This window comes from Oncorhynchus clarkii, chromosome 17 (genome assembly GCF_045791955.1).
Source record: "Oncorhynchus clarkii lewisi isolate Uvic-CL-2024 chromosome 17, UVic_Ocla_1.0, whole genome shotgun sequence".
NCBI classification, from domain to species: domain Eukaryota; kingdom Metazoa; phylum Chordata; class Actinopteri; order Salmoniformes; family Salmonidae; genus Oncorhynchus; species Oncorhynchus clarkii.
Window position 1 is genome coordinate 68,058,303 of NC_092163.1, and position 60,948 is coordinate 68,119,250.

Genomic DNA, 60,948 nt, shown 5'->3' on the forward strand with positions numbered 1-60,948 from the left:
AATATACTTAAGTATCAAAAGTGAAGGTAAATGCAAAAAAGTAATGTTATCAACGGCCGTTATGGTCGCTCGTCACTAAAACACTGCATAGTTTATTACATTATTTTAAAAAGGAACTCTTAAACAACAAACCCAAGACTGACTAACAATGCCGAGTACCCAAGGAGGTAAGGTAAACGGCGCTTCTCAGACTTCTTCCCCTACAGTTAAGCGTCAGAAGACCGCCTTCAGCACTGAAACTGAGGCCTTCATAGCTGGCTCAATTTCTGAGGCCAAGCAACAGAACTCTCTCAAGGGTATGCTGCAACGGGTGTTAGCTGAGGTGGTGGAACCACTCAAAAGAAAACATCAAGAGACTTTTGCGGCTGTTGAAGCTATTCCAATCCACATTGAGAGAAGGATGAAAGTGATTGAAAATCTGTCTACTAAAGTGGACAATCTGCAAGGTGAAAATAGGGAAAGCAAACGGAAAATCAACAACTGTTCTTAACAACTGGAGAAGATGCAGCTCAAGATGGCAGAAATGGAGGACCACTCACGTCGCTCAAATGTAAGCCCATCGCATCTACTCGGGACCTGGAACTAGTAATGCTTCAGACAGACCCGAGGACGCTGATCTTCAAGGTCCCCGATACAACGACCGCCAAGCCATTCTACAAAGAGCCGGAGCAGCAGAGTTCATTCACCATGATGGTAATGTTCTGTGGTTTTTCTACAGCACACACACACAGCAAAGTCTTCAACGAGGTCCGGAACAAACTCAGACTGAGAGGCATCCAGTCACTCCTCACCTATCCAGCAACGCTCCGGGCCACACACGGGAGAGTGTCTGTCATTCACCACAGCACAAGACGTCAAGGAGTTTGTGGCATCACTGGGCGAGTACAACCACGAGCACTGCAGTGAGCACCACGCCACTGGTCCTGTTGAGAGGAAGAAGATTCAACAACGGGGCCATGCAAGCACTGGGGAACCTATGGATTAAGTGAACTGGTCAAGATCATTTTCCCACAACTCCAATGAGTTTTGAGGAACATTTGATCTAATTAACTTGTGATCATTATGAACTTCGACAACAGAGCACCAGCAAGCTAGCTAGCTAGAGAACTAGCTTTCCAGCTAGCTGGGTGATTGGGAAAGTAACGTTACAGCCAATAACGTTAGCAGCTAGTTAAGTAAGTCTTCATCACAACAGTTAGCTAGCTAACCAATTATCTCTTCAGTAGTGTTCAGTATAACCTACATGTTGTTGAAAGTTTATCTGGCTTCTATAAACTAAAATAGTATGTGGGCCCCCCTCTCCTTCTACGTGGCCCATATGAGTAAGACATTTAAAACGTGTTAACCCTCGCAAGGCTGCTGGCCCAGACAGCATCCCTAGCCGTAGCGTCCCTAGCGTCCTCAGAGCATGCGCAGACCAGCTGGCTGGTGTGTTTACGGACATATTCAATCGCTCCCTATCCCAGTCTGCTGTCCCCACATGCTTCAAGATGGCCACCATTGTTCCTGTACCAAAGAAGGCAAAGATAACTGAACTAAATGACTATTGCCCCGAAGCACCCACTTCTGTCATCATGAAGTGCTTTGAGAGACTAGTCAAGGATCATATCGTCCACAGACGATGCAATTCACCATCACACTACACACTGCCCTATCCCATCTGGACAAGAGGAATACCTATGTAAGAATGCTGTTCATTGACTATAGCTCAGCATTCAACATCTTGGTACCCTCCAAGCTCATCATTAAGCTTAAGGCTCTGGGTCTCAACCCCGCAAACTACCTGCCCTCCAGGACACCTACAGCACGTGATGTCACAGGAAGGCCAAAAGGATCATCAAGGCCATCAATCACCCGAGTCATTGCCTATTCACCCAGCTATCATCCAGAAGGCGAGGTCAGTACAGGTGCATCAAAGCTGGAACCGAGAGACTGAAAAACAGCTTCTATCTCTAGGCCATCAGACTGCTAAACAGCCATCACTAACATAGAGAGACTGCTGCCAACATAGAGACCCAAATCACTGGCCACTTTAATAAAGGTATCACTAGTCACTTTAATAATGCCACTTTAATCATGTTTACATATCCTACATTACTCATCTCATATGTACAGTTGAAGTCGGAAGTCTACATACACTTAGGTTGGAGTCATTAACTTGTTTTTCAACCACTCCACAAATTTCTTGTTAACAAACTAGTTTTGGCAAGTCGGTTAGGACATCTACTTTGTGCCTGACACAAGTAATTTTACCAACAATTGTTTACAGACAGATTATTTCACTTATAATTCACTGTATCACAATACCTGTGGGACAGAAGTTTACATACACTAAGTTGATAGTGCCTTTTCAACAGCTTGGAAAATTCCAGAAAATTATGTCATGGCTTTAGAAGCTTCTGATAGGCTAATTGACATAATTTGAGTCAATTGGAGGTGTACCTGTGGATGTATTTCAAGGCCTACCTTCAAACTCAGTGCCTCTTTGCTTGACATCATGGGACATTTTTTTTAAATCAGCCAAGACCTCAGAAAAAAATTGTAGACCTCCAGAAGTCTGGTTCATCCTTGGGAGCAATTTCCAAACGCCTGAAGGTACGACGTTCATCTGTACAAACAATAATACGCAAGTATAAACACCATGGGACCACGCAGCCGTCATACCGCTCAGGAAGGAGATGCATTCTGTCTCCTAGAGATGAATGTACTTTGATGCAAAAAGTGCAAATCAATCCCAGAACAACAGCAAAGGACCTTGTGAAGATGCTGGAGGAAACAGGTACAAAAGTATCTATATCCACAGCAAAACGAGTCCTATATCGACATAACCTGAAAGGCCGCTCAGCAAGGAAGAAGCCACTGCTCCAAAACATCCATAAAAAAGACAGACTACGGTTTGCAACTACACATGGGGACAAAGATCGTACTTTTTGGAGAAATGTCATCTTGTCTGATGAAACAAAAATAGAACTGTTTGGCCATAATGACCATCGTCATGTTCGGAGAAAAAAGGGGGAGGTTTGCAAGCCACTTCACAAAATAGATGGCATCTTGAGGAAGGAAAAGTATGAAGATATATAGGAGCAACATCTCATTACATCAGTCAGGAAGTTAAAGCTTGGTCGCAAATGGGTCTTCCGAATGGACAATGACCCCAAGCATACTTCCAAAGTCGTGGCAAAATGACTAAAGGACAATAAGATCAAGGTATTGGAGTGGCCATCACAAAGCCCTGACTTCAATCCGATAGAAAATTTGTGGGCAGAACTGAAAAAGAGTGTGCGAGCAAGGAGGCCTACAAACCTGACTCTTACGAGCTCTGTCAGGAGGAATGGGCCAAAATTCACCCAACTTATTGTGGGAAGCTTGTGGAAGGCTACCCGAAAATTTTTACCCAAGTTAAACTATTTAAAGGCATTTAAAGACTAATTGAGTGTATGTAAACTTCTGACCCACTGGGAATGTGATGAAAGAAATAAAAGCTGAAATAAATTATTCTTTCTAGTATTATTCTGACATTTCACATTCTTAAAATAAAGTGGTAATCCTAACTGACCTAAGACAGAGATTTTTTACTAGGATTAAATGTCAGGAATTGTGAAAACTGAGTTTAAATGTATTTGGCTAAGATGTATGTAAACTTCCGACAACTGTATTTCATACCATCTATTGCATCTTGCCAATGTGGCTTGGCCATCGCTCATCCATATATTTCTATGTATATATATTCTTATTCCATCTCTTTATTGCATTTGTGTGTACGAGGTAGTTGTTATGAATTTATTAGATTACTTGTTAGATATTACTACACTGTCCGAACTAGAAGCGCAAGCATTTCGCTACACTCGCATTAACATCTGACAACCATGTTCATTTGATTTCTTTATACATTTCAAATCTTCCCAAAGTAAAAAGCGTGATAGTAGTAATAATATTTACTACACAACTCTGACTTCATCTTTCAGTTTAGATCCAATTTAAAATACTTTTTAGAAATAAGGAGCACTCAACTATGGTATGGCTAGCTGTTAAAGGTTTCATAAGAGGGAACTTTTTCCTCTAATTTACAGAAAATCAGTGAATTGGAAAATCATTGTAAAATGCAGAAAGACTCTCTTAAAAATAACTAGTCAACAGAGAGAGAAATTGAGCTAAGAACAATTACACAGGAACTTAATGACCTGTTGCGACGTAGAGCAGAATTCATTATGCAAATGGTGTGACAAAAACACTATTTTCAAGGGAGTAGTCCAAGCCACTTACTGTCCCTTCAGTTTAAACATGCTGAAACAAGATTAATACAGTTGATCAGATCTACTAGGGGATTGAAATCTGGATCCTACAGAAATAAATGCCACTTTTAGAGCATAATATTCAGATTTATACAGTTCATCACATAGCTTTGATACTTCTGCTTGTCGGCAGTTCCTGGAGAACCTTAAGTTGCCCAAACATTCTCAAGAACATAGCATTTTATTAGAGGAACCTGTCACTTTATCTGAACTGAAAGCTGCTTTTTTAAATAAGATAGATAAAAATTGCCTGGTATTGATGGAATACCTCCTGAACACATTCTCAACTGTTGGGAAGAGCTAGGACCAGTTATTATTGAATCTCTTAACATTTCTATTGAGAAAGTACAATTCCACAGAAACATCAAATCAGCTATTATATCCCTAAGAAAGGAAAAGACCCCACAAATTGTGCTAATTTTCGGCCAATGAGTTTAATCGGAACATAAATGAAGATGTATGCCAAAGTTCTAGTCAAGAGATAGTTATTAACAAGCTCTTACATCCTGAACAAACAGGGTTTATTAAGGATCGTCAGGCAGCCGATAACTGTCATGTATTGTCATGTTGTGTCTTGTTTCTGTCCTTTCCCTTCACCCTGTCTCCCTCTGCTGGTCGTTATTAGGTTACCTTTTCTCCCCCTCTTTCCCCCAGCTGTTCCTTGTCTCCTCCTAACTACCTCGTCACCCCTTTTTCCACCTGTTCCCTTTTTCCCTCTGATTAGTCCTCTATATCTCTCTCTGTTTTTGTTCCTGTCTTTGTCGGATTCTCGTTTGTGTTACTCATGCCTGAACCAGACTATCGTCGTGTTTGCTGCAACCTTGTCCTGTCCTGTCGGAATCTGCCTGTTCATCTAACCTTGTCCTGTCCTGTCGGAATCTGCCTGTCCATCTGAGCCTACGTGTGTTTCGTCATTAAAGTAACTCTGTTTTGTTAATTCGCTTTTGGGTCCTCATTCACGCACCATAACAGAAGAATCCGACCAAGAATGGACCCAGCGACTTCGGATCCTCTCCACTCTGCCGTCGAGATCCAGGGAGCGATGCTAGGCAGACACGAGCAGGAATTGTCTGCTGCTCGACATGCCGTTGAGACCCTGGCCACCCAAGTCTCCAACCTCACAGAACAGGTTCACCATCTCCGCCTCGATCCACTGGCCACTTCCAGGGCTTTCGAATCTCCGGAGCCCAGAATCAATAACCCGCCGTGTTACTCTGGGGAGCCCACTGAATGCCGCTCGTTCCTCACCCAGTGTGATATTGTGTTTTCTCTCCAGCCCAACACTTACTCCAGGAGCACTGCTCGTGTCGCCTACGTCATATCTCTCCTTACTGGACGGGCTCGTGAGTGGGGCACGGCAATCTGGGAGGCAAGGGCTGAGTGTACTAACCAGTATCAGGACTTTAAGGAGGAGATGATACGGGTTTTTGATCGATCTGTTTTTGGGGAGGAGGCTTCCAGGGCCCTGTCTTCCCTATGTCAAGGTAATCGATCCATAACAGACTACTCTATTGAGTTTCGCACTCTTGCTGCCTCCAGTGGCTGGAACGAGCCGGCTTTGCTCGCTCGTTTTCTGGAGGGTCTCCGCGCAGAGGTAAAGGATGAGATTCTCTCCCGGGAGGTTCCTTCCAGCGTGGATTCCTTGATTGAACTCGCTATTCGCATTGAGCGACGGGTTGATCTTCGTCACCGAGCTCGTGGAAAGGAGCTCGCGTTCTCCGTTGCCCCCCTCTCCGCATCACTACCATCTTCCTCTGCCGGCTCGGGTGCTGAGCCTATGCAGCTGGGAGGTATCCACATCTCGACTAAGGAGAGGGAACGGAGAATCACCAACCGCCTCTGTCTCTATTGCGGTTCTGCTGGTCATTTTGTCACTTCATGTCCAGTAAAAGCCAGAGCTCATCAGTAAGCGGAGGGCTACTGGTGAGCGCTACTACTCCTGTCTCTCCTTCAAGATCCTGCACTACCTTGTCGGTCCATCTACGCTGGACCGGTTCGTCAGCTTCCTGCAGTGCCTTAATAGACTCTGGGGCGGAGGGCTGTTTTATGGACGAGACCTGGGCTCGGGAACATGACATTCCTCTCAGACAGTTAAGGGAGCCCACGGCCTTGTTCGCCTTGGATGGTAGTCCTCTCCCCAGGATTCAGCGTGAGACGCTACCTTTAACCCTCACTGTCTCTGGTAATCATAGCGAAACCATTTCTTTTTTAATTTTTCGTTCACCTTTTACACCTGTTGTTTTGGGCCATCCCTGGCTAGTTTGTCATAATCCTTCTATTAATTGGTCTAGTAATTCTATCCTCTCCTGGAACGTCTCTTGTCATGTGAAATGTTTAATGTCTGCTATCCCTCCTGTTTCCTCTGTCTCTTCTTCACAGGAGGAGCCTGGTGATTTGACAGGGGTGCCGGAGGAATATCACGATCTGCGCACGGTGTTCAGTCGGTCCAGGGCCACCTCTCTTCCTCCACACCGGTCGTATGATTGTAGTATTGATCTCCTTCCGGGAACCACTCCCCCCCGGGGTAGACTATACTCTCTGTCGGCTCCCGAACGTAAGGCTCTCGAAGATTATTTGTCTGTAGCTCTTGCCGCCGGTACCATAGTCCCCTCCTCCTCTCCCGCCGGAGCGGGGTTTTTTTTTGTTAAGAAGAAGGACGGGTCCCTGCGCCCCTGCATAGATTATCGAGGGCTGAATGACATAACAGTGAAGAATCGTTATCCGCTTCCTCTTATGTCTTCAGCCTTCGAGATCCTGCAGGGAGCCAGGTTTTTCACTAAGTTGGACCTTCGTAACGCTTACCATCTCGTGCGCATCAGGGAGGGGGACGAGTGGAAGACGGCGTTTAACACTCCGTTAGGGCACTTTGAATACCGGGTTCTTCCTTTCGGCCTCGCTAACGCTCCAGCTGTCTTTCAGGCATTAGTCAATGATGTCCTGAGAGACATGCTGAACATCTTTGTTTTCGTTTACCTTGACGATATCCTGATTTTTTCACCGTCACTCCAGATTCATGTTCAGCACGTTCGACGTGTCCTCCAGCGCCTTTTAGAGAATTGTCTTTTTGTGAAGGCTGAGAAGTGCACTTTTCATGCCTCCTCCGTCACATTTCTCGGTTCTGTTATTTCCGCTGAAGGCATTAAGATGGATCCCGCTAAGGTCCAGGCTGTCATTGATTGGCCCGTCCCTAAGTCACGCGTCGAGCTGCAGCGCTTTCTCGGCTTCGCGAACTTCTATCGTCGTTTCATCCGTAATTTCGGTCAGGTGGCAGCTCCTCTCACAGCCCTTACTTCTGTCAAGACGTGCTTTAAGTGGTCCGTTTCCGCCCAGGGAGCTTTTGATCTCCTCAAGAATCGTTTTACATCCGCTCCTATCCTTGTTACACCTGACGTCTCTAGACAGTTCGTGGTCGAGGTTGACGCGTCAGAGGTGGGCGTGGGAGCCATTCTTTCTCAGCGCTCCCTCTCTGACGACAAGGTCCACCCTTGCGCGTATTTTTCTCATCGCCTGTCGCCGTCGGAACGTAACTATGATGTGGGAAACCGCGAACTGCTCGCCATCCGCTTAGCCCTAGGCGAATGGCGACAGTGGTTGGAGGGGGCGACCGTTCCTTTTGTCGTTTGGACTGACCATAGGAACCTTGAGTACATCCGTTCTGCCAAACGACTTAATGCGCGTCAGGCGCGCTGGGCGCTGTTTTTCGCTCGTTTCGAGTTCGTGATTTCTTATCGTCCGGGCTCTAAGAACACCAAGCCTGATGCTTTATCTCGTCTCTTCAGTTCTTCAGTAGCCTCCACTGACCCCGAGGGGATTCTCCCTGAGGGGCGTGTTGTCGGGTTGACTGTCTGGGGAATTGAGAGGCAGGTAAAGCAAGCACTCACTCAAACTCCGTCGCCGCGCGCTTGTCCCAGGAACCTTCTTTTCGTTCCCGTTCCTACTCGTCTGGCCGTTCTTCAGTGGGCTCACTCTGCCAAGTTAGCCGGCCACCCTGGCGTTCGGGGTACGCTTGCTTCCATTCGCCAGCGTTTTTGGTGGCCCACCCGGGAGCATGACACGCGTCGCTTCGTGGCTGCTTGTTCGGTCTGCGCGCAGACTAAGTCCGGTAACTCCCCTCCTGCCGGCCGTCTCAGGCCGCTTCCCATTCCCTCTCGACCGTGGTCTCACATCGCCTTAGATTTTGTCACCGGACTGCCTTCGTCAGCGGGGAAGACTGTTATTCTTACGGTTGTCGACAGGTTCTCTAAGGCGGCTCATTTTATTCCCCTTGCTAAGCTTCCTTCTGCTAAAGAGACGGCACAAATCATCATCGAGAATGTTTTCAGAATTCATGGCCTTCCGTCAGACGTCGTTTCGGACAGAGGTCCGCAATTCACGTCTCAATTTTGGAGGGAGTTTTGCCGTTTGATTGGGGCTTCCGTCAGTCTCTCTTCCGGCTTTCACCCCCAGTCTAACGGTCAAGCAGAACGGGCCAATCAGACTATTGGTCGCATCTTACGCAGTCTTTCTTTTCGCAACCCTGCGTCTTGGTCAGAACAGCTCCCCTGGGCAGAATACGCCCACAACTCGCTTCCTTCGTCTGCGACCGGGCTATCTCCTTTTCAGAGTAGCCTCGGGTACCAGCCTCCGCTGTTCTCATCTCAGTTCGCCGAGTCCAGCGTTCCCTCCGCTCAGGCTTTTGTCCAACGTTGCGAGCGCACCTGGAAGAGGGTCAGGTCTGCACTTTGCCGTTATAGGGCGCAGACTGTGAGGGCTGCTAATAAGCATAGAACTAAGAGTCCTAGATATTGTCGCGGTCAGAGAGTTTGGCTCTCCACTCAGAACCTTCCCCTTAAGACCGCTTCTCGCAAGTTGACCCCGCGGTTCATTGGTCCGTTCCGTATTTCCCAGATCATCAATCCTGTCGCAGTTCGACTTCTTCTTCCGCGATATCTTCGTCGCGTCCACCCGGTCTTCCATGTCTCCTGTGTCAAGCCCGTTCTTCGCGCCCCCGCTCGTCTTCCCCCCCCCCCCCCCCATCCTTGTCGAGGGCGCACCCATCTACAGGGTCCGTAGGATTTTGGACATGCGTCCTCGGGGCCGTGGTCATCAGTACCTAGTAGATTGGGAGGGGTACGGTCCTGAGGAGAGGAGTTGGGTTCCCTCTCGGGACGTGCTGGACCGTGCGCTGATCGATGATTTCCTCCGTTGCCGCCAGGTTTCCTCCTCGAGTGCGCCAGGAGGCGCTCGGTGAGTGGGGGGGTACTGTCATGTATTGTCATGTTGTGTCTTGTTTCTGTCCTTTCCCTTCACCCTGTCTCCCTCTGCTGGTCGTTATTAGGTTACCTTTTCTCCCCCTCTTTCCCCCAGCTGTTCCTTGTCTCCTCCTAACTACCTCGTCACCCCTTTTTCCACCTGTTCCCTTTTTCCCTCTGATTAGTCCTCTATATCTCTCTCTGTTTTTGTTCCTGTCTTTGTCGGATTCTCGTTTGTGTTACTCATGCCTGAACCAGACTATCGTCGTGTTTGCTGCAACCTTGTCCTGTCCTGTCGGAATCTGCCTGTTCATCTAACCTTGTCCTGTCCTGTCGGAATCTGCCTGTCCATCTGAGCCTACGTGTGTTTCGTCATTAAAGTAACTCTGTTTTGTTAATTCGCTTTTGGGTCCTCATTCACGCACCATAACAATAACGCCTGTTTCATGTGGTTGCTGGGGCTTCCTATCTGGATACCCCGTGTGCTGTGCTATCATTAGATGCAGAGAAAGCCTTTGACTGCTTAGAGTGGGAATATCTATGCCTTGTTCTTGAACATTTTGGTTTTGGGACCAGATTTATACATATGATTCGCACCATGCATGTGAATCATTCTTCTATTATATCTACTGGCACTACCCATTCTAATCCATTTATCATACAAAGAGGACGTAAACAAGGCTGTCCCGCCTCCACTATGCTATTTGCTCCCTCTTGAACCGCTGGCACAAAGCATACGTCAACATTAGGCTTCCTCACATATCAAAATCAAACAAACTGAACAAGCAATTTCTCTGTATGCAGATGACATACTGCTCTACGTCACAAACGCTCAGGAATCCCTCCAGCCAATAATGTCTATTTTCCGATCAACTGGTCTACATCAGCTCTACTAGCTCTTAACTCAGCTATGGGAAGCGTGCAACTACCACCCATGATCCCAGTGAAGAAACAAATCACGTACTTAGGCATTACCATATCCCCATCTATTCACACTACTGGCAGGAAGAACTACTTAGAAACCTTTCAAAAGATCCAAAAATACAGAAAAATATGGTCTGATATGGCCACTTCTTTGCATGCTAGAATCTCAATGATCAAAATCTCAATTATCCTTCCTCATATCAATTTCATGAGTTCCATGTTACCACTGCCTCCTCCTATAGACCATTGGTCTCAACTTTACTCCATCATAAAGAAGTTCATTTGGGGGAGAAAGAGACCACAGATTAAATATGCAACACTACAGAGAACAAAAGCATCAGGTGGACTTGCAGTTCCAAATCAAAAAAATGGATCACCTATCATTCCAAATGAATTTCCTGAAGACCTGGTTAATCCCAGAGGCTTCTGTTCCTTGGCGTGCTGTAGAAGAGTCAATAGTTTCACCAATTAGATTACAAGATGTATTCTTTTCTGGATTGACTCCTAGAAAATGTGTGTTATTGTGTGGACCCATTATAGCACACTCAGTAAATGTGTGGAAAGCTACAAAGAAGCATATGAGAACTAATCTTAAATTGCATTCATACTCTCCAATATGGCGTAATAAATAATAATTATTGTGTAAGAAACCATTTATATCAGATTCTTGGTCTAAGAAGGGTATGTATACTTTCAAAGACATTCAATTTGAATGGACTCCTCAGTTTCCAGGAAATCCACCAGTGTTTTAATGTCCAGGTTCATAATTTTGTCTTTACCTTCATCTCCGCCTATCCATGTGAGCCTATGGGCTCCCATGGGGAGCAGAACTAGCAGTACATCCATTGGTCAAACTTCTAAACGGACATGTGCCCCTCAAAAGCAGTGGAGAGAGAGAGAGAGCGAGAGAGTACTGGGGGAATGGCTGCAGGTCAAGCAGACACCGGATGACCACTAGGGGGTGTGGCAGGAGCAGATGTGACAATTAACCCCCCCCCCCCAAGGGCGCCATCTGGTGCACAACCCGACTTGTCAGGGTGTGAGGTATGGAAATCCTTTTGATCTGGAGTGTAGACTGGAGCACAGGAACGGTTAGCTTGGGATTGGGTCCTGGCAGAGGCACGAGGAACAGACCAGTCCCTCCTCCAGGTGCAATGACAACGGCGCCTGTGGTCCTGGACTGAGTTACTGTTAGATGAAGGAAGGCCAGTGATGAAGTCCAGAGCTATGTGTGACCAGGGGCGACTGGGTATGGGAAGAGGGCGAAGCCAACCGGATATAGGTTTGATGGAGGTTTTGTTCCGGGCACAGACCGAGAAGGATGAGATGAATTCCCGAGCGTCTCTCACCATGGTGGGCCACCACAATCACTGCTGCAGTAAGGCGACAGTTCGGTTCATGCCAGGGTGACAGGTGAGGTGAGTAGCATGGGCCAGCTGAAGAATTTCAGAGCAACTGAATCTGGCACAAACAAAGCCTTACAACAACCGTTTCCTGGATCAGACTGGTTCAGCTGAGCCTGACGAACACAGGACTCGATCTCCCAGGAGACAGCAGCAACGATGCAGGAGGATGGCATAATGATTTCTGGCTCGGTACCTGTGTTGTCTGCGGTGAACTGACGGGAGAAGGCGTCAGGCTTGGTATTCTTAGATCTGGGGCAAGAAAGGTTATACAACCTGCTACTGGGGAGGGGAGCTCCAGGCTGGAGGTCAATAGCACAGTCGTACGAGCGATGAGGCGGCAGAGACGAGGTGTGGTGCTTACTGAACACAGGAGCTAAACTGTGATACTCTGGAGGAACAGAAGACAGGTCCGGGGGTTCTGGAATGGACTGAGGTACAGACAAGGCAGGTGGGAGGACAGAATGTAGACAATTGGAATGACAAAATGCACTTCAAGTTGTAACCCTCCCGGTGGTCCAGTCAATCTGTGGGTTGTGTAGTTTTAACCATGGATGGCCCAGAAGCAGAGGAGAATAGGGACTGTCGATTATGTGGAAACTGATTTTTTCTTGGTGATTACCAGAGAGATGCTGGATGACTGGAACGGTTTTCTCACAGACACGGGAGAGAAGCTTACCGTTGAGAGTTTAGGCATCGAGAGGTGAATTAAGTGGAACAGTGTCCAGGCCCAACTGGCCCAACACCTCGGTCCAAAAAGCTCTCGTCGGCACCTGAATCTATAAGAGCAGCTAGAGGAAAAGTCTGACTCTGCCACACAAGGTTGGCCTCAAACAGGGGTCTGGGGGAACATGGGAAGGCGATTTGACCCAATCGTATTTTCCCCATATCCCCTGAGCCTCTCTCTTCTTGCTGGACGCAGGGAACAAGTGGAAACCAGATGACCAACCTGGCCACAGTATAGACAGCTCCTAGTATCGACACGCCGCTGCCTCTCCTCCGGAGATAGACGGTTCTGGCCGAGCTGCATGAATTCAGGTTCAGAACATGCCTGGGGTTGGGATACAGTCAGAGGAAAATAACAAGGCACTGAAGCAGATGTTAAGGAGCTTGCAACCTTAACTACCCTCTCCCTCCGACGCTCCCGGAGACGGTTGTCAATGCGGATAGTGAGAGAAATTAGTTCATCAAGATCAGGCTCCTCCCTGGACACCAACTCGTCATTTAGGGTCTCAGTGAGTGAGTTCCGGAATGCTCCCTGAAGAGCCTCCTCATCCCAGTCGCACTCTGCGGCGAGGGTGCTGAACTCATATGCCATTTCAGCAACACTCTGGGAGCCTTGATGGAGGGACAGGAGTCGTTTAGCAGCGTCCTTTCCACAAACCGTGTGGTCGAAAACCTTTCTCATCTCCTCCGTGAATCTACTACAGGAGAAGCAAATGGGTGACTGTCCCTCCCACACAGCAGTGGCCCAGGAAAGCGCTGCTCCACAGAGGCAACCAATCAAAAACTACATCTTGGCTTGTTCACGAGCATAAGAGTAGGTCTGTTGCTCAAATACTAGTGAACATTGTACCAAAAAGGCCCTGCAGGTTCCAAGATTACCATCGTAGCGCTCTGGAGTAGGAACAAACGGCTCCCGGGGCGGAGAGGAGGGACAGGTTGTGAGCTTTGGGCGAAGGTAGTCTCCAGAAGGGTTTTAAGAGCTTGGTCATGTTGATTGAGGGTAAACAGGTCCGGAGGGGAATCCTAGGGAGTGGTGGTGCGGTGAGTCCAGAACAGGGTAGCACGTGGTGAGAAGTGGAACAGGAGACAGGAGCCAGAGTCAGGGCGGCAAAACTGCAGTGAGAGGATAAACAGCATCAAGCAGGGAAACAGGTACAGCAGGGTAACAGGATCTTGAATAATAATAACGGCTAGAAGAATAAACTGACTGAGCAGAGATTACGATCTGACAGAGTGGAAGTGGCAGAACTGAGTATTTGCAGAGGTCTAGATAATGGAACAAGTTGTAGCTGGTAGGTATCTGCGGACTCTAGCACACCTGTTCCCAACCACACCATCACACACAAACAGAAAGGGAGGGAGAGAGAGAGAGTGTACTGGGGGAATGGCTGGGGGGGGGGGGGATGTGACAGGACCAAGGTGTCTACCCTGGACACATGGAAAAAAGCAGCAGTGGACATTTCTGAACTTGTAACCAACGGGCCTTTACATCCATGAATGTGTATCAGTAATTTGTCACTATTTCTGAGGCTTTATGATATATTGTTCAGCAGATTTACTATGTAATGTTAATTTATTTGTTTTTATCCCATGATTTATTTTACATGCTAGCACATTGCCGGAGAGGGGTGGGGGGGATTTTATACATTATAAATTCATAATGTATTGTATGAATCCTATGAATTGAAATAATAAAAACTAGAAAGTAAATGCTATAAATAATTTCAAATTCTTTATATTATGCAAACCAGATGGCACAATTGTTTTGTTTTTAAAATTGATGGATAGGTATGGGCACAATCCAACACTCAGACATAATTTACAAACAAAGCATTTGTGTTAAGTGAGTCCACCAGATCAGAGGCAGTAGAGATGACCACGTGTTCGCTTGATAAGTGTATGAATTGGACCATTTTCCTGTCCTGCTAAGCATTCAAAATGTAAAGAGTACTTTTGGGTGTCAAGGAAAATGTATAGGAGTAGAAAGTATATATTTTCTTGAGGAATGTAGTGGAGTAAAAGTAGGCTTGAAAGTTGTCAAAAATATAAATAGTAAAATAAAGTACAGATACTCAGTTTCTTTATACCACTGACTGTGGGAAGGTCAACATTTTTAAATGGTAATTACTTCTACTTGACATTATCATTCACCTGAAGACAGGACAAGACGTGATTTTGTTTTTTGCTAACATATGATGGGGGTCCCTGGGTCGCCGGTTTGCCTGGGCGGGGATCCATGAGCAAGAAAAGTCATTAAAAAGAAATCCCTGCATTATAACATTAATAAATCAACAGAGAGGAAAACCCTGTTTGAATACTAAAAAGCAGCCCTCGTCACTCTTTTCCTTTATCTGAAATAAGGATGGGTCGAAGCTATAGAGGTATGGCTCGGGAAAATGTCCCCTTTATCACACAATTGGAATTGTCTATACTAAAATCAACATTCAAGATCTTCAAGTTTATATCAGAAAGTTGGTTTTAGTGATGCCTCTAGTAATTTTAGTGATGCCTCTAGTAGTTTATATCAGAAAGTTGGTTTTAGTGAAGCCTCTAGTAACGTGTCTGGGTACCAGTCTTTTTAGCTAACGTTCTGATATTTGACAAATGACAGAAGCGGAAAGGAGTGTAATGTAATAAATGAACAGATGGCAATCAGGCTACGCCTCTAGTGCTGGGAAAACCAAAATTTAAATGTCGCGTAAATACTTCATTATCTGATATGTTGCCCGATTCGGTCCACGAGCGATTACCACAGATGGAAATGGCCAACACCCGCGCTATGTTAATCTGCTTCTTTATTGGACAACCCACTGACGACATAACCCCGCCAAACTCGAACATGAACAAAACCTCCACAGGCATCTATTTGAGCACCTTGATCAGAGAGAGATTCAATCAGGCATGGTAAAACAACACGTTTCGGCTGGTTTCTTTTGAAAAACGACATTTTTTACAACTAGCATCTCAGTAGTTTGAAATGGATTATCAACCCCGTATTACCTCATATCCTTTGAGAATACTTTGCTTTTTTAATCTGGTGAGTAGCCTAGCCAACCGTATGTTTTACTGATGCGATTGGGTTTAGTTTAGGTAGACCTAATGTAATTGCATTTTTAATGAGGAGGATGATGAGACCTAGTAAATTATTATGACTACATGTTAATGATTATTGTGGAGATGATGATGGTGGTTTATTATCATATGTTATTATGATTTTTGTTATTGGTGTTTATAATAAATATTTTATAGTTAGAATTACAGTAGTCTGTTACATTTGACATTGTTATAAATGGCAGTGTAACCATTATTCTTAAATGTAACACTATTCTCTCTTGGTTGATACATGTTTTAATAATGGAAAATAGCCTGCAGGTAAGTGAACAAGAAAGAAATGACTAGGTAGCCACTGCTCTTACAGGAACAGAAACCTTTTTAACCAAAACCCCAGCGAGGCCTGATGGTAATTGGTCCTATACTGCCAGTAAAAAGTCATTCTGGTATTGTACATAGTTATATGTAGAGCAGGTCATCCACTGAAATCAAGAATGCTCTCATAACATGTTAGTTAACACCAGGGGGTTAGTTTATTGACTGTTTTATAAAGCTTATCAATCTGAAAGAACTGTTAATATAAGAGTTTAAATTGTGTAGTTGTTTTTTTTTGTTGCTTAACAAAAACTTTACTTATGACAGCACTATTATTGATTTGGCCTAATATTGTTTTGATTGCCAGTAGCCTACAGCCATAATAAGCTTAATATGTGTCAACATGAACTTGAATGTGGAGCTCAAGATGACCCTTTGGAATTTGTCCACTTAGTCAAACAATCTTTCCCAATAGGGAGATAATACTATACTATTACTACAAATAATAATAATAATAATAATAATAACTAGTATTATAATACTATTCAGTTTTTTGTTTTGTATAAAAACATTTTTACCAATAATTTGTTGGTTTGTTTGTGTGGGTGGTTTTGCCAGGTATTTGTTGCTACATTCTGTCACATTGGTCACTGTTTTCTGAACTGGTTTGTGGTTTTGAGAGGAAATGTAGGTGTCCTGTAGATAAGTGTGAGGTGGCCTTGGCATTTCCATCGTGCGTGCAATGTTCGTCATAGCTGACGTCCACTCTGGGAACTGAAATATCCTGTTGTTGCGAAATAAAATAATGATTATTCTAATGAAAAATATTCTCCCTCTCTCTCTCTCTCTCTCTCTCTCAGGTTTGTTCTGTGTTGTTGTCTAGCTGTCCTCGTACCTGTGACTCAGGTAACGTAATCAGCTTCCCCCTGATCTAGAGTGTAAAAGTGTGGTGAAAGATTACACTTGTCTCACAGTAGTTACGTGTCCATCTAATTGGCAACATATCTTCATGCGAATATTTTGAAATCCACATAAAAACAATATTCGCATTTTCCCACCTGAGATGTTTCCATCAAATTGACCAGTTGCGGAGAAAAGGCTGTGCGTGATGACGTGCTGCACATAAACATAACTTTTTCGGTTAAATTCTCATGTACCAAATAAAGAATACAAGTTAAATGGGTTTCCATCGAATTTTCAACTCTACTATTGGTTTTGTAAAAATCAATTACTGATGGTTTTGTTAAAAAAAACGTTTAGCCTTATATTGCAAATGTGCCCACTCTGGTCTTGGCACATGCGCTCTAGCCAACAGCTGGCAGAAACATTGCGGGTAGGATAGCCTACATCTGGGTCATTCCACCAAGGGCCGAGTGTCTGCGGGTTTTTGTTTTTTCCTTTCAATTAAAACCTAGACAACCAGGTGAGAGGAGTTCCTTACTAATTTGTGACCTTAATTCAATCAATCAAGTACAAGGGTGGAGCGAAAACCCACAGACACGCATCCCTCTGTGGAATGAGTTTGACACATGTAGCCTACATGATGAGATTATTATGGATGAAAGAGCGATATTATTTGTATTCGTCAAAAAGCAACCAAGCATCGATAATCATGTCTCCAGAATAAGGCCCTGGATATTTATTGGAAAGGAGCATTAATCACCGCGTGCACTTTCAACACCTTCTGAAGTTCATAATAGCGTATTTCATCTGTAGCCTAATAAACAGTAGCGGTGCGTGGGTAAAATGTGTTGTGCGATGTTTGCTCAATAACCTGTTAGTTCAACTTCATATGCCTTGACACCGTGATATATAGGCCTAAAACCGAGACAGTAATAATTCAACCACACATTTGTTTCCTTCCAAAACCGGAAAGTCCACAAAACAAATTGCATGTACAAACAGTTACATGACCTGCAGCATGGTCAATCAATGTAATGTTTCAAGCATTTTCGGAATACTAAGGAACTATTGACTTAGAACCACCGAGTTAAGTCGCAAAGAAAACAGGAGCTGCCTCCACTATTCCAGAACCATTTAAACTTCGACATGTCAACGTCATCTAATTACCAATGCTTAGTCTAATACAGTAAAAACTAAAACATACCAAAAACGATTTAGTCCAATCAACAACGTAAGATACATATGATGTGGCTGTCCATGGTACTGATTTCTGTGTGCAAATATGTGTGTGCGTGCAAGTAGAAAAAAACATGTTGACTCACTATTTATAGAGAAACGCCAACGTCATCCTCCTCTTTCATGTTGACTAAACGGTCTATGACTCTGTCATACAATACAGTACATGCTTTTTAGTTTTTGTTGTCCTAGGTTACCTGGCTAAAATACTTGCTCTCCTAACTTATTTTCAAAGGAACGATAAGCCAGGCCAGGTAGTTAACATTAGCATACTACATCCACTGTAACTACATGTTGAACTTCCATCCTCTCAGGCCAGGGGCACAATGTATGAATTTATGGTTGGATCAGAATCGGCAATATAATAATTTGGCTAAACAGAGAATTAAGTACAACCACAAGTCCACAGAAGAACAAATCCTTGTGTGAGTCCCAAGTTTACTTCCGTATGATGGTTATTATATCAATATTTCCATCACCATTTCTCGCATAATACATTTTACCAAAACAAAAATATCCCATCTTGTCTTGCGCATTTTGTTTTGTCGTTTACCGACAAAATGTTCCATTATCCGACATGTACGTTACGCGCATAAAAAGGTTGGATGGAAACGTGGTTACTGATACATGGTGAATTCACTTCATGCCATTCAGTAATTGAAAATGGATTCAACACTGTCAGAAACTGCCACTTCGGAGCCTATGATGAAACGTCATGGCACAGGAAGTAGCTGAGCACATACAGTGGGGCAAAAAAGTATTTAGTCAGCTACCAATTGTGCAAGTTCTCCCAATTAAAAAGATGAGAGAGGCCTGTAAATTTTCATCATAGGTACACTTCAACTATGACAGACAAAATGAGAAAAAAAATCCTGAAAATCACATTGTAGGATTTTTAATGAATTTATTTGCAAATTATGGTGGAAAATAAGTATTTGGTCAATAACAAAAGTTTAACTCAATACTTTGTTATATACCCTTTGTTGGCAATGACAGAGGTCAAACATTTTCTGTAAGTCTTCACAAGGTTTTCACACACTGTTGCTGGTATTTTTGCCCATTCCACCATGCAGATCTCCTCTAGAGCAGTGATGTTTTGGGGCTGTTGCTGGGCAACACAGACTTTCAACTCCCTCCAAAGATTTTCTATGGGGTTGAGATCTGGAGACTGGCTAGGCCACTCCAGGATCTTGAAATGCTTCTTACGAAGCCACTCCTTCGTTGCCCGGGCGGTGTGTTTGGGATCATTGTCATGCTGAAAGACCCAGCCACGTTTCATCTCCAATGCCCTTGCTGATGGAAGGAGGTTTTCACTCAAAATCTCACGATTCATGGCCCCATTCATTCTTTCCTTTACACAGATCAGTCGTCCTGGTCCCTTTGCAGAAAAACAGCCACAAAGCATGATGTTTCCACCCCCATGCTTTACAGTAGGTATGGTGTTCTTTGGATGCAACTCAGCATTCTTTGTCCTCCAAACACAACGAGTTGAGTTTTTACAAAAAAGTTATATTTTGGTTTCATCTGACCATATGACATTCTCCCAATCTTCTTCTGGATCATCCAAATGCTCTCTAGCAAAATTCAGACGGGCCTGGACATGTACTGGCTTAAGCAGGGGGACACGTCTGGCACTGCAGGATTTGAGTCCCTGGCGGCGTAGTGTGTTACTGATGGTAGGCTTTGTTACTTTGGTTCGAGCTCTCTGCACGTCATTCACTAGGTCCCCCCGTGTGGTTCTGGGATTTTTGCTCACCATTCTTGTGATAATTTTGACCCCACGGGGTGAGATCTTGCGTGGAGCCTGAGATCGAGGAAGATTATCAGTGGTCTTGTATATCTTCCATTTCCTAATAATTGCTCCCACAGTTGATTTCTTCAAACCAAGCTGCTTACCTAAATTACAGGCCTCTCTCATCTCTTTAAGTGGGAGAACTTGCACAACTGGTCGCTGACTAAATACTTTTTTGCCCCGCTGTACATGTAACTGCCAAAATAAAGGAAACACCACCACAAAGCGTTTTAATGGTGTTTGGCCACCACCAGCCCCAAGACAGCTTCAATCTACTTTCGCATAGATTTTAAAAGGGTCTGGAACTCTATTGGAAGGTTGCGACACCATTCTTCCACGAGAAATTCCATAATTTGGTGTTTTGTTGATGGGGGTGTAAAACGCTGTCTCACCCCATAATCAAATCAAATTCTATTGGCCACATACACATATTTAGCAGATGTTATTGAGGCTGTAGCGAAATGCCTGCGTGTCTAGCTCCTGCAGTGGAGTAATATCTAACAATTCACAACAATACACACAGATCTAAAAGTAAAATAATGGAATTAAGAAATATATAAATATTAGGACAAGCAATGTCGGAGTCCAGAGTATAATATATATATATATGATGTGATGGAATGTATATTATGGACAGTATGTGGAAAGAATATTTAGTGTATCTGTAGAATACGTAGAGTAGAATAGTACATACAGCAATAGTTGAATAGGATGGCATTGACTAGAATACAGTATATACACACATATGAAATTAGTAATACAGCATGTAAACATTATTAAAGTGACCAGTGATTCCATGTCTATGTACACAGGGCAGCAGCCTCTAAGGTGCAGGGTTGAGTAACCGGGTGGTTGCCGGCAAGTGACTAAGTTCAGAGCAGCGTACTGTGTGGAGGCTGACTAGTGAAGCCTATTTAACAGTCTGATGGCCTTGAGATTGAAAAAAAAGCGCTTCTGTCTCTTGGTCCCAGTTTTGATGCATGTAAACCCCCTATGCTCCTTTGAGTCCCCTCTTTCAAAGTCACTGAGATCTCTTCTTCTAGCCATGGTAGCCAAAATAATGGGCAACTGGGCATTTTTATACATGACCCTAAGAAAGATGGGATGTTAATTGCTTAATTAACTCAGGAACCACACCTGTTTGGAAGCACCTGCTTTCAATATACTTTGTATCATTTACTCAAGTGTTTCCTTTATTTTAGCTGTTACCTGTAGTTTTCTGTGGTTTTCGTGGCATGTCATACTCTTTTTGGCCAGACAGAATCAGATACATGGGCTACATATAGTAAGACAGAGGGGCACTGTTTTGCTCAATAGGATGCGTTTTCCGGTGTGAAATTGAAGGAAAGTTTGCGAGTGCACTGTTCGGATCACTGTTTTATATACTGCATACACTAGATGACTGACATTGGTTTGGATGTTGGAATCATTTTGGATAAACTTGCAAAGGTAACCTACTTTTCTGTCGCCGGCCCTGTTTGTGTACTGTCTAACAGAGACTAATTTAAGTACTTACTCTTCAACTTCCTTTTTCATCCTATGTTGTTGCACAAACCACAAAACACTTCCTTATGACACAGCTGCAATATGTAACTTTTTGGGCGGCCACAACAAATTCACATAGAGTGTGAGTTATAGATCTGTCATTCTCATTGACAGCAAGTCTAAGAAGAGCTGGTCATGGGTGCACCTCAGCCACGCTCAAGGTACTAAATGATATCATAACCACCATCGATAAAAGACAGTACTGTGTAGCCGTCTTCATCGACCTGGCCAATGCTTTCGACTCTGTCAATCACCGTATTCTTATCGGCAGACTCAATAGCCTTTGGTTTCTCAAATGACTGCCTCGCCTGGTTCACCAACTACTTCGCAGACAAAGTTCAGTGTGTCAAATCTGAGGGCCTGTTGTCCGGACCTCTGGCAGTCTCTATGGGGGTACCACAGGGTTAAATTCTTGGGCCGACTCTTTTCTCTGTATATATCAACGATGTCGCTCTTGCTGCGGGTGATTCCCTGATCCACCTCTATGCAGACGACACCATTCTATATACTTCTGGCCCTTCTTTGGACGCTGTGTTAACTAACCTCCAAACAAGCTTCAATGCCATACAACACTCCTTCCGTGGCCTCCAACTGCTCTTAAACGCTAGTAAAACCAAATGCATGCTTTTCAACCGTTCGCAGCCCGCACCCACCCGCCCGATTAGCATCACTACTCTGGACGGTTCTGACCTAGAATACGTGGACAACTACAAATACCTAGGTGTCTGGCTAGACTGTAAACTCTCCTTCCAGACTCATATCAAACATCTCCAATCCAAAATCAAATCTAAAATCGGCTTTCTATTTCGCAACAAAGCCTCCTTCACTCAAACTTACCCTAGTAAAACTGATTATCCTACCGATCCTCGACTTCGGCGATGTCATCTACAAAATAGCTTCCAATACTCTACTCAGCAAACTGGATGCAGTCTATCACAGTGCCATCTGTTTTGTTACCAAAGCCCCTTATGCCACCCACCACTGCGACCTGTACGCTCTAGTCGGCTGGCCCTCACTACATATTCGTTGCCAGACCCACTGACTCCAGGTCATCTATAAGTCTATGCTAGGTAAAGCTCCGCCTTATCTCAGCTCACTGGTCACGATAACAACACCCACCCGTACCACGCGCTCCAGCAGGTAAATCTCACTGGTCATCCCCAAAGCTGCCAACACCTCCTTTGGCCACCTTTCCTTCCAGTTCTCTGCTGCCAGTGACTGGAACGAATTGCAAAAATCGCTGAAGCTGGAGACTTACATTTCCCTCACTAACTTTAAACATCAGCTATCTGAGCAGCTAAATTATCGCTGCAGCTGTACATAGTCCATCTGTAAATAGCCCACCCAATCTACCAATCTAAATTAGGCAAACTATTATAATTTTAGCAACCAGGAACTGGCAGAGCGATGTCTGCATATTGCATCTTTAAAAGGAAAGATTGGTTGTGGTTTGCAGGCAACTTCACATTCAGAGCAGTCTTTGGGGAATCATTCTTCCATTCCTGGATCTTAACTTCAGTGAACCCATTGTACTTACTAAAGTGACAATGCATTGAGAGAGAGAAAGATTTAGGGAAGTGTGTAATCAGGATGTTGATACATTATGTGAACAGCTCTCTGTCATTTGTGTTTGTAGGCTTCATCATTAACAAGTGTAAGTGTGTCCCTTGTCCCAATGGCTACTACTGGTACAAGCTTAATGGCCGTCCTAAGTGTGACTTATGTACTGAAGCCTGCTCAGGTAAATTTTAGATATAGGCATTACCTTGTGTTAGTTCATTCCTCTACACAATAGACATCATACCCATAATTTGTAGTTTAACTCAAGGTAACAATAGTTTCATGTAAAATGCTGCCGTTATTTTACTTTTGAATAGAGTGGATAAACATATTCAGAGCAAATGTCTCATTGATAATTTGTGTGTTTGTGTGTCTTGTCTTTGTTGGTGGGCAAAGTTGATCGGCACTTGACACAGGTGAAGGAATGCCGCCGGGACTCAAACCGGGAGTGCCACTGTGTCAGGGGCTTTTTCTGTGCCAGCACTGCCCAGTATACCTGCAGGAGGTGTAAACCGTGCGTGTCTGGCACCTTCTCCAACACAGCAAACCTAGCTACGTCCTGCAAACCCCACACAGTGTGAGTCCACAGCTACAGAACACTGGTACCGAGCACCACATGCACTGTACTGATTCACATGTTGTCTACCTATAAATATCGCAAATATGATGCTGTAGCTCCTTCTACTGGATTTGAGTCATTTGAAACTAACAATTGTACCCAAGGCCTACTTTTACAGTAAATGAAATGATTATTAGTACTAGTAGTATCGAACACTGTACTTTCTCATTTAGATAAACACGTTATCTCCTGGCTTCTCCCCTACCAGTTGTGGCCATAAGGGAATGACCATGGTAACAGAGGGCACTGCCTCTCAGGATCGTGTGTGTGCCCAGACTTCCCCCACCTCTCCTACAACTACTGCACTTCCACCTGCTCAAAGCTCAAAGATGTCCCTTCGTTCTGCTATATCCAGTGGTGTCGGCACCAACAGAGAACTCCTCATCGCGAGATCTGCATCTCGACTGGTTTGGTCTCCTGAGGGTATGGCTCTTAGAAAAGCTTTCTCATACTTGAGTGAAATCCAAGCATTTCCTGCTCTGTCCCTGGAGCGTTTTAACAAGCTTCACCAGTCAAGTACTAGAGGTCTTGTTGTCCTGTGACGTCACCCTGCCATTTAATCACACATGTTGTCTATTTATTCCAGACGTTCTCATCAGGTCCTCTCTGTCCCAAGCCAGGAGAGACCCCTCCATCTCCCTCGCAACCAAGCTCACCACCAGGAGAAAGCCATGCAAGGTGGACAGTGACACCTCACCTGCAGAGTCTGCCTCTGCACCCCCTCTTACCACAAAAGACAATGGTATAGTTCTCAAAAGACTAGAGTATCCCCTCTCTCAATTTCTACTAGATGTGACAATTCATAATTATTTCAGAAATTAATTTGTAGTTGGTGTAGTCCTTTAAATGGTCTGTTATATTCAGTGAAGGTAACATAACACTGACAGGTTCACCACTACAGCCTGCTTCTGTCTCTCTGTTCACCCCAGACTCACCTCATCTCCCAGTCCCAGCCTCTGGACAGAGCCCTCCCAGTCTCCCTTTGCTGCTGCTGATAGTTGGGCTCCTAGGGGTCACTCTGCTGCTGATTGGTTACTTTGTGGGGTGTAGGGGGAGGTCACTGGAGTCCATGCACAAGTGGAAAGGTGAGAGAGTAAAGTGGTTAGATAACAAACACATATGCAGTGATACATGGAATTTTTCTATAAGACACAGTAAGTAAATAAATACACTAGCAACAATTATTGACAAAGCGAACACTAACACCACCTATACTCCCCTGCAGGGGGAGACAGTGAAACATTGTGTGTATACATACGTGAAAAACAATGTATTTTGATTACTATTATACTCAGTCTAAGACTTGACCACTTATAAATATAATTTTGATTCCTTTAGGTCCAATATTTGGGAAATATGTGAGTACAGTACTTATTCTCTAGTTGCATTAAGTTTGAATCAAACTACTGTCCATTGTTGCTAGAAGTATAAATGTTGACTTCTCTACCTTGGGACAACCAGATTTGTAAGGAAAGTCTGAGAGGGAGCTATAAAGCGTGGGAGTGCCAGCCTTGTCCTGCTGCCCTACAGACGGCTTCCTATAAGCAGGCCAAGCTGCCACAGGAGAGAATCCCACACCTGGAGGCCCAGCATCTTCTGGGGAGGGAGACTGGGGGAGATCCTAGACGGGAGGGTACAGGGTCACAACCTCCAGGGGGCATGCAGAATGTCTCAGTAGATCCCTCTGGAGGAGAAAATATTAGCAACATAGTAGGTAGGTGTAGTGGATCACTCTGCACTGTTACTGATTTATTAAATGCATGAATGTCATATTATTACACTGTATATGTTATGTTTGCGTGATGTGCAGACACATTTGGAGAGTCATATTTTCTGCTACATTGTCCAATAACTAGGGCCTAGAGCCCTCAAACTCAACTCTGGACCTCAAAACGCTGGACCTTTTTTTTCATAGTTCCCCTTTAATCGGGGATTGATTTAGATCTGAGACACCAGGTGGATGCAATTAATTATCAGGTAGAATAGAAAACCAGCAAGCTCAGACCTCGTAGGGTAAGAGTTGATTACCCCTGGCCTAAAGGGTCGGGAAAACTCAGGTCTGGAAAAATGTGACTGTGTTCTGCACAAGGAAGTTTTTTTTTACATGCGTCCGAGTTCACATTACCCGTTCCAGTTGTTTTCTTTGGCCGCGAGTTGAGACATACTTCTTCTAGTTTGAACTTCCTGTTAACGTTTCCCTGCCAAGAAACAGTAGCACCAGTGCAGTGCATACTTTAAATCAGGGTCAGAGGTTAATTTAGTGAGGATACAGGAAGCCAGAATCATGCATACAAAAACAGAAGCATATGCTGCTGAGTGATGCCAGCTTTTCACTTCCTCTGTGTCATATTGTTAATTTATTACACTGCTAAGTCCACCAGGTTTTACATCAGCATTTACTGTGCATAATATATATACATTTGTGTCACCTGTTTCAATAGTTTCATCTGATAATGTTTGTGCTTGTTGGTGTTTGATTCAGGGTCCATATACATCTACTCTCCAGGGACGGTTGTCCTGGGATCCAACAAATCAGACAGGGAGGGGGATCAAGGGGAGAGTGGAGGAGAGGGCTGTCCCCTCACCAGCAAGCCCCAGCAGGAGTCCTCCTACCCACTCCCTTGGGGCTCCGCTCTGGGGCCAGAGGGAATGAGTACGCCGAAGGATACCTGCAAAGAGCTGAGCTACCCCGTCCCAGCCACCAGCAATTGAAAACGATTAAAAAAATGGTGAGGGGGTGTGAGGGGGGGCAGGTTCTGTCAATATCATACCATCTCTGGGAGAGGGAGACTGAATATTATTTGCTACTGTAAAGACAGACTGAATATTATTTGCTACTGTAAAGACAGACTGAATATTATTTGCTACTGTAAAGACAGATTGAATATTATTTGCTACTGTAAAGACAGACTGAATATTATTTGCTACTGTAAAGACAGACTGAATTGCAAAATACACTGGGGTCTATGGGCCTTCTATTATTAAAGAGTGACAACTTGTTTGAACTGCATGTTATGGTCTTACTTCACAGCAGCAGTGCTGGGACAGTACCTAAGAGAGGAATGCATGTTCTGTATGATATGCGGTGATGACGCTGTGAGTTGGAGTTTCCCATGCTAGGGTACATGTTCACAATGGCGCCAGACATTCTGCTCAGACATTCTGCTCAAATTAAACTGTATCAACCACAAAAAATGCAAAGACAAGCACTTTATACGAGGTGTGAAGTAACTTCAATAACCATGATAGTTGGGGTGTAAAGAGCATACCATTTTTCATTGTGAAGTAATACATGGACTGTCTGGGAAATGTATACTCAAACATAGCCATGTTCAGCATAGGGCATATTTTAATTTTAAAGACAGCATAACACAATGACAATTTTACAAGGCTACTGCCTTAATGTCCTCTTACAGGGAAGAGCAATAATCATACAATTCTCTTTCAAATAAAATGATCCACATTTGCAGACATGAAGCCGCATATAATTGCTATGTTATCAGTAGCCTACATCTGGTCACAAGCATTGTTCTGTGAATTTATATTCAAGACATTGCTATACAGTAACCTACATGTATGATCTCCAGTCTGTTCCTCGACAGAAATAGGAGAATATCAAATTAGGTGTCAAATGAAAGCTAAGGGTCTATATTTTTGGGAAATGAAGGCATAGGTACATTTTTCAACCATTTCCATTTTAAAAGCTAGGCATAAGTAAAGGCATTGATTTCTGGACAAACCAATGGAAAATGGGTCTTAGAAAACATTACTAGAAAAAGTCTTAAAAGGTATAGGAAATGATCAAAACACAAAATTGTTTTCCTTCTGTAAATTTAAGAAATATTGTCTTGTGCCTTGTAATTCCGTAATCCAAAACCCACATACTGTGTCGTTAAAATATTTTCTAATTTCTCTCCCTCATGAGGATCGAGGATAATGAAAGTTCCCAGAAGTAACAAGTATGTATTTCTCGTGTCACTACTTATATTTGAATTGTATCTGTAACTCTGCATTGTTGGAAAAAGACCGATAAGTAAGCATTTCATTGTTAATCTACACCTGTGGTTTACGAAGCATCTCACTAATACATCGATTTGATTTTGTTTTTGATGGTAGACCTACCAATATATTTGAGATTTTGTTTATGAATTATTAAGTGTTTAGAAATCGTAATTCCGTTACTAAATGGATAACTGCTGGAAGTAGAAAGACGCCCTCTGTTTCCTCAAACACTCAGCATTTCAAGGAAACTCATTTATCTTGCCGTCGGGGCGGTAATTCGAGCATTCTTCTGTAGGCTAGGCAATCTGCGGTTTCAGTATTATATGGACTTTTCTCAAGATCTTAAAGGGGCAATAATAATTGTATCAATCATGATACTAAGCACTGTAAGTGGCATCCTTACAGTAAGGATACTTCTCGCGATCATGGTTCAGCGTGTTGAGAACACGGTAAGTGTCCTGCGGACTTTAAGGAAAGTTGAGTTGAGCGACCAAAATTAGCGAGACAATGGTGTAATGGGGAGGAGGCGGGGTAATGCAAAACGCTACAAAAAAACGTTTACTCCAAACGGAAAATGCAAACGACAGTTTCTATAGGACAAATGCAGGTAGGTTCAGTGCTTAACAGAGGCGTGTATTCAAAGAAATTGACCAAACAAAATATTAAATAATGTATCTTTCGTGTCTCTGTGTTTCATAATGTTCTTTCATTTCGCAAGAGGCTGAATGTGTCTCACAGGAGGAAGCATCCGAGCGAACGAAACAGCGCCCCCGTGTAAGGCCATCTATCTGATGCTGTCTGGTCCAAACGAAACGGGTATTACATTATTGCCGCCATAGCATTGTAGGCAAGGGAAGCCAGCGAGCATTTCGCCTCCCTTAATAATACAATTATACAAAATTAGCCAATCAGCGTTAAGCTAAACTGAGCGAGCGAGCTCAACTGTGAATGGTCCTGGCACACCAAAAAAAGGTGCCCATGGAAGCCAGCTTGGATTTTGGCATCACTCCTATCATATCCCATTGAGAGCATACATCACTGACAGAAAAACGTTAATTGTTGCATCTCGTTCTGTTGTTGTCCGCTAGCTAGCTACAATTGTCCCTTTCCTAAATTAGCCATGGATGGAGTTAGGGATTTGGACTTGTGGTTTAACTTAATTCTCTGTACTGGCCAATGATTATAATTGCGATTCTGATCCAACCATTAATTGTTGTGCCCCTGGCCTGAGAGGATGGAAGTTCAAAATGTAGCTAGATGTAGAAGGCTAATGTTAACAAGCTAATGTTGCCCTTGAATGGAAGTTAGGCTAGTGAGCAAGCATTTTAGCCAGGTAGCCTAGGACAACAAACATTTTAAAATGTACTGTATAACAGAGTGCTAGATTTTTTAAAACCTTTATTTAACTAGGCAAGTCAGTTAAATAACAATTTTGTATTTTCAATGACAGCCTAGGAACAGTGGGTTAACTTCCTGTTCAGGGGCAGAACGAGAGATTTGTATCTTGTCAGCTCAGGGATTTGAACTTGCAACCTTATGGTTACAAGTCCACAACACAAGCGCTAATTACTAAGTTACCCTGCCACCCCAGATGTTTGTTCAACATGAAAGAGGAGGATGGCATTGGCGTTTCTCTACAAGTAGGGTGAGTCACCATGTTTTTCTACTTGCACAACATACACATACAAATCAAAACCATGGACAGCCACATCATATTTAGCTTACCTTGATTGGAGTAAATAGTTTTTGGTATCTTTCAGTTGTCACTATATTAGAATAAGAAGAGGTGATTTGATGATGTTGAAATGGTGGAGGCAGCTCCTGTTTTCTTTGCCACTTTGTTAATTGTTTTTTATTTCATTTTATATTATATTTAACTAGGCAAGTCAGTTAAGAACAAATTCTTATTGACGGCCTACCCACGCTGGGCCTATTGTGCGCTGCCCTATGGGACTTTGTTGTGATACAGCCTGGAATCAAACCAGGGTCTGTAGTGACGCCTCTAGCATTGAGATCCAGTGCCTTAGACCGCTGTGCCACTCCGGAGCCCTAAATCAATAGTTGTTCAGTGGTCAGAAAATGTCGGAAACATATACTTGTAGGTCATGTAATTAACAAGTCTGTTGCTGAACAGGATCCGGTACCTCTCAGTTTTGGTTTCGTTCCTGAACCCATTTACCAGGATCCGGTATCTCTCATGGCATTAAAAATACTTTTCACAGTTTGCCATGTAAAAATTATAATAAAAGCAATCAAAGTTAGGCTAATTAAATTTGACTCCTCAGTAATTCTCCTGGCTGCTCTCTAAAAAACGTAATGTGAAAACGTGCCTGATAATTGATTCTTGTTGTACTGGCCTGGGTTTATGATTTGCGCAACATTGTAGCCTATATAGACCATCGCGTGGCCATTGCTGTGGTAAGAGAGAAGCGCGCTTGTATCTCGCAGAGAACTAGAATGAGATTCACTTTCTACGATCTCTCCCTCTCTCTACTCTGATAGACATGAGCCTGCTACTCTCATCTCTCCAGCGTTGCACTTCATCATTTATTTCCTTATAGAATCATAGCAGAACGAAGGGGTTCTGGAGGTGCTGCAGCACGCAAGATACATTGAAATACATATGCCATAGTTATATCATTGCTGCTGTCTGTTCAGAAAGAAATTAAATACATCAGAATACCAAACCAGGAGCAGGCCTACAATTTAGCCCCAGATGGTCAATAGTTAATTTTTTTAAATTACCTAGCTGTGGATCAGTGGCGGATTTAGGTATAGGCGTTATGGGCAGCCGGGGGCGTCACGGGGAGCCCACGTAAAAAAAAATCTGAATGTCATTTTTGCGCAATCGGTTTTATATTGCTCATTTGCACTTCACGACAATGATATCATGTCACCGTTGTTTGAATGTTAAATGACGAGACAGAGGCATTGATGCGAGTAACCAGTCTTGTTCATGACATTGCAATACATCCGGGTATCTCAAGCACACCGGTAAAAACACTGGAGTTGCAGTAGTTAACATTTACCAAAAGATGGCATCACTGTGCCATCTTACACCCATAACATCTTCCCTTTTATAAAATAGGACAGGAGCTGTCAATTCACTAATAAAACAAACCTAGTAATAATTTCCAACATGAACAGTTTAGTTTGTTTTTTTCTTCATCAGGTAACAACTTAACACATTTTGATACTCTCTTTACTTGTATCTCTGTCTGTCAACAATCCCTAATGAAAAACCTACAGATTAAGTATTTTTGGTGGCTGGGACTGACGCCCGCAGCGTGAAAAGACAGGGGGCTTGTCTGCGAGGACTGCGTGTTCCCGCACAGGCGTGTCACCTGAATGCCTAAGGGGAGTATTGATGGGCGAGGGAGCGGCCGACCTGTGATCCCCTGGCTCTTCGCCCAGTACCTCAGTCCCCATGTGACTTGCTGGGGTTCCTTCTTTTGTCATGCAACCCCTATGACCATCAGGGTTCTGAGTAGGTGCTGGCTCAGCAATCTGAAGGTCAACCCTTTTACGATGGTACAGTGATCCATTCACTTCAACCAAGTAGGAGCGTGGTGCCACTTTCTGTACACAGGATCCGAGTCTCCAGAGGCCCGTCCGGTCCCCTGGTAGTGGCTTCATTCGCACCGTTTCACCCACCCTGAGCTCAGGTAAGTATTTTGCTGATTTGTCATAGATGAACTTGGAGACCTGTCTTCTGTGACGTAGCTTCACCAGCACGTCTGTCACCACACATGGCTCCAGAAGAGTACTGGCTACTGGCAGAGCTGCTTTTAAGCGCCGTGCCATGAGGCGCTGGGCAGGGCTGCTATCCATGCTTTCTGTCGGGGTATTGCGCCACTGCAGCTAATTTTCGGAACTCAAATCCTGATAATTGGAATCCATTATCTGAAATTATCTGGTTGGCCATTGCGGGCAAACTGAGCCTTGCAGCGTTTGATCGTTGTCTCTGCTGAGAGGTCATGGAGGAGGTCAATCTGAATAATGATAATAAGAATAAGAAGTCTGAATAATGATCGACTACCAGCAGAAAGTCTTTGCCACTGTGCTGGAAGAGATCTAGACTTACTATCTGCCAGGGGCACATCGGTAGCTCGTGGGACATCATCGTCTCTCTCTGTTGCTCAATGGCATATTCATTGCAGATTGTGCATTTACTGACAGAGTCTTGGATTTCACTCTGCATTCCTGGCCAATACAGTGTGTCACGTGCTTGTCTGTAACAGGCCTCACCTCCTATTGGTGCGAGTGCACTCAAGTCACATATCTCAGGGTGCAGAGACCGTGGAATAATGACTATCTGACACTTGAATATTACTCCGTTTTGAACACTGAGCTCCTCTTTGACTGGCCAATATTCTCTGACGGCTAAAGCAGTTTCTTCCCTGCAGTCGGGCCAGCCCATCAGAATCACAGACCTCAATGCCTGGAGTTGCTCATCCCTGTCTGTGGGCTGTCTGATTTGTATAAGGTGCTGGTCCGTAACGTTGAGGTAGTCAGCCTGGTTGATGTGTTCAACATCCACTTGCTCTGTTTGTAAGCTGCACACTGCGTGTTATTCATGCATGAAGCGTGTGTGTGTGCCCGATGCAGTAGCCCTGCTGAGCGTGTCACTCACATACATCTCTGGCCCTGGCTTATACACCACCTTGAGGTCTTAGTTTTGTAGGGCCAGTAGCATGCTCTGCAGTTGTTTCGGGGTATTCAGGAGAGGCTTGCTGAATATAGCAATAAGGGGCTTGTGTACTGTCTCTGCGGTAATATTGTCGCTCCCGTACAGATAGTGGTGGAAGCATTAGCATACAAACACAATGCTGAGGCACTCCTTCTCTATCTGGGCATAGTTCTGCTCTGTTGGAGTGAGTTCCCTAGAGGTGAATGCCACAGGCTGGCCCTCCTGCATGAGGCAACAGCCAAGTCCATACTGGCTTGAGTCACTCTGAATCGTGACAGGTTTTGACACATTGTAGTATCGTGGTACTGGTGTCTGGGTGACCAGTTGTTTTATTTCCCTCACCGCTGCGTCATGTTTTGGGACCCAATGCCAGATGGTGTCCTTGTCCATGAGCCTCCTCAGTGGCTCACACACTTCAGAGAGCCATGGTAGGAATTTGGCCAGGTAGGTGACGAATCCAACGAAGCGCTGCACCACCTTCACGTCAGATGAGTGGGGCATTTCCAAGACAGCCTTCACTTTTTCAGGATCCGCCTTCAATCCGGTGGAGGACAAAATGCTCCCATGAAAGCGGACCTCTGGCACTTTAAACTGAAGATTTTTTATGTTTAGCCTTGGCTTAACCTGTATGCATCTGCCCATCAGGGCCAGCAGCTTGGCGTCATGGTCACATTCTGCCTCCTCATCACTGTCTCCACTGCCCACTACGAGGATGTCATCTGCTATGGGTTCCAAGCCACTGAGTCCCATCAACAGCTCATGCTGTTTCTGCTGATACACCTCTGGAACCACGGAGACACCAAACGGAAACTTCAACCACCTCTTCCTGCCCCAGGGTGTCCAAAAGGTGGTCATGTAGCTGCTGGGCTCGTCAAGCTTGCACTGCAGGAAGGCATCTCTGGCGTCCATGAGCGTGAAGACTCTGGCCTTTGGGAGCTTGTAAAGAACATCCTCCAACGTGGGCATAATGTAATGTGAACGTCGCAGAGCCCGGTTGAAGTGTTTAGGATAAATGCATATCCGTAGCTTGTCTGGTTTCTTGACGATAACCATATTACTTATCCAGTCCGTAGGCTCTGTGACGGATATGATGTGGCCATCTGCTTCGTATTTATCGTAGCTGCTTTCATGGCCACTGGTACATTGTGGGGTGCACACTGGACAGGCTGGATTGCTGCGTCCAACTCAAACTTTTATTATTAAGTAACAAAACTTGAACAGTCTTTCACATGTTTATATTGATAAGGTACAGTACATGACCAAAAGTAGGTTGACACCTGCTCGTAGAACATCTCATGCCAAAATCATGGGCATTAAAATGGAGTGGGTCCCCCCTTTGCTGCTATAACAGCCTCTGCTTTTCTGGGAAGGCTTTCTAATAGATGTTGGAACATTGCTTCCATTCAGCTACAAGAGTATTAGTGAGGTCAGGCACTGATATTGGGTGATTAATCAAATCAAAATCAAATCAAATTTATTTATATAGCCCTTCGTACATCAGCTGATATCTCAAAGTGCTGTACAGAAACCCAGCCTAAAACCCCAAACAGCAAGCAATGCAGTTGTAGAAGCACGGTGGCTAGGAAAAACTCCCTAGAAAGGCCAAAACCTAGGAAGAAACCTAGAGAGGAACCAGGCTATGTGGGGTGGCCAGTCCTCTTCTGGCTGTGCCGGGTGGAGATTATAACAGAACATGGCCAAGATGTTCAAATGTTCATAAATGACCAGCATGGTCGAATAATAATAAGGCAGAACAGTTGAAACTGGAGCAGCAGCACGGTCAGGTGGACTGGGGACAGCAAGGAGTCATCATGTCAGGTAGTCCTGGGGCATGGTCCTAGGGCTCAGGTCCTCCGAGAGAGAGAAAGAAAGAGAGAAGGAGAGAATTAGAGAACGCACACTTAGATTCACACAGGACACCGAATAGGACAGGAGAAGTACTCCAGATATAACAAACTGACCCCAGCCCCCAGACACATAAACTACTGCAGCATAAATACTGGAGTCTGAGACAGGAGGGCCTGGCTTGCAGTCAGCATTCCAATTAATCCCAAATGTGTTCGATGGAGGTTGAGGTCAGGGCATTCAAGTTCTTACACACCGATCTCGAAACACCATTTCTGTATGGACCTCGCTTTGTGCACAGGAGTATTTATTTATTTATTTAATTTACCCAGGTAGTTGACTGAGAACACATTCTCATTTACAGCAACAACCTAGGGAACAGGGGGAAAGGAGGGAGATGAATGAGCCAATTGTAAACTAGGGATTATTAGGTGACCATGATGGTTTGAGGACCAGATTGGGAATTTTAGCCAGGACACCAGGGTTAATACTAGAGGTCGACCGATTAATCGGAATGGCCGATTAATTAGGGCCGATTTCAAGTTTTCATAACAATCGGAAATCGGTATTTTTGGGCGCCGATTTCCGGATAAAAAAAAACATAATAATAAAACATTTTTACACCTTTATTTAATCTTTATTTAACTAGGCAAGTCAGTTAAGAACACATTCTTAGTTTCAATGACGGCCTAGGAACGTTGGGTTAACTGCCTCGTTCAGGGGCAGAAAGACAGATTTTCACCTTGTCAGCTCGGGAATCCAATCTTGCAACCTTACAGTTAACTAGTCCAACGCAATAACGACCTGCCTCTCTCTCGTTGCACTCCACAAGGAGACTGCCTGTTACGCAAATGCAGTACGCCAAGGTAAGTTGCTAGCTAGCATTAAACTTATCTTATAAAAAACAATCAATCATAATCACTAGTTAACTATACATGGTTGATGATATTACTAGATATTATTACTTATCTAGCGTTGACAATTGTAAAATAATATTGAAGACATCAAAACTATGAAATAACACATATGGAATCATGTAGTAACCAAAAAAGTGTTAAACAAGTTCTTCAAAGTAGCTACGCTTTGCCTTGACAGATTTGCACACTCTTGGCATTCTCTCAATCAGCTTCATGAGGTAGTCACCTGGAATGCATTTCAATTAACTCATGTGCCGTGTTAAGTTCATTTGTGGAATTTATTTCCTTAAGCCAATCAGTTGTGTTGTGACATGGTAAGGGTGGTATACAGAAGACAGCCCTATTTGGTAAAAGACCATATGCAAGAACAGCTCAAATAAGCAAAGAGAAATTACAGTCCAAATTTACTTTAAGTCAGTCAATGCGGAAAACTAAGAACTTTTAAAGTTTCTTTTTGCAGTCGCAAAAACCTTCATGCGCTATGATGAAACTGGCTCTCATGAGGACCGCCACAGGAAAGGAAGACCCAGTGTTACCTCGGCTGCAGAGGATAAGTTCATTAGAGTTAACTGCACATCAGATTGCAGCACAGAGTTCAAGTAACAGACACATCTCAACATCAACTGTTCATAGGAGACTGCGTAAATCAGGCCTTTATGGTTGAATTGCTGCAAAAAGGCCACGACTAAAGAACATCAATAAGAAAAAGAGACTTGCTTGGGCCAAGAAACACGAGCAATGGACATTAGACCAGGGGAAATCTGTCCTTTGGTCTGATGAGTCCAAATTTGAGATTTTTGGTTCCAACCCCCGAGACACAAAGTAGGTGAACGGATGCTCTCTACATGTGTGTTTCCCACCGTGAAGAATACGAATAGGTGTGGGGGTGATTTGCCGGTGACACGATACCGATTATTGAAGGACCAAAAAAGCCAATACTGATTAATCGTCTGATTAAAAAAAATATGTATTTGTAATAATGACAATTACAACAATACTGAATTAACACTTATTTTAACTTAATATAATACATCAATAAAATCAATTTAGCCTCAAGTAGATAAGGAAACATGTTAAATTTGGTTTAAATAATGCAAAAACAGTGTTGGAGAAGAACGTAAAAGAGCAATATGTGCTATGTAAGAAAGCTAACGTTTCAGTTCCTTGCTCAGAACATGAGAACATATGAAAGCTGGTGGTTCCTTTTAACATGAGTCTTCAATATTCCCAGGTAAGAAGTTTTAGGTTCTAGTTATTATAGGACTATTTCCCTCTATACCATTTGTATTTCATTAACCTTTGACTATTGGATGTTCTTATAGGCACTTTAGTATTGCCAGTGTAACAGTATAGCTTCTGTCGCTCTCCTCGCTCCTACCTGGGCTCGAACCAGCAACACAACGACAACAGCCACCACATCGAAGCAGCGTTACCCATGCAGAGCAAGGGAAACAACCACCCCAAGGCTCAGAGCGAGTGAAGTTTGAAAAGCTATTAGCGCGCGCTAACTAGCCAGCCATTTCACTTCGGTCACACCAGCCTCATCTCCGGGGTTGATAGGTTTGAAGTCATAAACAGGGTAATGCTTGATGGATGCACAACGAAGAGCTGCTGGCAAAACGCACAAAACTGCTGTTTGAATGAATGTTTACGCTCCTGCTTCTGCCCACCACCGCTCAGTCAGATACTTAGATACTTGTATGCTTGTATGCTCAGTCAGATTATATGCAACACAGGACACGCTAGATGATATTACTTGATATTATCTAGCGTGTCCTGTGTTGCATATAGGTCGAAAATAGTAAAAAATAAGAAAAACCCTGGAATGAGTAGGTGTGTCCAAACTTTTGACTGGTACACAGTGTATTTATCATGTTATTCTTAAAAATCAACAGATGTGGCATTATATTTCATATTCATGGAAAAAATACAGGCAATGACTGCTAATGTTAGCAGTAGCACTCATACACAACTTGTACAAAACGTCAGCCCAGGGCCCGAGTCTTTATACTCAGATGGTACATGGCATGGAAGGTTGTTGATATGATTTGAATCGCTGTATTGTTGAGTCATGATATGAATGACAGTTGAAAGTTCAGTTGGCATTAGTCTGATTCTGGTCTTGATTGACTTTGGTTAGCAAATAATAACAAGCAATAATGTTAGTACATGAATGCATAATTAGGTTATCAAATGCTATAATTGTAAAACATTGCACAATGAATAGCATTATTAAACATATCAATAGCAATTTGCAAAAAACATATTCATGATTAAGCTATACAAACATAGCAACAGCATAGCAAGAGCACAATAGGAATGGCAAAAGTGGGATGCAATAACATGTGTGGTAGGCCAAAGCTAGCCCTTGATCATGACAAGGGCTGGGCAATATGGCCTAACAATCTAAAAAAAGAAAACATATGGGCGATTCAATTTATACTTTTCAATTTGAATATTTTCTCGAAATAAGCATTGTATAATTTAAAGGTAAAATACACTACATTTCAAATATTCAGCAATAATCGAAGGAATTCAGGGCTTGTGACGGGCTAAATAGAAGCCTTCCACAACCATAAGACCCACTACTAATTTAATGATTTTTTCTAAATAGTTTAACCTGCTTTTTGCAATCATCCTGATCTGGCTTTTGAAAATGCACTTTGCAAGTTTAACTAAACTCAGAAAAAAAAGAAACGTCCCTTTTTCAGGACCCTGTCTTTCAGAGATAATTCGTAAAAATCCAAATAACTTCACAGATCTTCATTGTAATAGTTTAAACACTGTTTCCCATGCTTGTTCAATGAACCATAAACAACTGATGAACATGCACCGGTGGAACGGTCGTTAAGACACTAACAGCTTACAGACAGTAGGAAATTAAGGTCACAGTTATGAAAACTTAGGACACTAAAGAGGCCTTTCTACTGACTCTGGAAAAACTCCAAAAGAAAGATGGCCAGGGTCCCTGCTCATCTGCATGAACGTGCTTTAGGCCTGCTGCAAGGAGGCTGTCGCTGGACCAGAAAGGACTGGCCAAAAGTGCTCTTCAAGTCGTGGTTTTGTCTTACCAGGGGGGATGGTCGGATTTGTGTTTATCGTCGAAGGAATGAGTGTTACACAGAGGCCTGTACTCTGGAGCGGGATTGATTTGGGGGTGGAGGGTCCGTTATGTTCTGGGGCGGTGTGTCACAGCATCATCGGACTGAGCTTGTTGTCATCGCAGGCAATCTCAACACTGTGCGTTACAGGGAAGACATCTTCCTCCCTCATATGGTACCCTTCCTGCAGGCTCATCCTGACATGACCCTCCAGCATGACAATGCCACCAGACATACTGATCGTTCTGGGCATGATTTCCTGCAAGACATGAATGTCAGCGTTCTGCCATGGCCAGCAAAGAGCCCAGATCTCAATCCTATTGAGCACGTCTGGGACCTGTTGGATCGGAGGGTAAGGGCTAGAGCCATTCCCCCTAGAAATGTTCAGGAACTTGTAGGTGCCTTGGTGGAAGAGTGGGGTAACATCTCACAGCAAGAACTGGCACATCTGGTGCAGTCCATGAGGAGGAGATGCACTGCAGTACTTAATGCAGCTGGTGGCCACACCAGATACTGACTGTTACTTTTGATTTTGAACCCACTTTGTTCAGGGACACATTATTACATTTCTGTTAGTTACACGTCTGTGGAACTTGTTCAGTTTATGGCTCAGTTGTTGAATCTTGTTATGTATTTACACATGTTAAGGTTGCTGACAATAAACACAGTTGACAGTGAGCGGACGTTTATTTTTTTGCTGAGTTTAGAACCATGTAAAATGCACATTCACTAATAATGACTAACTTCTTGTAGCAGGCATTAGGCTATAGAAAATGAACCATCTCAAGCCCAGGTGCTAGTGATGAGCCAACTAATTTTTATATTTAAAGTTTAGCCAACTAGGATCTATTTGCTAGCTAACAAGGCTTAACATTTGAATTGTTATGAACACACCCGTGTCTGTCTCCAAGTGTTTGAAAAGCATATTACCCTGTCCACTTTGTTCAGATATTGAAATCAAGTGACCTACCTTATTTCTGACAATGAGAACGAGTTGCCAATTCCTTATACAATTGTGTTATGTTTATTGCACATTTATATATAAAAAAATACAGACTAGACAGCTAAAATAACAATCTTCAGCTAAAATAATGTCTCAATGTGTTTTGATGTACATATGACCGATTTATGTTGGACTTGGACCAAACCTCAAATGCAAATAGTGAGTTGAAACCGCTTGTCAGAGGGGAAGATGTGATCTCTCAACTTTGTGAGAGGCAAGGGAGGGCCTTGGTGTGTGTGTGTAAACGATAGAGAAAGAGGCGAAGCGAAAAGTTTCACTCTGGCATTAATAAGCCCAATGCATTTCTAGGGGCTTATTTGGGACCTAAAGTTGTCGCATGCCTTCCCGTGTTCGGGACAACGACTCCCATTGTTTGGGGATCTAGTCATTATTTACAGATCTCTGGTGTAAATGGGGGGTGCAGACAGGACAGAAGGATCGAAAGCGACAAGACCAAAAATACAACACGAGAACAAGCTGACATTTTTATTTAACTAGGCAAGTCAGTTAAGAACAAATTCCTATTTTACAATGACGCCCTACCCTGGCCAAACCCTCGCCTAACCTGGACGACACTGGGCCAATTGTGCGCCACCCTATGGGACTCCTGATCACGGCCAGTTGTGATACAGCCGGGGTCGAACCAGGGTCTAATAGGACATAGACGCTCATAAAAATTAAAAACAACAAACCTTGATTCTTGCGATACAGGCATTTGAAATAATGTGCAAAAACATACATTTGAATTAATTCGATATATCACCCAGCCCTAATCATAACTCTCAATTCCATTACACATAAGAGTCATTGGACGAAGAAGTCTTGTGTACGGTTAGTTTTGTGGAGAGCCAGATGGTTGGTCGCTTGCGGTACGCTTTTGGAAGCAATAAATAATAAAAACATTTAAGGTTAAATTGATACAGACCATTTGTAGAGTTAGTTTTCCACAGCCATATCTGCATACTATAGGGCTTGTTTACGGAAAACAGACGGAAGACAGAGGTGACCACCTGTGCTAATTAGCTATCTAGCGCACGCCGAACACCTGTGTGTTTTCGGGATGTGTAGCAGAAGTGTAGTTTTGGTGGATGGAGGCACCCATAGCTGAATGGATCTATGTACAATTGCTATAGTAAGCATTTTTATTTGAAGGATTCGTTCTCGCTGATGAAAGATAAGGGCTATATGTTTTTTGAAAGCCATATTGCAAGCAATGATTGAGGTTTCAAAATGGTAAAACAGTGTCGGGATTGTAGTTCACATGAGCCAGTCGTGGACGAAGCTGACAGCTGAAAACTGTAGGGAGAAGAAGAATCCCGCTTAGTGTTTTTAAGACCTAGGCCGAAGCTAGAGCAAGCTAAACTGGCAGTGGCTATTTAGTGTATGATAGAGCATGTTGGGTATACATCAAACAGTAGATAAAACTAGTAGGCAAACCAGCCAGCAGTAGTAACTAAAAGCAGGCCTTCCTTTGCATAAAAACAAGTGCACGAAAGTTGCAAACAATGACGTGTCAATTAACAACTATATGTAGCATCAAGAAAACTGATAAATTAATCAAAATGCCAGTTTTACTTGGACAAATAGCATTAGCGGCCAAAATGCTACACAAAACAAATGTTCTTATTGAGTTTCCTTCTTCAATGTGATAACATTGTGTACTCACATTTTCATTGACACACACATTTTCTTGGATTGTTTTTGGAGAGTTTAATCTGAGCGTTTGGTGTGCTCTTAATTGTCTGAGTTTGTGAATTACCCAAATCCCGGGGAGGCACCTGCAAACTTGCCTAGTTTTATACTTTACCATCGAGTTTGCTAGAGGGCACACCTGCTACAAATTCCCTCTCTCCACCGTCATGCCTCAGCCTGGGGGAACAGTACAGCAGCACAATGATTGAAGTTCACATTTTGCGTTTAATATAAACATTTGTCCTCTGATATGAAGGTATGAAAAAATAAATGTGGGACTTCACAAAAAACTATTCAGACTTGAGATAAGTTGAAACATGGACATATAAAAAAGATTCTGTTGTAAAGATGTTATTGAGTCCATGTTGTCTACTGATCTCAAATCTGAACCAGGCCCATATACTCAGTGTAACAAGGGTGGTTCAGTACAACTGTTTAGTCCTGAAGACTGGCTGTGGACTAAGGAAGTGTTTTGACAAGCAGGAGATCCGGATTCACGTCCACCTTCTCACATGAATAACAGTGATAAAGGCCCACTTTAGATTAGATTTAATTAAACTTTATTGTCATTGAACAAGTATAGTACAACAAAATGCAGTTAGCATCTGACCAGAAGAGCAAATAAAAGAGTACACAAAATGTACATGTGAAACAATTAAGTACAATGTATGTTATTAAGTGGGATGTATAAATGTCCAATGAAGGCAAATGGCAAGTAAAATGGCAAGTATTAAATGTGCAATGAAGGCAAATTGAAAGTGCAAGGAGGCATGCAACTGAAATAAAGGGATAGCAGCAATGAGATTACCGAGGTAGACATGTACATGTACAACTGAATTATGTCCTTAATCAGATTTAGCCAGTAGTACCGTGAAGAGTGCAAAGAGAGTAACACAACAAGGTCCCTGAGAGGCAGTACTACGCAGTGGGCGGTGGATATGGCTAGTGCCATGTCACAGATTTCAGCAGGGTTATAGTAGCTGGAAAGAAACTGTTCTTGAGCCTTCTCGTGTGGGAATGTAGAGACCTGTACCGCCTGCCTGATGGTAGGAGGGAAATGGATGTGGAAAACAGTTTGTGGAATCATCATCCCTGATGATGCCACACGCCCTACGCAGACACCACTTGCGCTGGAGGTCTATGATGGCAGGGAGCTGGGCACCAGTGATGTTCTGGGTGGTTTTCACCACCCGACGCAGGGCCTTCCGGTCAACCACGGAGCATCCGCCAAACCACACTGTGGCGCAGTTAGTCAGAATGATCTCGACCGTGTAGTTGTAAAAGTTCACCAGGATCTTGGGAGACAGTCAGGCCATATTCTTCAGCCTCCTCAAAAAGTACAGGCGCTGCTGCTGACCAGGGTTGAGGTGTTAAGGGTCCAGGAGAGGTCCTCAGAGATATAGACACCCAGGAATTTGAAGCTGGGCATACGCTCCACCTCGGCTCAGTGCCATCAATGAGAACTGGGGAGTGGCTACAGCTTTTAGACTTTCTGTAATTCACAATGAGCTCCTTGGTTTTCTTTGTATTGAAGACCAGGTTGTTGTCACACACCATGCAGGCACGTGCTTGACCTCCTCCCTATAGGCTGACTCGTCATTGTCACTGATCAGGCCTACCACAGTGGAGTCGTTTGCGAACTTGACAATGGTAATGGAACCGTGTACAGGAAAGCAGTCGTAGATGAAGAGGGAGTACAGGAGGGGGCTCAGCACGCAGCCCTGTGGCACACCGGTGTTCAGGTTCAGGGTTGAGGAGGTGAAGTTGTCTAACCTGACAGACTGGGGTCTGTTGGTTAGGAAGTCCAAAGTCCAGTTACAGAGAGAGGGGCTGATCCATAGGTCATGGAGTTTGGTGACCAGCTTAGAGGGAATGACCGTATTGAATGCTGAGTTAAAGTCTATGAACAGCATTCTCATATGGGTGTTGGTTTTGTCCAGGTGGGTGTAAAGCTGTGGAGATGGCATCCTTTGTAGACCTGTTCGGTCGGTAGGCAAACTGGTGGGGATCCAGTGTTGGAGGGAGACAAAAACCAGTCTTTCGATGCACTTCCTGATGGAGGGGGTGAGTGCAACAGGTCATTCAGGTTTGATGCGGTTGACTACTTCGGCACTGGCACAATGGTTGCGGCCTTAAAGCATGTGGGGACAAACTAACTGGGCCAGTAACAGGTTGAAAATGTCAGTGAAGACCTCGGCCAGCTGCCCAGCACATGCTCTGAGCACACGACCGGGGAAGCCCTCAGGACCAGCAGCCTTGCATGCATTCAAACCAAGTTTATTCACCCACTGGGTCATACAGCTGCAGAGACAGCATGATTACACAATCACATATATTTATAACTTCCTACTCCTTACACATCTAGACAGCCAATACATCTCTGTTGCTAGGCAGGAACTTAATTGGTTCCTCTCACTGGTGTGGTTATGGCCCTGCCTGATGCTAGAACCTTTGTGGGTGTGGAAGTGTGTGAGATAGGACTGTAGTAAGAGGGTCGTTGTGGTGGCCCCTCTGGCCCCCCTCCCAAGGGTTTCTTTTCACGTCATCTGTTGACTTGACCTCAAGCCGAATTCCTCGCTCCTCCCTAGTTCCTCAGCTGGCCTGCCTTATCAGAGACTAACTATTACCCTTCACCTCCCTCCTTAGAAACATGGAAATGAATATGAACTTCCTGCACTTCCCCTTGTCTCACTCAGTAACTTTCCATAAACCAAGTTCCTATCCACCCTTCATTGACCCCAATATATATATTCCTTATACAAGGTAATCAATAAGTTCTAGTATGGTAACATGAATAAGTATATTTCAAGCTATTATCCAACAGTCCCTCCTTTTTGAATAGTAACTCCATACTGTTCAACATTACATAAACTTTGAAATGAATACATGATTAATATTCTCAGTTGATTTGTATGTTTACACCGCAGACTCTTATGGCCTCTGACTATGTAATCCGCTTCCAGGGCATAAAGCCCTGGCCTCAAATTTATAATCACACTATGCATACTCTATGTGCCATTACCTCCGCTGTTGTACAGATAATGCCATTCCAGCTGGAGCTTTTGTCTTTCTCCTCCTTCGGGTTCCTAAGAGAGTGATAGCAAAAGACCTGAAAAGAAAAAGAAACACAAAATATGACAAGTATTAATAATGCGTTAAGCTATGCATAATCATAATTGTCAAAAACCGAAGTTTAACATGACGATTCCCACTGTACCCAAGAAGGAAAAGATATGCTGGCGCTTGACACAATTTATTTTTTAAACTCTACAATTACAATTGTTTCTTTAACTCTACAAACAATTGTTCACAATATTAACTCCACTCTAATTGCTCGCGAGGACACCTCTTCCCTTTCGTCAATTCTGTAAAGCTATTTCAGAATAAGATGGAATAAAGTGTCTCACAATTAAAAACCCTAAAGGTTTTCTGAGCTTGCGAGAAGTGTTTGGTCGTGCCAGTTTTAATTTGTTACCTTTTAGAATCCATTAGCAAAAAATGATCCACACTCAAAATTGGTTCTACCCCAGCTACCATAAAGAATGAGCCCGGTATTATTACTGGACCTATTGTAAACAGCATGGGTCGTAATTGCATTGCTTTAGATTCTGTCCCTGTTACCCCACTAAATGTACTACTTTTTCCTGTCGCAAATTTAGCCAATTTGACGACTGCACAGATGCCAAATGCGTTACAACCCAACTCCAGACACTTCCAGGAGTTCCTGCTGTTGTCTGCACAGCCAGTGCAGAGGGCTCAGGCTCCAATTTCCTCTATATTAAAGGGACAGTTCGAAATTTTGGCAATGAAGACCGTTATCTACTTTCCCAGAGTCGGATGAACAAGAACTGCTAGGATGCTAACTGTTCCTGCAGATTTCCAGTCATTGAGCTAAGTTTCAAGTTTCAAGAAAGAAAGCCATATTGCCACCAATGTGTTGTGATAATTGCGTTGTTTGCTCTTTAACCTGTTAACTAATTAGCTTTGCGACCGTGATATATAGGCCTTAAGGCTGAGACGATAAGAAGACACAGTGGCAGAATAAATTCAACCACACCTTTGTTTTATCATACAACTGGATTTCAACCTCTGTCCGGTGAAGTCCACAAAGCGCTGCCTCCACTTTTCCAGCGCCAATCAACGTAAGCTAAATATGACGCGGCTGTCCATGGTTCTGGTTTCTGTGTGCACGGGTGTGTGTGTGTGTGTGTTCATGTTCATGCAAGTAGAAAAACATGTTGACTCAGCCTACTTGTAGAGAAACGCCAATGTGATCCTGCTCTCTTTCATGTTGACGAAAACGGTCTATCCCTCTGTCATACAGTACACTTTTTATTTTTTGTTGTCCTAGGCTACCTGGCTAAAATGCTTGCTCACTAGCCTAACTTCCATTCATGGGCAACGTTAGCTTGTTAACATTAGCCTTCTACATCTAGCTACATATTGAACCTCCATCCTGTCAGGCCAGGGGGACAACAATTGATTAATTAATGGTTGAATCAGAATCGCTGTTATAATCATTGGCCAGTACAGAGAATTACAACCACAAGTCCAAATCTCCATCCATGACTAATTTTGGAAAGTCCAAATTTTAGCTAGCTAGCCCTTGGAGGACAACATCACAACGAGATGCAACAATTCGCTCAATGCGATTTGATTAGAGTGACGCCAAAATCCAAGCTGGCTTCCCTTGACACTTATTTTGAGTGTGCCAGGACCATTCTCAACTCAGTTTAGCTCAACGCTGATTGGCAATTTTTTTTCTACTTTTTCTATCAAGGGAGGCCAAATGCTCGCTGGCTTCCCTTGCAATCAATGCTACGGGCGGCAACAATGTCATACTCATTTGGACCAGACATCATCAGATAGATGGCTTACACATAGAGAGACAGAGGGGCGCAGTTTCCCTCGGTTCGATGCTTTCTCCTGTGAGATACATTCAGCCTTGCGAATTTAAGGAAAATTATGAAACAGAGAGACAAAAGATAAATTGGTCCATTTCTGAGGGGGAAGCCTGGCTTCACTTGGCATCAATAAATACACGCCACTGTGCATATATCCAACGGATTGCCACGTTACTGTGTTGTTGATTATTCCTTATTCATGACTAATTGTACCTTTTGATTGTTTCTCTCTTGTTAAAACCACATCTTTATAACTACATTTATCAAGGCACAAGGCGAGACCAAGATGCAGACACAGGAGGCAGATGGTTGGAGTCTTACAATGTTTAATAATCCAAAAGGAGTAGGCAAGAGAATAGTCGTGGACAGGCAAAACAGTCAAAACCGAATCCAGGAGGTACAGAGTGGCAGACGGGTTCGTGGTCAAGACAGGCAGAATGGTCAGACAGGCAGGTACAGAGTCCAGAAACAGGGAAGGGTCAAAACCGGGAGGACTAGAAAAAGGAGAATAGCAAAAGGAGTACAGGAAAAACAAACACGCTGGTTGACTTGACTAAACATACAAGACGAACTGACACAGAGAGACAGGAAACACAGGGATAAATAGACTGGCACAGAGAGACAGGAAACACAGGGATAAATAGACTGGCACAGAGAGACAGGAAACACAGGGATAAATACACTGGCACAGAGAGACAGGAAACACAGGGATAAATACACTGGCACAGAGAGACAGGAAACACAGGGATAAATACACTGACACAGAGAGACAGGAAACACAGGGATAAATACTGGGGAAAATAAGCGACACCTGGAGGGGGTGGAGACAATAAAGAGGACAGGTGAAAGAACAGGGTGTGACAACATGTTTAGAACTATTCCCATCATTCTTCTGACTACTATTGTAATTAAAGTGTTCACAGTGAATGATCGGCTTGCATCGTCTTTTGAAGCAAAGACACAGGGACTAGGGTCGCACTCCCAGTGCGTAATGTACATAGTATTCTACACATATTGTCTGTCCTGAAGGGCATCAAAGCATGAAGCACTGTCATCAGTTCAAGGGCATTTATATGAATGTGGCAGAGCTATGGGGAACACAGTCTTTTATTTATCTTCCCTCGTGTAACTGCTCCCCACCCTGTGAGTGACGTCTCTGTAGTCACCACCTTCCTCAATGACACGAGCCCTAGGGGAGTGCCAGACTAAAAGATAGAGGGTTTCCTCCAGTCAATAAAACCCCAGATTCACTTTCCCTGATTTGTTATGTGTTTGTTTTGGGGGGCTGCCATACGTGAAAAGGAAATGGCTGTTAAAGGCATTCTGTCCTAAAGGGAGGATGATCGTGTGAGGCCTTGGCAGTGGTATAGCTGTATTGTTCAGTCAGACCACGTAGCCAGTCCTGGCAGCTTATCAAAAGTCTCTCTCCTTTCTCCTCCTACCACTTCATGTCATATACAAGATACTGGAGACACACAGGTTTTTAAAATGTGTTTTACTGTCAGTACATTGTGTGTTTTACATGCCCTGTGTCTACTGGCAAATAATGACTAGACCACTAATGTTTCATTGTATATTCCCTCGTCTCCAACAGATATATAATAGGTCTTCTTCGGACACAATATCCAACCCTTGGGTTGTACTAGAAGTTTAAATAGAAGAAAAAGGAAAATATTGGTGAACATGTTACTCATCATTCCTCCTTCTGATCAGGTGCACTTTCATGGTCTCTTTTTCTCTACAGGTGTACACTCTGCCATACACACCAGACTCTGCTGAAGCCTGTCGCAACAAAACAGCTGAATACTATAACACACTGATAAACCTGTGCTGCAGCAAGTGTGCTCCCGGTAAGTGATGACCGTCAACATTAATTAAACTGTTTCCGTACATAATATGAAAGTAAGGATTTCAGGGATAGAAAGATGTACGGTGTACATGTACTGAGATGATTACTGTAAGTTATGCATTGTTATAAACTGTGTGGTTCGAGCCATGACTGCTGATTGGCTGACATCCGTGGAATATCAGACAGTATGTCATGTGTATGACAAAACATGTATTTTTTTGCTCTAATTACGTTGGTAACCAGTTTATAATAGCAATAAGGCACCTCGGGGGTTGCACGTTGCGTCATGCCTAAGAATAGCCCTTAGCGGTGGTATATTGGCCATATACCACACCCCCCTCGTGTCTTACTGCTTAAATGTCATGACAGGGACACGCCTTAAGAATGAATGCAGCACTACCTCAGACACAGTGTGTGAACCATGTCCCAGTGGCCAATACAGTGGGACCTTCAATTACTTCACAAAATGCTTCAGATGTCCCAAGTGTTCAGAAGGTGGGTGGATTGTATTGCAGTAAATGATTGGTCATGTTATATACAGTGTTCAGAAGGTGGGTGGATTATATTGCAGTAAATGATTGGTCATGTTATATACAGTGTTCAGAAGGTGGGTGGATTATATTGCAGTAAATGATTGGTCATGTTATATACAGTGTTCAGAAGGTGGGTGGATTGTATTGCAGTAAATGATTGGTCATGTTATATACAGTGTTCAGAAGGTGGGTGGATTGTATTGCAGTAAATGATTGGTCATGTTATATACAGTGTTCAGAAGGTGGGTGGATTGTATTGCAGTAAATGATTGGTCATGTTATATACAGTGTTCAGAAGGTGGGTGGATTATATTGCAGTAAATGATTGGTCATGTTATATACAGTGTTCAGAAGGTGGGTGGATTAAATTGCAGTAAATTATTGGTCATGTTACAGTGCCTTCAGAAAGATTTCATTTCAACAAACATTAATGACATCGCACTTGCTCAGACACACGTTTCCACCGTATCCATACCCAATGTTATTTCCCATGCCTGTAAGACTCTGTCCCATATGACTTCAGAATGTTATGTTGTTTCCCATGCCTGTAAGACTCTGTCCCATATGACTTCAGAATGTTATGTTATTTCCCATGCCTGTAAGACTCTGTCCCATATGACTTCAGAATGTTATGTTATTTCCCATGCCTGTAAGACTCTGTCCCATATGACTTCAGAATGTTATGTTGTTTCCCATGCCTGTAAGACTCTGTCCCATATGACTTCAGAATGTTATGTTATTTCCCATGCCTGTAAGACTCTGTCCCATATGACTTCAGAATGTTATGTTATTTCCCATGCCTGTAAGACTCTGTCCCATATGACTTCAGAATGTTATGTTATTTCCCATGCCTGTAAGACTCTGTCCCATATGACTTCAGAATGTTATGTTATTTCCCATGCCTGTAAGACTCTGTCCCATATGACTTCAGAATGTTATGTTATTTCCCATGCCTGTAAGACTCTGTCCCATATGACTTCAGAATGTTATGTTATTTCCCATGCCTGTAAGACTCTGTCCCATATGACTTCAGAATGTTATGTTGTTTCTGTCTGTAGACAGATTTTTTTCCTTATTTAACAAATGAAGCATTTGATTCACTAATATATATTGATCAGATAAGTATTCAACATGTTAGAATCACATTTGGGAGTGATTACAGCTATGAGTCTTTTTTGGGTCACCCACTGGGCACAGACGTCAATTCGATGTCTTTTCCATGTTGGGTCAAATTAGTTCCATAGAAATTACGTGGAAACAACATTGATTCAATTAGTGTGTACCAGTGGGAAGCTGCTAAGAGTTCTGCACACCTGGTTTGTACAATATTTGTCCATTATTATTATTTTTAACTCTTCAAGCTCTTTCAAGTTGGTTGTTATTAATCATTGCTGGACAGCCATTTTCTAGTCATGCCATTGATTTTCAAGCTGATTTAAGTCACTCGAGTGGCTTAGTTATTAGCTAACTAAGCCACTCGAGAACATTCGAAGTAACCAATCACATCATCTGTTGGAGACAGACAGGTTGAGTGGCGAATGAAGTGAGCTCCTTGCCTCCATAAATGGAGCCACTCGCCCAACTGGTCATTCTCGCCTATCTTCCTTGCGGAAGGGACAGCTTTCACAAAGCTCTCCTCAGCACAACTAGATTTCTGGTTTCCTACTGAACCGTTCCCAAGCGAACAGTGTGATTAATTCAGGCGAACGTCGTACTTCAGCCCCTGTATTGTGGAGTAACTTCAGCTCCTGTATTGTGGAGTAACTTCAGCTCCTGTATTGTGGAGTAACCATCCAAAGTGTAATAATAACTTCACTGTGCTCAAAGGGATATTCAGTGTCTGCTTTTTTTTTTACCCATCTACCAATAGGTGCCCTTCTTTGCGAGGCATTGGAAAACCTCCCTGGTCTTTGAGTTTGAATCTGTTCTTAAAATTGACTACCTGACTGGGGGACCTTACAAATAATTGTATGTGTGGGGGTACAGATATGGGGTAGTCATTCAAAAATCATGTTAACCACTATTATTGCACACAGATGGAGTCCATGCAACTTATTATGTGACTTGTTAAGCACAAAGGGGTTGAATACTTATTTACTCAAAACATTTCACGTTTATTTTTTATTAATTTGTAAAAATGTCTGTATACTTTCTGAAGGCACTGTAACAGTGATTTAGATTTGTTGTATTTTTTCCTTAGGATTACGTGTGTGTGTGTGCGTGCGTGTGTGCGTGCGTGTGTGTGTGTGTGTATGCATGCGTGTGTGTGTGAGTTGATACACCTAATCTGTAATGAGCATCTTATTTGTTTATGTGAGAAGACAAAGGCCTGCAGTATGCCCAGGATTGCTCTAGCACCACCAAAACCCAGTGTATGTGCCAGACTGGGAAGTTCTGCATAATGGAACAACACCCAAACTGTAAGGAGTGTGACAGTTATACACACTGCCAGCCTGGCCATGGTGTTGCCATAGAAGGTACTATAGCTAGACACGAGTTCGGCCTGACCGTATTTATCACAAATTCAACATGTTTCTGTCCTCATTGAAAATTATACTGAAAGTTGAAAGTTTGAATATAACTGTTCACTGTAAATGTGTTTGTGTTTGTTGGTGAATGTTTCAGGGACAACAGATTCAGATGTGAACTGTGCACCATGCCCTAATGGAACCTTCTCTGACCAGCACTCCTACATCCAGACCTGCCAGCACCACACAGAGTAAGTGACACACACACACACACACACACACACACACACACACACACACACTAACTTTATTATGTTAACAATGACACTGTATCCTCAGCTGTGTGTCGCAGAGAAGGGGTGTACTGACTTATGGTAACACCACATCAAATGCTGTGTGTGGACCTAAGGTTAGACCACCGACCCGCCCACCGACCACAATTCCGACCTCTGGTACAGGGCATACCACGCCAAGTCTACAGAACCTGCATACAGGGGGCAAATCACCAGGTTTTGACCTTCGTATAGGTAAATATAGGCAGCTAAATACAGATGTAGGATCTTAAATTGAGAAAGTTTGCTACAGCAAGAAAATGATCCTGCAGCAAGAGGAAATGTGAATTATTATGTGGATTACAATTAATGGAAATATTTAGTAGGGGTTGATACATTTTTTGTTATGGAAAATCAAGTCTGGCATTTTAAAGTGGAAATGACAAACTTTAGAAGTATTTTTAAACCTTGAATACATTACACGTTTGCATTTCGTGCTGTGCAGGAGAATTTTCAGAAAAAAAAAGTGATCAAATTAAGATTGTACAGCAGTCCGTGTGTCAGAGATATGAAGTTGTTGGACCACACTCAGGATTTTTACATTTCTTTGCCTCCATCTCTCCTCTGTGTGGATACCGCTGGGTTGTACCTCTGCTCCTGTGTCTATTAGTTTCAGGTGTTATCGGAGGTGTTATCGGAGGTGTTATCCTGCTGCTGATCATAGGCACAGTCATTTACAAGAAAGGTAATGCATTAGAGACTAAGCACTTGATTAGGGTAATAACAATATAATTGACCGACTGTAAGGATAGATATGCATATACCAACATTTTAGTGTAGGTTTACTATGTTCTCTTACAGCTTTCATAGGGTCCAGGCTTGTATCTTCTATAGAAGATAGAAATGGAAATTGGGAGGCCATTAAAGTGAGTTTTTTCTATTTGACCTAAGTAAAGCATATGTTGGAGACAAGAACATTTCAACAGCTTCAACTCAATCTTAAACATATCGCATATCTCTCTCTCTCGCTCTTTCTCTCAGTTTGATAGTGACGGACCAATGGTTCTTCAGAACAGTTCATTCATTACTAGCTATCGGGAACAGCAGCAATGTTTGATGGAAAAGGGAAACTGCAGCAATCCCAGTCAGGCAGAGAACCAGCAAGATACTAGAAGGACCTGGGTGTCAGAGTGCTCCAACAGCCTGGAGGGCCTGTCAATAGGCCCCCTTCAGTCCACTCCTCCACAGCCCAGCACCCAGCCCAGCCCTCAACCCACCAGCCCCCAGCCTACCAGTCCCTTGCCATCTAGTCCCCTAGTTAATGTCAACATCACTGTTAACTACCCTGTGACCTTAGGAAATGGGTCATGCTCCACACCTACCAGCACCCACATAGACTCATCCCAGGCTGACCCTGAGCTCCCTCTATCAAGGGAGGAGGAGGTGCATGTCAACATGCCACAGCAAGAGGGCGGAAAAGAGGCACTTACGGCAATACAGGAGAGTGGAAATTATGTTTGAGGACTGGCAGCAGATAGGACAGCACCAGACAATAGATTATGTTTTAATTATGTTTTTTCACACTGGTTGTTGTCTCTGTTTTTATATGATTGCTACTACTGTTGCTGACTGAATTGGTGGAGAGAGACTGCACAGAATGACTGTTCATGTGTCTTAGGCATGGACTTGTCATAATGTGCTGTGCTGGAAAGCCTTGAGCACCTGAATAGATTGTCAATGACTGTTCAAAGAATGATTGATATGTGAGTAATGTATGTAATTACTGTGAATGTTGTAAATATACACTGACAAAATATATAAACACAACGTGCAACAAATTCAAAGATTTTACTGAGTTACAGTTCATAGAAGGAAATCAGTCAATTGGAATAAATTAATTGGGCCTTAATCTATGGATTTTTATTGACTGGGCAGGGGCGCAGCCATGGGTGGGCTTGGGAGGGCATAGGCCCACCCACTTGGGAGCCATGCCCAGCCAATCAGAATGAGTTTTCCCCCACAAAATGTCACACCCTGATCTGTTTCACCTGTCTTTGTGCTTGTCTCAACCCCCTCCAGGTGCCGCTCATCTTCCCCATTATCCCCAGTGTATTTATACCTGTGTTCTCTGTTTGTCTGTTGCCAGTTCGTCTTGTCAAGCCTACCAGCAAGTTTTTCCATGCTCCTGTTTTTCCTAGTCTCTGTTTTCTAGCCCTCCTGGTTCCGACCTGTTCTGCCTACCCTGACACTGAGCCCACCTGCCTGACCATTTACCCTGCCCTGACCTCGAGTCTGCCTGTCTCCCTGTAGCTTTTGGACTCTGACCTGGTTAATGAACTTCTGCCTGTCCTCGGCCTGCCTATTGCCTGCCCCTTGTATTTTAATAAATATCAGAGACTCAAACCATCTGCCTCCTGTGTCTGCATCTGTGTCTCGCCCTGTGTCGTTATATAAAAGGGCTTTATTAGAGACAGAAATAATCCTCAGTTTCATCAGCTGCCTAGGTGGCTGGTCTCAGACGATCCCGCAGGTAAAGATGCCAGATGTGGAGGTCCTGGGTTGGCGTGGTTACACGTGGTGTGTGGTTGTGAGGCCGGTTGGACGTACTGACAACTTCTCTAAAACGATACTGGAGGTGGCTTATGGTAGAGAAATGAACATTACATTCTCTGGCAACAGTTCTGTTGGACATTCTTGCAGTCAGCATGCCAATAGCTTGTTCCCTCAACTTGAGACATCTGTGGCATTGTGTTGTGTGACAAAATTGCACATTTAAGAGTGGCCTTTTATTGTCCCCAGCACAAGGTGCACCTGAGTAGTCATCTAATTTTATTTGTCACATTTGCCTAATACAACAGCAGTTGAAATGCTTCCTTAAGCCCTTAACTCAATTTTTTTTTAACTACATTGTTGGTTTAAATCCCACAATAAAATAACAATAATGAGGCTATATAGAGAGGGTACTGGTACTGAGTCAATGTGCGGGGTTACAGGTTAGTCAAGGTAATTTGTACATGTAGGTAGGGGTAAAGTGACTGCATTGATAATACACTGCAAGTAGCAGCAGGTTAAAACAAAGGGAGGGGTCAATGAAAATAGTCCAGGTGGCCATTTGATTCATTGTTCAGCAGTCTTATGGCTTGGGGGTAGAAGCTGTTGAGGAGCCTCTTGGTTCTAGACTTGGCGCTCCGGTACTGCTTGCCGTGCGGTAGCAGAGAGAACAGTCTATAACTTGGGTGACTGGTGTCTTTGACAATTTTTTGAACCTTCCTAACATGCCTAGGGGTCTGAAAGTATTTTCTCCACATTTTGTTACGTTAAAACCTTATTTTAAAATTGATTAAATAAATAAAAAATCCTCAGCAATCTACACACAATACGTCATAATGACAAAGCAATAACTTTTTTTTAAAACGTTTTTGCAAATGAATAAAAAATAGAATTCAGAACTTTTTACTTGAAATTGAGCTCAGGTGCATACTGATTCCATTGATTATCCTTGATTGGAGTCCACCTGTGGTAAATTCAAATTGATTGGACAAGATTTGGAAAGGCACAAACCTGTCGATATAAGGTCCCACAGTGCATGTCAGAGCAAAAACCAAGCCATGGGGTCAAAGGAATTATCCACAGAGCTCTGACACAGGATTGTGTCAGGGCACAGATCTGGGGAAGGGTACCAAAAAATTCTGCAGCATTGAAGGTCCCCAAGAACACAGTGGCCTCCATCATTCTTAAATGGAAGAAGTTTGGAACCACCAAGACTCTTCCTAGATCTGGCCACTCGGGCCAAACTGAGCAATTGGGGGAGAAGGGTCTTGGTCAGGGAGGTGACCAAGAACCCGATGGTCACTCTGTCAGAGCTTTACAGTTCCTCTGTGGAGATGGGATAACCTTCCAGAAGGACAACCATCTCTGCAGCAGTCCACCAATCAGGACTTCATTGGCCAGATGGAAGCCACTCCTCAGTAAAAGGCACATGACAGCCCGCTTAGAGTTAGCCAAAAGGCACTTAAAGACTCTCAGACCATGAGAAACAAGATTCTCTGGTCTGATGAACCCAAGATTGAACTCTTTGACCTGAATGCCTACGGTGAAGCATGGTGGTGGCAACATCATGCAGTGGGGATGTTTTTTAGACTAGTCAGGATCGAGGCAGAGTACAGAGAGATCCTTGATGAAAATCTGCTCCAGAGCGCTCTGGACCTCAGACTGGGGCAAAGGTTCACCTACCAACAGGACAACGACCCTAAGCACAAAACCAAGCTGTCCCGAAGTCACTTCTTCGCTAAGTCTCTTAATGTCCTTGAGTGGCCCAGCCAGAACCCGGACTTGAACCCGATCGAACATCTCTGGAGAGACCTGAAAATAGCTGTATGGTGACGCTCCCCATCCAACCTGACAGAGTTTGAGAGGATCTGCAGAGAATAATGGGAGTAACTCCCCAAATCCAGGTGCGCTAAACCTGTAGCGTCATACCCAAGAAGACACAAGGTTTTAATCACTGCCAAAGGTGCTTCAACAAAGTACTGAGTAAAGGGTCTGAATACTTATGTTAGTGTGATATTTCAGTTATTGTATTTGTAATACATTAGAAAACAATTCTATAAACCTCTTTTTGCTTTGTCATTATGGGGTATTGTGTACAGTTTTAATCAGTTTTAGCATCAGGCTAACAAAATCTGGAAAAAGTCAAGGGGCTGAATATTTTATGAAGGCACTGTATACATAAGTATTCAGGATACTTTCCGTATGCACTGTAGGTCCTGGATGGCAGGAAGCTTGGCCCCAATGATGTACTGGGCCGTACGCACTACCCTCTGTAGCGCCTTATGATCGGATGCCGAGCAGTTACCACTCCAGGCGGTGATGCAACCAGTCAGGATGCTCTCGATTGTGCAGCTGTATAACTTTTTGAAGGTCTGAGGACCCATGCCAAATCTCTGACCTGCTCCCTATAGGCGGTCTTATCGTTGTCGGTAATCAGGCCTACCACAGTTGTGTCGTCAGCAAACTTAATGATGGTGTTTTAGTCATGGATAGGGAGTGCAGGAGGGGACTGAGCACGCACCCCTGAGGGGTCCCCGTGTTGAGGATCAGTGTGTTGCCAAACCTTCCACCTGGGGGCGGCCCGTCAGGAAGTCCAGGATCCATTTGCAGAGGGAGGTGTTTAGTCCCAGGGTCCTTAGCTTAGTGATGGGCTTTATGGGCACTATGGTATTAAACACTGAGCTGTAGTTAATGAACAGCATTCTCACATCGGTGTTCCTTTTGTCCAGGTGGGAGAGGGCAGTGTGGAGTGCAATTGAGATTGCGTCATCTGTGGATCTGTTAGGGTGATTTACGAATTTCTGGGATAAGAAAGTTGTAGGTAAGGAAATTAAAACAAAACATTAGCTGCTAGCTAACCTGTAGGTACACATTTTAATTAAGCCACATGCAGATGATGTAACATTATAGGCACCAAAGATGTTAACAAAATTATCAGCTAATACATAAACGACATTAAATACAAATGCATTCATTATGGCCCGGGGGATAAGGCTCCACAAGGAGACAACTAGTGACTGGCTATGACTTGGCCTCAATCGAATCCTAGAGCTGACAAGGTAAAAATGTGTCGTTCTGCCCCTGAACAAGGCAGTTAACCCACTGTTCCCAGGCCGTCATTGAAAATAAGAATTTGTTCTTATTAACTGACTTGCCTAGTTAAATAAAGGTTAAACATTTTACTTAAAAAAATGACAAAATAATAAATAAAAAAAGTTACTGGCCTGAAAGTTTATGCTCTTGTTTAGGTTGAACCTGTTAGTTTTGTGGATTTTGTTGTTACTATATGTCATTTGACGATGTGGTGCTTCCTGAGTTTGGAGTAGATGTCGGTGATGAGTGTGATGATTAGTGTGTAATGGTGGTTGTCAATGCCAATTTGTGTTTCAGTAATGTGTTGCTTTAACATAAAGGTGATGGGGACGGCAAGTAGCTTAGCGGTTAGGGCAATTAATCAAAAGTTCATTGGTTTGAATCCCCGAGCGGAATAGGGGATAAATCTGCTGATGTGCCCTTGAACAAGGCACCTATTAGCGCATTCATCTGTGGTGTTGGTGGCGACAGTGACCAGGCCAGGCTCGTTGGTAAAGGGAGACTCTACTTCCTTGTCCCCAGTGGCTGGTGTCATTGCTCTATCGGAGGCCACACGGACGAAGTCAGTGGAGTCATGGCCGACCACATTGCCTGTTATCCTTGCCTTCCCCCCACACCTTGCGAGAAGGCGGCAGAATGCAGCCTGGAACTGCCCTGTGTTCGTTCGGGTTGTATTTCCAGCCTCCTGTAAAGACAGATGGTGGTGTCATCCTTAGACAAGGCAAGGTAGTTCAAAACATACCAGATCTCCTCACTGCATTGAAGAACAGCTCCAGATGGTCTTGGCTGAATGTATATGTGAGGACATACTTCTGTAGTTGCAGGAGAGCAGGGAGGATCCTGATGAGGGAATCTATGTTGACCACCCATTCGGTGACTGCAGTGTGTCTGGGAGAAAAAGCTTTGAATTGTAACGAATTGTTGAATTTTAGTTCAAGGTTAAATACAGTTAGTAGTTAAATACAGTTGTAGTTTGGATTCTTATAGGTGGTATGGGTCTGCACTTCATTCAGAAAGAAATAACTAGGCTTTTGTTTCTTCTAACCCCGTCTGATAACAGGACTTCAGAGGAGGCATCAATGGACACATGCTGAGAAACAGCTTCAGGTATTGTTGTGCTTTTTAAGTCACCATTTTGTTGTGCATTAAACAATAATATCAGGTCACCCTTTTCCTGGCGTATAGTCTTGTCCCCCGTGTTTTAAGTTGAGCAGGTACTTCCATGCTTCTGTCAGGAATGCATCAGTTTGGTGCAGATTGTCAGTGTTGATGGCAGCCTTTGAGCCGAGGCCTCCTTGTGCTCCTTGTGTTGAAGACGTCAAACAGCTTGTCTATGATCTGTAACATAACAATAAATAGTTTGGTTTGCATTTCAGATGTCATTCCCTGAGATAAATGTGTGAGATAAGATTTACAAATACGAAATTATTATCTCACAGAACCTGACTGTAAGCATGCAAGCTTAAAACTTGTGTTCCTCACACAGGTACAGCATTTTCAGGGCCTGGGCAACAGAGCGGCTGAGGGTTCCTGTTGTCCAAAATCGCATCCAAAAACACGAGACATTGTTGTGTTCGATGCATGCCTATCCATGGTCAGCGCCTCCAGATGTACTGTATATTGATGTCGTTGAGGGTAGCAATGATGTGCTCTGTTAATGTTATTTGGACTTCCCCAGTAAGTGTCCGGGTGAAGAAGTAGGCCACTGGGGCCTTCCATTAGCCATCAAGGCCCACTATCATAAACACCAAGGCTTCAACTGCTTCCCTCTTACTGCCCTTGTCATCTGTCATGTCAACAAGGCCCACATTGTCATCTGATGCCGAGTTATACAGGACGTTCTGACGTACGCTCATCCCATCCAACATCAGACATTACCTGCATGGATGTGGTTATGATTAGAGGAAACCATGTAGGATATTGGTTTGTGTCGAGGCAATTTCCTGATTAGTTCATTCCTGTGCTGCTCTGTTTGATACAGCTTCCTTTTGAAAGCCTCTGCACTTTCAGAAGGGTAGCTATGATCTCCATGTTTACAAGAAACATTGTTTTATTTAAAAATGTTGTGTTTTATTGATCAATGTGTTGTGTTTACAGGAATTACATTAAGTCAATAAGCAGGGATGTACTATGGCAGTGGTTCAACTCATTATTGAGTATTTCAAGAGTACAGAAAATGTGATTTGGGTCAAATAACCCCCCAAAAGTTGAAAACCACTGTAGAATAGGATGCTTACACTGTAGACTGCCTTTTGGGAAGCTGATGGTGTTGGGCTAGTGATGGAATGTCTTGCGTGCTGAACCTCCTGAATATCAAGGAACACTATTTAAATCTATTGTAATCGTCAAAATGTATGTTTTGTCGGTGTTCTATTATATGCTTTCTATTCTGTGTTGGTGTCTTTTCAACAACTTTGTATATGGTGCCAAAGTAGGTGAGAAGCTAGTACCTTAAACCTGTGTTATGATGAATCATGCCATTCCTACACTTGTCAGCTAAACCTATAATTTCCATAACTAAAACATTTCCTTTCCTAATTTCATATCACTGTATGTCCTATACTCCACAATGTCAGCACCCTGCTGAAATAGCTCTCCACAGATCTTAATTTTTGCATGTGTACAGTAGAGGGTGTCTATGGAGTGCTTACAGGGTATGCATTTCCTGTGGAAGTTGATAGTATGGGAGTTGGAATAGGGTTTTGCAGGTCAAGGGTAGGATCTTGCAAGTCGAACAAAACAAACAAAAAGTTACCTATAAGCAGTTGTTACAACAACAAGAAAATAGTTTCAAGTGTTTTGTCCAAATATTCGTGGATTCTACTAATAAATGAATTAACAACCTGACCAGAGAGGTCCAGGACCTGAAGAACAGTTTGCAGTTCTCCCAGGGGCAGTTCAACGAGTTGAATCAGGAGAACGATAAGATGACAGTTATCTGTAAGTCATTGAGAGAGGACATCAGTTCTGTGTGTGAATCCATGATAACAATGACAGATTAATCAGACTATCTCGAGGGACAATCAAGGCGAAACAACATGGTTGTGGACGGAATTGCAGGATCTCCGCATGAGACGTGGATGGAGACTGAGGACAAAGTGAGGGAAATGATCTCTGAGAAATGAAAGTTGGACCACAGGAAGATTGAGGTGGAGCGGCCCACAGGGTTGAGGTGCCTAAAATATTTTGCTGTGACTCTTATGTGGATGATGTTAGAAATATTTGTTGGTCTGATGTGATTAATGAGGAGCATCCAGACGCTGCACTTGATGAATTTATGAAATTGATTCTTCCAATTATTGATAAACAGGCACCTGTTAAGAAACTGACTGTTAGAACTGAAAGCTCTGGGCCTACTGGGATAGGAAACTGGGGACCTAGCTTTGCAGGAAATGGTGAAGCCACAAGGGAATCAGGGAACTCAGGGCTACGATACTCTGGACCTACTGCGGCTATAGACTGAGGACCTAGTAGGGCAGAAGGTGAGGTTTCTCTTACGACAGGACACTGAACACGTCAGTCAGGAGGGTCCCCCACTGGGACGTCAGGAGGGTTCCCCATGGGAACGTCAGGAGGGTCCCCCACGGGGATGTCAGGAAGGTTCCCCATGGGGACGTCATAAGGGTCTCCCAAGTCTGGAACTAGCAGGAAACAGTTTGGAGGGGCTAGCAAGAACACCAGGGCTGAGACGGGCAGGTTTCACCAGGCAGGGACTGACAGGGCTCCCGCATTATGGATCAACTGACATCCAGAGGTGTCAGCTGGAGTAGGAGTAGGATTCTCCCTCAAGGTGAATAGGCAGGGTGGTAAGAATAAATATTGGGTCTAGAACAGGGGTCGGCAGAACCTCAGTCACTGGAGATGGCACAACTGTGGCAAGCAGTTGAGACTCAGGAGCTGGTTGAAGCACAGCTGTGGGAGTGGTAAGCTGAAGCTCCATGGCAGGAGCAGGTGTAGTGTAGTAGGCCCAAATACTAACTTGAGTTCCATTGTTGGAACAGGCTGGATCTGCACGGCTGTGGTCAGCTGGAGCACAGTGGTAGGGTGCTCTGCCAGGGTGAGCTCTGGTAGCTCCTCTGGCCCTGGAGAAAGCTGTGGCACCGCTGTGAGGGACTCCAAAGCAGGGTTCGGATCCGAGACCGGGGCTAATGTTGAAGCTGATGTGGAATGGCACTGCATCTGAAGCATCTTCTGACATCTGACCACTCATGGTTCAGATAACTGAGAATCATGTCCAGTGAGAACTGACAATAACTATGTGGTCATTTAGATGAACGCACAATTAAACATTAAACAGGGATTCAGTCCACAGGAGGAAAAGTTCAGCAGGAGGGCAGTGCACGTGTGCACAAACTCAATTCGACCTTGCACTCCTTCTAAAAAATATTTTTTTGTTTCACTTTTTCAAAGCATCAAGTCTATAGAACTTAGT

The 60,948-nt window shown here is 43.6% G+C and overlaps 2 protein-coding genes across 2 annotated transcripts; both read left to right on the forward strand.

Annotated features, from left to right (window-relative positions):
* Positions 1 to 15,553: 15,553 nt before the first annotated feature.
* Positions 15,554 to 26,554, forward strand: LOC139369901 (tumor necrosis factor receptor superfamily member 8-like). Its single transcript, XM_071109181.1, has 10 exons — positions 15,554 to 15,613; positions 16,803 to 16,848; positions 23,055 to 23,159; positions 23,375 to 23,555; positions 23,806 to 24,053; positions 24,184 to 24,339; positions 24,527 to 24,682; positions 24,936 to 24,955; positions 25,059 to 25,311; positions 26,080 to 26,554. The coding sequence occupies exons 1-10, from the start codon at positions 15,554 to 15,556 to the stop codon at positions 26,307 to 26,309; spliced, it is 1,455 nt and encodes a 484-aa protein (XP_070965282.1). The 3' UTR covers positions 26,310 to 26,554.
* Positions 26,555 to 27,885: 1,331 nt separating this feature from the next.
* LOC139369902 (tumor necrosis factor receptor superfamily member 1B-like) lies at positions 27,886 to 53,276 on the forward strand. Its single transcript, XM_071109182.1, has 9 exons — positions 27,886 to 28,048; positions 47,496 to 47,601; positions 47,970 to 48,095; positions 50,455 to 50,610; positions 50,759 to 50,852; positions 50,941 to 51,128; positions 51,544 to 51,618; positions 51,735 to 51,799; positions 51,915 to 53,276. The coding sequence occupies exons 1-9, from the start codon at positions 27,923 to 27,925 to the stop codon at positions 52,392 to 52,394; spliced, it is 1,416 nt and encodes a 471-aa protein (XP_070965283.1). The 5' UTR covers positions 27,886 to 27,922; the 3' UTR covers positions 52,395 to 53,276.
* Positions 53,277 to 60,948: the final 7,672 nt, after the last annotated feature.

Coding starts and splice junctions, on each gene's coding strand:
- LOC139369901 (XM_071109181.1), top strand. CDS start 15,554: ATGGATTATCAACCCCGTATTACCTCATATCCTTTGAGAATACTTTGC. Junction 24,054..24,183: donor AAAAGCTTTCTCATACTTGA/GTGAAATCCAAG, acceptor TATTTATTCCAG/ACGTTCTCATCAGGTCCTCT. Junction 24,683..24,935: donor GTCCATGCACAAGTGGAAAG/GTGAGAGAGTAA, acceptor TGATTCCTTTAG/GTCCAATATTTGGGAAATAT.
- LOC139369902 (XM_071109182.1), top strand. CDS start 27,923: ATGGACTTTTCTCAAGATCTTAAAGGGGCAATAATAATTGTATCAATC. Junction 47,602..47,969: donor CTGCAGCAAGTGTGCTCCCG/GTAAGTGATGAC, acceptor ATGTCATGACAG/GGACACGCCTTAAGAATGAA. Junction 51,619..51,734: donor CACAGTCATTTACAAGAAAG/GTAATGCATTAG, acceptor GTTCTCTTACAG/CTTTCATAGGGTCCAGGCTT.